Genomic DNA, 72,089 nt, shown 5'->3' with positions numbered 1-72,089 from the left:
TACACACATGATTGTATTCACAACCGTGAGATCAAAAGGGTCAGTGAAAAGGAAGAGAATATCAAACCTTTTTATGTCCACAAGCCAGTTCAGCATTATTTATGAAGGAGCTACAGAGGGACGTTTAACCTCACCAGACACCCAGCATCTTAAATCACTCTCGCATTGTGTGTGCATGTGAGGATTTGCTGGGATTTAATTCATATGGTTAAATAACTGTTTTGTGGTGGACGGCAGACAAGAGAGACAGATTAACTGCTGCAGTTGCAATTATTACAACGGCCATTTAATTCCTGACTTGTTCATTAGCACTGAATGAAAAACATTATCAGTCCCTCATAATGAGGATCTACTGGCTTTCTGTGGCTACAGCGCAAAATGTGGTGGAGTAAACTGACCATTCACTTTGTAGATTTACATGTAGTTCCAGTTAAAATGTTGCTGGTTGCTAAAATGTGCTCAAAATCCTTTAAAGCAGCTTTAATCAATGTATCTAGAACAACAACAGGTCACATGACCACGACATGGTCAGGGTTGCTCTCACTGATGAAACAACAGAGTTTGCTGTTCCCCTTGGCTCTGCTGAGCATTATAGCATCTTTCAGCTCACTGATTTGGTGTTTACAGTCATACTTTACTCTCATTTCTCTCATCAGTATTGTTTTTGTTGGCAGCTGAAAATCCACCTGCTCCACCCCTAACAGCAGACAGACCACTTTAGCGACAAGCTGGTGAACTCTGTGGGGCATTTAACAGCTAAAGAACAAGATATATATATTAGATATTTTAGATATTAGGTATTTTCAGAGTTGGTGGACACCCAAACAGAGCTAAAGGTAGAGTGGACTTTGTCAAATCAGAAACATGACTCCAAATCAATCTAATGTTGTCTCTACTACTTTCCAACACAAGGTGAAAACTCAGTTATTTCAGGCATAAGGATAAATGTTGCTTTTCCAAATGCTCTCACTCACTTCATGCAAACTATTCTGGTACCTGACAAACAGTAGTTTGTTTGAAATAAAAAGACAAAGAGCTGGGTACTTAACGTAAGTTTGGCATAAGCATTTAAAGAAGGGAATTTCATGCTGAAATGCTCAGACTGTCCATCTGTTTTTGATTTATAAGTGAAGTCAAGTTGCAAAGGCCTACACATGGCAGAGACAGAGGCCGAAGATGTTTAAGGAGGAAGCTAAGATGAGAAAAAGGAGATGATGCCAGAGGCCTGATGAGAGTAAACAATGAGAAAACAACTCCTGCATTTCTAATTTATGAAAGATTATGATGTATGCTGTTTCACAGGGTTTTCTAGTTTTTTTCCTTATGCAAAGTCAATTCCTGTCTGCACAGTTTGAAGGCTAGCAAACAAACAAACAAACAAATTCATGCCAGAAAGTTTGATCAATGTTTGCCAAGTTCGCACCAAGTCGGCCTCGAAACCATCAGCTAGCCTGTAATAAATTACACTGTCTGATGTCTGTTAAGTGCAGTGTAGCTTATATTATGTCACTAGCATTTTATTCAGTTACACCACATGCAAATGCCTAGCACGTAATCTATATAGGCTGAAACATATTTGTTATGTTGGTGTTTATCTCCGATGTCACAGTAAATTAAACTGTGCAGGCACGATTTGTATTCATTGCAGTGTAAAAGTGATTTGCACTCTGAAGCTATAGGAGCATCAGGTTCCAAAACAATTCTTGTATAATGTTGCTTTAAAGCATTTATGCAATTGAACTGTTGTTCTGACAAAAATAACAGAGAGTTTTGCATTTTATTAGCTTGACACAGCAAGGGTGCTTATATTATAGATGAGACAAAATTCTTGCACCCTATTGTGACGACTTTATAGCCTCAAACATTTAAATAAGGGTGATAAGCCTGAACATCAGCTGTCATGTTGGTTTTGGTTTTGCAGCTTAGATCCTCAGCATTTACAGGCATACAGCATGTTGATTTAATTCCTTCAGAAACTTTCCCTCTAATTCAATATACAGTAATGCCTGAACATGACTGGGCTGCCAATTCTCCTGCAGCTGGACGTAAACTTTTATTCATGTGAATAATCATCTACGAATCGTGGTTCATAAAACAAATTGTCGTTATAAAAGACATAAAGACATTTTGCAAGCAGGAGAGATTGTGGAGTGAGAGATTGCTGAAAAGGAGGAGATGCCGTCGCCTTGTGTGCAGAGCCTTTCCTGTGCTGCTTCCTCTTTTATGGGCTGACCTTTCTCTTAATTGGCTGCCATGTCTTTACACTGAGATTCTGTTGGTCTCCCAGCCAAGTAATTTCTCCCTCCCTCTTCCAGCTAAAGCGTCTCCCCCTGACCCATAAATTGGAAGTGCTTTAACCTTTCCTGAGTGCTCACTTTATAGTGCTCCCTTTTTTCTTTTATTATGTAGATGAGACGGGTTTTCAAATTTCAAACACAGACTGGTATCACTCAGACTTACTTTCTATTAAATACTTTTTTATTTTCAAATTTGTGTTTTAAAACTAAATCTTTGAAGAGAGAACTCACTGCAGCTAATCGGTTTAACACAGGAAAATGTACGACCGTATGTGAAGCATTTTCTGCACTGTAGTGTCTCTATTATAGCAGGTATTGCCAAGAGATAAAAAAAAAAACCAATAATCTCTTCATTATAGTCAGTAATCCCTAATTCACTTAAATCAGCAGGCATGTAATATTCCTGACAAGAACAGATCAAAATCAGAAATGATGGCCTAGTTTGCTTATTTCATCCAGTTATCTATAAAATTCATCACGTGTACATTAATCAACCATCTATTAGACTAAACAAGGTTCATAATATATCTGTGAAAGTGTATGTGTGTGCTCTGGGTGTAATATACTTGATGTATTGATATGTTTATTTCAATTTATTTCAAGACCTCATCCTGCGACTCTGACCCTGAAATCAATACCTTCATTTATGGTCCACCACCTTCAATCAATTCTGCCTCCGTCTCTTCTCCACGATGGACTGCCTCCGACTGGACACATGTAAGCAGACTTCATAGCTCTCTCAAGCTCTCCTTTTTTTCTTACTGACTGCCTTCTGTGTCGCTGTGCAGTGGGAGGTAACTGGTCACTCAAATCCTAGATTGGCTGCCGGTCATCATCCCACAGTTTTCCCCGGCTCTTTGCTCTCTGGCCCTCCTTTCTCGGCGTCCTCCTCCTCCTCCTCCTCCTCCAGCTTTCACCTCCCTGCACTGCTCATGACTGGCAGCTATATGGCTCTGATTCATGATAAACAAAGCACACAGCCAACGGCAGAGTGAGGGAAGCACATGCAGAACAAATGCAAATGGCCCTTATTTCTGTCGTGAGCTTCTTCTCTTTCCACGCTGCGCTCTCAGTCTCACCATTTCTGGCATACTTATGGGCAGAAATGTGTAATCTCATTCCTATGAAATATAGCCGCTGTGTACATGAAGATATGCTGTGGCATCCCTCTGACTGCACTTCACGACTGTGTTCCTACCAACATAACCAAAGCCATTGAGAACATCACCAGGGCCCGACGAGGGAGATTTAGCCATTTAGCCTGGTCACCTTCTTTTTAGAAAAGCATAAGGTTGAGGAAAGCCAGAAGGTTTTATCCTTCTTAAAAAGCATGCATGAGCTGGCAGTATTGCTCAAACAGCCCTTTGCCTCCTCTGGATTTATTAGCCAATTTCCACTACCATTGTCTTTCACTTCAATCTCAGAAGTGAGGGTGCACCGGGCAGAATATAGGGCTGCAATCATCCGAGTGTGTGGCGACAAAACCTCCGGCGCTCGCACCTGGAACTCAATAGATATTCATGAACATTCTCGTATTTAGAGAAGGAAATAACTTAATACCGACAGTGTCGATGGAATAATAGCCATTTCCTGCCTGACTTGCAGCCCCTCAGAAAATGAGATTGCGCTGGCCGTCATTTTTCTTGTCTGCTGGGTGTTTCCACGCTGAGGTCTATGGCTGCAGCTATGCTCCCTGCATTGGCAATGAGGCACAGATAGAGAGAGGAGGAAGAAAGAGGGAGGGCGAGATAGGAAGAGCAAGACACAGACGAAGGGTGAGTGAGTGAGAGAGGCCAACTCCTACAGGAGACAGAGGCTTTGTTGTCATATTTACCTTGAATAAAAATGGAGGTTAAGTAGAAATTAAAAACATAAAACGTAACAGAATCATAACGTGTAAAACACCATCGTGATGTCCCTCATCCTGGCCTGCTCCTGAGGTAAAAGACCTCCGGAGCTTTAGTGTAAACAGCCCAGAGATGCTTCTGCGTGGCTGAGCCAAGCCAAATATTTCATTACCATGATTAAGATTGATTACTTCTGCGAGGGATGGGAATACAAGAGTGTCCACTAAGGAAGGGAGACTGGACTGAGTGGGAAAAAGAAGACAGAAGGGGAACCGAGTGACGTAAAAGGATGCCCGACCTGAGAGACAAAGAAATCTTTCAAACTATTCCTTACCATTACTCGGCCTGTCACGTTACCCCCGCCGCCGCTCTTATAAATTAACCATCTCACAGAGGAGCTCAATCCTGCAATCCTGTCTCTCTAACACAATTAGGTTTCTCCTCTTTGTAAGCCTTCCTTATCTCTTTGCTTTTACTCAGTCCTTCATCAGCACAGACGTGTATCGCGTTTTTCCTCTTCTTTACATTCTTATTCAGATCTTCATCCTCTTGAGTGCGTAGCATTCATCATAAGTTCGAGACGGTTCGTTTAAGATTCCTGTAAGGGTTTTAGCTACAAGTGTTGCAACGGAAAAACGTACAGAACATAAATTTGGTGCTATAAGAAATGAAAACACTCACTAAGAAACTGCACACAAATCCAAAATGTATTTGTAGCTTGTTAGTAGACCATGAAAGAATTAAGAACTTTCAGTGCACACATAGCGCCATTGTACCATTGCATGCACAAACGGCCTGATTCCCTTTGTATGTGTCTCTGCAGAGATTTAAAAGACCAAATCCAGGAATGGGTGGCTGAGCTTTGGCCATTTCATGTCTCTCTGCTGGGCACAGAGACAGCAGTCTGAGGAGGAAAGTATTGCTATTTTTGGCCGAGCTGAGTGACTCCTTTCTGTGGGTTTCTCCGTGAGAAGCAGGGATGGAGAGAAAAAGTGCCTGTGGGCGGGTGTGTGTGGTGATTCTGTGTGGGATAATGGTATGAATTTGTGTCGTAGGGAGAGATTTTTCTATAGAGAGTTCAGAGCTGCAATAAAAAAAAGGGCTAGAGACAGTGAAAAAATGTGGAGAAGTGGTAGTAGTACTCAGGGAGTTGGAGGCAGGGGGGGAAGGGGTGTTTAAATTAATTTGATCTTGGATGCCTCAGAGACATGGCCGGTGTGAGCTAGCCATGCGCCCGGACAGAAACCTGAGCAGATTGCACTGCTGCTTTGTATTCCAAATTAATTGGCCTCTGAAGATCGCCCTCCACCCCTCACAACACTACTGATGCACATTTTCCTCCGCTCAATTAAAAGTGTGTACCCCACTTGCAGCCCTCTCCAGTCATTCCCAATGACTCTTCGCTCTCCTTGTTACCAAGAACAAACTGGGCCTTCACATCGCATTTTAGCAGGACTGTGGGGGTAAAAGCATAATTAAAGGCAGGAGGAATTAGACAATCTATCCATCTGAATGTGTAGTGACTGTTATTAATTGCACTTAAAGGATGAGGCTGCCTGTGTGGGCCAGTCAAGTTCTTCCACACCAAACTCATCCAACCATGTCTTTATGGAGCTTTGCTTTGTGCACTGGGGCACAGTCATGCTGGAATAGAAAAGGGCCTTCAACAAACTGTTGCCACAAAGTTGGAAGCATAGCATTGTCCAAAATGTCTTGGTATGCTGAAGCATTAAGATTTTGTTTCACTGGAAGAAAGAGGCCAAATCCAACCCCAGGAAAACAGATCCATAGCACACCTGAATTTGATGATAAAGAAGTGTGTCTGGATATTTTTGTCTATATAGTCTATTATTAAGAAACTATGAACATCTTTGATTTTGGCCCCATTCTTAGTATTGCCTTTTTTCATAATGAAAAACCCCACAGACGGACACTTGTGGGAAATTTTAGCTTTCACATTGTTTTATATACTTCACTATGGATTGAGCCTCTGAGGAATCCCAGCCAACTCAAGAGCACACTGAACATTTTTTTTTCTTTTTGACGGTTAATTAATAAAAAGCTTCTATTAAATAAGAGCAAAAAAAAAAAAAAGCATTTACATTACATGAGTTACCAGGTTCTGTGTGTGGCAGGGTGCATAGCGTGTAATATGGCCTGCATAACAGGCCTGATTGTTTGGTTGTTCTGCTTTTTATGAACTGTGAAAGCTCCCTGAGCAGCAGGAGGGCAGTTTACAGCTCTGCCTGCAATAAAGACAGGACATTATTATCCGGCTCCCTATAACCGAACCACCCCCTGATTTGCTCACAGGAACAACACCATGCCGTAACAAAATGGTGATGATAAACAAGCAGAAAGTATCTTGACTCCCATTCGACTTACATCCGAGGTGTTTGATCTCTTATACCATAACCTTCTCTGCAAAGTCACGGATGGAGGAGAGCAGAAGGAGAAGTGATCTGCCTTGAAGTAAAAATAGTAGAAAAGTGTTCGCAACTGACATACTTATTTATGAGGGTTCAGAAGTTTTGAGGGGAAGTAAAAATGTAGGATGAATCTATTTATTGAACAAAGGACAGCAAAACACCACAACAAACATGAGGCGAAAACACACAAGATCCAAGATATTTCAGTCAGAAGAGATGTGAAAATGTTCTCAGAGGAGAATTGCCCCTGCGGACGACAAATGCCAAAACAACTCTGACAAAGAAAGAAAGGAGGAAAATATGAGTGAACAGAAGGAACAACAATTATTTATGTAAATAATGTGCCATTGCTGCTTATAATTAGTGGGAAAATTAAGCAGAAAAGAAAAGGGGGTGGGGGGGGGGGGGGACATCACGCATGTCACCCAACTAATTTTTCTCATGCAAATTAACAATCGAAATTATAAATGGAAATGGTGTTGTTGTGATCGAGAGAGAAAGAAAGAGAGCAATGAGAGATGCCCTGCTTTTTTTTCCCACTTCTTCTTCTTCTTCACTCTGTTTGGAATTCATTAGCTGGTGAAGCAAGCAGAGACAGATGTAGTTTGACACAAAGGGTGAAGTCGATAGCAGCAGCAGGAGGAGGAATGAAGTTAGGATTATTGCAGAACGGCCTGAAAAATATGATTGTTTCATGCATGAGAGCAGAAGGAAGAAAAGAGTTGTGTAATTTTTAACCAACATAGCATCATGGCAGTCACGATATATTAACTATAGAATTTGCGTGCACATGGACACAAACCTCAGCAGAAATCTTTCAGGCCTGCGTCACGTTTCTTTGACCGAATGAAACACACACGTTTAGAAGCTGTGCTGGAGCCACAGTGAGGTGGTTGAGGTGGATGCTGGTGTTAAAAGTCCAGGACTCCCACCCCAGGATCCAGAGTTCAAATCCGGTCTGTGGTTGGGTGCAGGCAACAAAAACACTTTGATTAATGTTAGAAATATATAGCAGTCCCAAACATAATCTGTAGGATTCATTCTGTCAGTAATATTTTTTAAAAAAACCACTGACAACATTTCATCTTTAGGATCAGTGCACAAGGACACAAATGTTCCAGCTTTAACTCATGATCACGAGCAGGTCTGGGATCAGATCTTCAGCGGGGCTCAGCTCCTGTTAATGTCAGTCGAAGGCTTCTTTTTCAGTTAAACGGTGAACAATCGTGACTGTACACTTTCTCAACTGGTTCTCTCTGCCCTCTTTCTCTCTTTCTTTATCCTCTTCTCTCTGTCTTTTACTGACAGTAACACACAAACACGTTTCTATTCAGTCAGCAAACCACATATAATCTGATAATAAAAAAGCGAACAGACCACGTATGTCAGTGAATACAGTCGGTCAGTGCACTGAAATCTCTGTGGAGGGCAAAACAATAGCTGACTTGGCATTACAACTTTGTGATCTTGACTACCTGTTCACTTCCTCACCTTCTCTCTCTGTGCCGACTCCATCCTGTTTCTCTTTCTTTCTCTTTGCTCCTCACTCCCTGTTTGTGCTGTCAGCCAAACATAACACCTAAACAGTTTTTATGAAAGAATAAGAGGAAGATCCAGGAGAATCCATGGAAACTGAGACATTATTCTGATTAATTACTGGGCTGCTGTGGGCATTGCCCTCATCACCTGAACCTGGCTGTTTTGCTAATTTATTAAAAATAAGTAAAGAGCAGAATTTCTTTAGGGGCGTACATGAAACTGAAAAAGGCTGAAGCCAAGGCAGCAAAGATGCACTGCCTCCAATTTCATGCTGCGTCTTAAACAGAACAAAACGGCAACACAACTGAATGGGTTGTAAACCTGAGTGTCATTATGGTCACCTGTCTCACCTGTGCTCCTCTTCGTGTGTGAGGAAGGCTAACCTCAGGAGACATATGGTGTCACCTTAAATGACATCAAATCAGACTCTCACAGTGAGCTGAAATGAAACATTTTGCTTCTTTCAGAGGTTCAAAAAAGGTCTACTTAAAAAGAGTTAATCATAATTATTATTATAATGAATTTTCAGGGGTGCTGAGCTGAAATTTAAGCACCCTAAAAAGAGTCAAAGATCACCACTGCTCATCTTGACTGTGATGACAAAATGTAAAATTCTTGTCCATGTACACGATTTCTATTGATTAAATTTGACACTTAGAAAATGAACACCCATAGAAATCTCCATCCACCATTCTCAGCTATCAGTTATCAAACCTTAATACCTCTTTGAGTGCATTAAACCCACACATCTGGCCTGAGACGCCACTCATTTTCATTTCCATTTGCCTGAGAGTTGGTGTAATTCTCTGGTATATTTGTCCCGTTCTTGTCCATCTGTACTGGAGCTTCCGTATAAAAGCTGACCTGTGCTGTCCACCACAGTATGTCCCTGTCCATAACATCACCACCACCACAGTGTGCACAGATCAGATGTGCCGAGGTGCTGACACAGTTATCAGACACAAAATCCCTGCCACTCTCCCAGTGAGAGGTGCTGGTTGCAGGGACTATAAAGGCTTTGTCAATGAGGGTGTGATAGCTGTGAAAGTCTGTCTACATGTGTCTCCTGTCTGCTCGTCTCTCCTGTTCCTCCTCGCTCACCACCGGCACCTCACACACACTGCGACCTGCTTTCTGCCTCCCCTCTGTCATTGGGAAGTGTTTTTAAAAGGAGCTGGGATCAAACGAAGTCGGAAAATGCCTGTCTGGCGTTCATCTGACAGCCCTGCATCCTGAACCCTTTTAAAAGAGGGTGCAGAGGAAAAAAGGGAGAGAAAATAGGACATGTTTCGCACAATTTATGCAGCGTTAATTTTCCAGCCCACGCATCGACTGTTTACAGAGTCCTGCGCATCTCAAACCTCCGTCTCTTGTTCTCTGTCCCCCCCCCATCTCTCAAAACACAATCCCTCCTTTACTTTTTCCTTCCACCCCCCTCACTTTTTGTGGCTTATGTTATTCTGATTTTTTTTTTCCAGTCTTTTTTGTGTCACTAGTGAGGATGCTCTCCCTTGGGGTGGCTAAATTTACATCTCTCCATATGACAAACACAAACAAAGAAGCAAGTAAATCAAATGTGAGGTAGAGAGAGAAGCAGAGGAGGAGGGAGAGAGCAGCCATGGATATTTATCAGTCTCAGCACACATATATGTATTAAACAGTGGAGTAATATTAATAATCTGTAACTAAATAGATATCATAATGAATGAATGTTCTTCCAGTTCTTGCACTTTATTTTTATTTAGAGACTTTATAGGCGAAGTGCCACCATTTAAACCCCAAACTGCTCTGCGATGACACAAGATGACAGCTGGCGTGACAGCTTTTGGGTGATACGAGTTCATTAAAAAATAACATACAATCAAAAGGAGGTTAAAATAGATGTGAGTGTTTGTATGCTACAGAACAGAGGGACTCGAGTGGGCAGGAGGAGCCATTACCTCAACAGCAGCACACTGTCACCTGTCACCTTCCTCCAGGGACCACATCCAGGTGGGATATGTGTGTGTGTGTGTTTGAGTGAGTGTCAGAGGAGTCGAAAGAAACTAACCCCCATCACCGCTCCTGCTCCTCCCCACACAAGCTCAGTTTACCATAAAATTTCACTTATGAAAATTCATGCGCCGGAAATAAAGCCCAGAAGAGTCAGCTTGCGCTCAGTTCCTGTTTGCTGCTGTGATCCTGTGCGGTAAGTATGTACATAAATGCACGTACAGGGCTTCAGCAGGGTGGAGGAATCATCAGCAATACACTGTACACATGTATCCACAGCCTGGCGTGTATTTCCTCCTGCGCTCACTCCTGCTTCTAAAACTGAATATTGAGAGGAGCATTGGGTGGGGGGGCTTCTGTAGACGAGGGGAAGGGGGAGGCTTGATCAGTCTCTCCCCAAATCTGTGTGTGTGTGTGTGTGTGTGTGCTTTTGACAAGCAGAGAAGAGCCCTGCTGTGTCTCAGCGCGTCCTCTCTGATACATTATTAATTAGGCAGCGTTTAGAGTAACGAGCAGAGCATTTGAGCCCCCTCTCCCCCCGCCCTCGGTGACACGCTCCCTGGGAATCCGCTGTGTGACTGCAGATCAGAGGCAGCGACAATCCGACACTGCATCACCAGCTTCCAGGAATACCAGAGAGCTGGGCTCCCAGGGAGACGGAAGACAGGAAGTATCACAATACATCCAGCTGCATCTCTGTGCTCACACTCATCCACGGAGGTCTTGAAGGAGACCGCTCACTCAGACGAGAATCTGATATCCAGATGTAGAGTGCTAGAGTACTCTGCTTTAATACAAAGTTGGAGTGTTAAGGCTTTACATAAACACACTACAAAGAGTTGTTAAGTGGTTATGAGGCCGTCTCACTTTGATTCTGATGTCTGTGACCTACATAAACAAAGGAGACCATCAGCAAGATTGCCTGTCCAGCAATCCATCTCAAACCTCAAAGTGCTCTCAAAGTGCTGTGCGTGAGTGTACATGGCCATGAAAACCTTTGTCATGTTTTAGTTGCTGTGAGTGGATGTCATATAGCAAGAGTGGCTGCTGTAGGATAAACAAATAAAATAGGCTATGAAAATTTTGCCAAAATGTCTTGTATGAAATTGAAGAGTTTTCCTTATGCTAATAAACACAATTCTACAGCATTTGAAAAACCCAACAGCAATATCTTCCCAGAAATGATGACCCGGTTATTCAAGATAAGGTTCACAGACCTCATTGTTTGTTTATCTCCAAGTCTCAGCAACTCGCACCAAAATAATTTCCATGGATAAACATGTATTTTTGGGGTGAACTGTCCCTTTAACACAAAGTCCATTTTCATCAGACGTAGATAATTCAGGACATTCTGTAGATATTTTAAGGAAAGGTGTGTGTCTAAGACTGTGATATGAGTGAGGACAGAACAAAAAGTACATTTCATCTTTGTCCTCCCTCAGGTCGCTCAGGTGACACTTTCTGTTCTCCTCTGGACTGAGTGCAAGTGACCGGATTTCACTGCCAGAGGGGAGAGAAAGCGTCTCTGCTGCACACAAACAGACCTCTGTGCTGTGCTCAGGAGAACAATGACATGATGCTCCACGTGGTAAAGACATTTAATCAAACTACACGTTTACACCTCTTCTGTTTAAACTCTTCACATAGTCCTGTTCTAGTTAGTTATTTGTGCATATCTAATGGACACTTACCTTGCCAAAGATTTTTTTTCAAGATCCCAAGTGCTAAGACTAATTACTTGAAATAGCTCACAATAGTACATTTATTTGGTAAGCCTGTTATGTTGATTAATCTCCTCCGCAGTCACAACATGTTAGCCTTATGCTGCACTTCACATGGATCCCATCCCGTATTACCACACACTGCAGGATTTGGGGCCGTTTTATTCACACCCAAAAAGCAGTACAGATCTCTCTGCTGAACTGGATCACATGTTGTTTGCTTACAATAACCTCAGACCCCTGCAGCCTAATCTACAATAGGACACGCGCAAGATTTATGCAGCTGTGTATTGGTTTTATTACCAAAATCCCAACATAGCTTAACCTCCTTGTTAAGGACTCCCTGTGCTCTACCTGCAAAGTCTGATAAGACGTTTACTCCTTCTTCAAAGGTGAGATGGTCACAAAGAGTAAGTCCAAAGTATTTGTGATGAAGAGTGACAATCACTCATACCAACAGACCACATGTTTCCGAGTAACAATACCATTGCTCATTAACAATAATAGAGTTAAAAAGCATAACTAAGAAGACTTATCCCCCTGTAATTGAAAGAAATTCTAGGATCATTATTTTGAGACAAAGGGATTGGTTTTTATTTTCGATTTATGGCAAACAGAGGGAGGCAAACTGTATTTAAGGCAAACAGAGAGCAGATTCTCCTGACGGGCTACTCTTCACAGTGAGCTCTTTAAATTCTGATATTTCAGTGTATTTTACTATTAACAAGTTGGGTAAAATGTTCAGTGCCAGATTTTACAGCCATCTCCAAGGACCCATACTGTATGTGGCAGAACATCTTAAACTGAAGTAGGCTTACACTCCGTGCCCTGACTGATGTCGTTCTTGCTGGAGTTCATTTCTCAGATATTATTATCACCACAGTCACAGTGGACAAAAGTATGAGTTCTTACATGTAACTTGGCAAATACTCAAATTTTCCTTTAGTGGAGTACCTATACAGGTGACAATAAAGACAATCTTATCTCTTATCTTATATTGTGATTCTGTTCTTAGTTTTCCATTTTTACCGATCTATTGTGACATACAATACTGGTTCACATATGTATTCATGTTTCTATTTCCATTAAATTGTCATTGTCGACTATTGAGATTTTCTACGTTTTTATAGTCTTACTTAATGTTGCGTTTGTTGTCTTGTAGCTGCTGGAGTAGCATGTCCCAACAGCCCCACCGTCCAGTTTGACCACAACTGCTGAAATCACATACTGGAAGTCCAATATTACTTCAGAGTTTTTGTGAGGGTAGAAAATTGCTGGGTGAGTTGTGGCACTTAGAGGATCAACAGCATGTTAATGAGCCACAAAACCCTCCTCACCCCTCCTCTCCTCCCCTCTCCTCACCCCTCCTCTCCTCTCCTCTCCTCACCCCTTCTCTCCTCTCCTCTCCTCTCCTCTCCTCTCCTCTCCTCTCCTCTCCTCTCCTCTCCTTCTTCCTCTGATTCTGACAAATGAACATTGACCTGTGCTGCTGCTTTTTTCCTATTATTATCCACCCCTCCCTCTTATAAATAATCCAAATGCATTCATATTTTGGGTCATAACCTCCCTCCTCCCCCCCAGTGCATGTTCACATTATATTCATCTCTTTCTGCTATTACTGTCTGACTAATTCAATAATTTTCTCTCCCCCTTTGTCATCCCCCGCCCCTCCTTCTCTCCTCCATCTGCCCTTCAAATCTTCTGGGTCTGGCTGAGTCTCTGTTGTCTGCCTCATTACTGACTGTTCAGCCATTTGATTTTCTGAAACGGCTGTGCAGCCACGCTGAGACCCTCTCATCCCTATTATTGTCCACCACACAAACAAGAACACAAACACACACACACACACACACACACACACACAAAGGTGCACAAGCACAGGAACATATAAAGACAAAAGCAGCCTTTTCATTTTTCTTGCATGATTCATGCAGCATCAATGAATATGTGGAATCTGTGTGTTTCATGCTGAGTGCCCGTACACTGGACAGTGTTATAGTGCAGCAACGCGTGATGGTGACAGCTAAGATTTAGCTTTTATTTTTCCAGGGCTACTCAGCAGAATGTAAAAAGTGCCTCCATAAAGAAGTGTATCGTAGAGCGACTGCCTGTGATTCCACACCACAGTTGGTGATGACACCGCCATTCCTCTTGGTGACGGATGCACTGTTGCATCCTCCCAGCTCTCTGCCCCACTCAGGTTATGAATGTTGCTGGTGTAGCGAGGAAATACTGGGTACGAGTCTTTGTCTTCGCCAGTTTCTCTTTAAGGCACAATTCTAATCTGATGCAATCCTATAAGAAACCTCAAAAGCATTACAAACAATATATCATATTAGCAGAAAAATGAAATGTAAACACAGACAAAAAATAGCACCATGTGTAATTTTTGTCTCACTCTCACCTTTACTCTCATTTTCCATGGATTGGGAATTGAATTCAAACAAGTGTCAGCGTCAGCGCCTCGCATCCCCCTGGACTACAGCCGCACGCCTGCCATCCACAAGCATCTCACAGCCAGCAGCAGATAGCACTTTGTGAATTTTCTGGTGTGAGCTTGAAGAATTGCTTCGGAGCTTCTGTCTCTTGCTTTCTGAGTGATTGGCTGTCATTTTTCTGCACCTTGCTTTGTTTTCCTTTCCTGTGATTGAATCAGCATACAAATTAGACTCAAGTGATTGAGCAGTGAACTACAGGTTTGGAGGCCCCTCGTCTTTCCCAGTGACAGATGTGACCATGGGAATCTTCCTGTGTTGTCCAATATCCACTTGAAATTCTGTCATGAGATTTAACTGAATGGTTTAGACAAATGATTTCAAGGAGACCCATACAGGTGGTCACGCCCCTATGTGAAATGAGAAAAACATTTTTATATTCCTCTATAATTCATGCGCGCACACACACAAGCTCACACTGCACAAACCTGCGTTCAGACTATTCGTTATCTACCCCCCTAGAGCAGTCCAGAGGGGCAAAGTGTGTGGCCACTGCAAACATGCTTGGAGGCTGCAGGCCAGAGCCAAATGGGCCAAGCACCTGCCCTAGGTGTCAACAGGCCCCCTTGGCCCTGAGTGCCAGGCTTCCTCCTGAAAGAGAAGAGATGGAGAGCCAGATAGAAAGCCATCTCATTACCTCCTCCCTGGGGCTGCAACCAAGCAGGGGATGGAGAGTGTGAGGGCCATGTCACCTCTGTGGATGGCCCTCGTGAACTGTGGTTAATTGAAATCTGATATATCTGAGTCCCTTCTTGGCGCACAACCAGTTGAACAGCAGGCTGGATTCCATCCTGCCAAGTGAAGCTGGAAAAAAAAAAAAAAACTGGAAAGAGCTCCATCTTTCATTTTTTTCTTACATCTCCCCGGCTCACTGTCTCTTCTCCAGTCATGCAATCCAGAGAGTTATTGATTTATTTGCGAGCTGTGAACATGGTCCATCATCGGTGGTGCTCGAGGATTGTAAGAGCTGATCATAGTGCACAGTTTGGTGCTAACTTGGTGTACTGTACACTGACCTTGGTTGAAATACACAATGCAGGCTTGAGGAAAATCCCAGGCTACCATAGAGATGGATGCCAGGTGGGGATACAGGCAGTGAAGATGCTTCGACACAAAGAGCTGTTTAACTGTCCAGAAGCCCTCTGGGTACTCCACCTTTCACTTTATCCTTTTAATATTTCATATCCTGGCCCCAGCCATGCTCTGGCCAAATGCCTCTGCCTGGGTTGCTGGAATATGGATGAGAGTGCACGTTTACCCATTTACCTGGATGTCAGTCGGTAGCAGCTCTAAACAATACACCTCTCCCCCCCGCAACCTCACCTCTGCTCACCTCGCTGGGCCCAGAGCTAGCTTGTTACAGAGAAGAGGAGGAGGAGGAATCGAAGGCAAAGTAAAATAGACAGAAAAATCCTACAAACAGGAGCCCTGGGATAACAAACACACAGCACCTGTGTGGAGAGGATGGTGGACTTGGAGGAGGGAGATTAAAGGAGGGCACAACCCATTCTTTATAATCAGAACAAAAATCTACAAATCTTATTTTTTGCAGGACATTAATTAGCATTTTAGCAGTGGTGGAAAGCAAGTACATTTCCTCAAGCTTTTCTGCCTACTATATGTTCAGAAAAATATTTTTATTTATCCCACGACATTCATCTGACAATTTGAGATACATTAATACAGTTTATCACAACAAAAATGATTAACCCAGTGGCTCCCTAACCTTTGTTGGAGGGGGCTGGAGGCCATTTTATCACTGTGCCTTTGATAAAGCTGAGGCAGTGATTGGCTGAAACGGTGCTCTTTACACATGAATATCATCTGTGTAAATTGTGTCAATATTTGTACTTGTGAAGAAGAAAAGTCCTTACAGAGTAGCTGATGGAAGTTTAATCATTTAACAAAAGTTCTTATATTGATCTGAGGCTCAATTCTGAACTGTTCTATACATAAATATTAACTATAGCAACTTCTGATTGACAAAAAACAAAAAAAACCCAAAACAAACAACTTCCAGTTAGCCACACCCACTTCTTGTTTCTGTTCCAAATACAAATACAGAAACAGAAAATGATAATTTAGCTGCTTGAACACATACAGCTACATATAATGTTATATTTGCTCATCCGTCATCATGGAGTCGCAGCACTTAGTGGCTGCTAGATTAAACTCTCCAGAGTTTCGCAAAACAGATTAAAGTCCAATAAATTAATACAAATTTGTGTTGCAGAACTTTTGGGTGGACCATTATTCCATGTTGGGAACCTCTGGACTAAACTACTGAATTCTGAGAGCTACTTACACAATCTAGTAAAGGAATATAACATTTTCTACAACTGTACTTTTACTTTTGACACTTGAAATGTGCCATCCCCAGGGATTTCAGCCCTGATTGATTTGGTGACACCTGTGGTTACTCTTGCACACACTCTACAGCAGCCACAGTGTCAGAAATACAACAGAAGGGTAACTGATGTATGTTTTAACAGTACAGCCAAACAAACTAATGTTGTTTTAATAACAAAGTCAGTCAATATTAGCCTGGGAACCCAACCAGTCTGTGAGCTGTTTTATTGGCTCTGGCAGATGTATGTGATGGTCCCCCCTTTCAGACAGATTTCCACCAGTCCTGGTTTGTGTTGGGCCAATGACACGTGTTTATCTAATAAGGGGCAGGGCTGGTACAAATAACCAAGATGGCCGCAAGAGGGAAGTGGGACTTCAGAGAAAACCGGCATATGGAGCCAGAGTGTTTTCACATGTTTCTTAGTGAGTTAAGTTTTTCTCAACCAAATAAGAGTTGGTGATTGTTGGAACAGTGAAAAAAAACTAATCAAGATGATTATGGTGAGTTTTATTGGTTTCTAGTGAAGCTGAATCAAATGTGTTTTACAATGGTCTGTGAGATAAAATTGCTGCTTTTGTCAATGGAGTCTGGTGGCCTCAAAGAGAGCAAAAAAAAAAAAGTCTGAGCTTTGTGAGATTGGCTGATATTTGAAATGTCCTAAAAAAAAAAAGTCCTTCCGGACAACAGCACAGTCACTAATTCATCAAATAACTAATTCTGGCTGCTGTTCTTGTTCCATTACTCCTTTGCAAAAAATAAAATTCACCTGTTGATGAAAAAATGCTAAAATAAAACAACTTGTGCTGAATTGCAGAATGGGCATCAGAACCAGAGCCGTGTGTGTGGCCAACAAAACCAGGCCCTGCAGCCTCACAGTGAACACGGCTGGACCAAACACAGCCTCCGAGGCCAACGGAGGCCATTTTGATGACAGGGAATCCGGGACGGAGGTGCTTTACATTGGCTCAGACCAGGACTGCAGTGACAAGAGAAGCTTAAAGTGAAGAGGGACTGTGAGTAGCATCTAACAAATCTTTTGCGCTGTGTGCTTCATGCTGGACTTTGCTAACATCTCAGCTGCTGTGTGCTTCATGTTCATCTTTGCTAATCTCTTTGCTGCTGCTGTCTGCTTCATGTTGATGTCTGCTAATATCTGCATATCCCCCCTTTCACCTTTAACAATTCCAAAGGGATGAAACCTTTGCTAACATCTCAGCTGCTGTGTGCTTCATGTTGGGCTTTGCTAATATCTCAGCTACTGTGTGCTTTATGCTGGACTGTGAGTGGCTGCTAACATCTCAGCTGTTGTGTGCTTCATGCTGGACTCTGCTAACATCTCAGCTGCTGTGTGCTTCATGTTGGGCTTTGCTAACATCTCAGCTGCTGTGTGCTTCATGTTTCTGCTTTGCTAACATCTCAGCTGCTGTGTGCTTCATGCTGGGCTTTGCTAACATCTCAGCTACTGTGTGCTTTATGCTGGACTGTGAGTGGCTGCTAACATCTCAGCTGCTGTGTGCTTTATGCTGGACTCTGCTAACATCTCAGCTGCTGTGTGCTTCATGTTGGGCTTTGCTAATCTCTTTGCTGCTGCTGTGTGCTTCATGTTGGTGTCTGCTAATATCTGCATATCCCCCTTTCACCTTTAACAATTCCAAAGGGATGAAACCTTTGCCAACATCTCAGCTGTTGTGTGCTTCATGCTGGACTGTGAGTGGCTGCTAACATCTCAGCTGTTGTGTTCTTTATGCTGGACTTTGCTAACATCTCAGCTGTTGTGTTGTTTATGTTGGTCTCTGCTAACATCTGCATCTCCCCTCTTTCACCTTTAACAGTTTTAACAACCAGTTTAGAAATGCGTGGGCATCTGGCTAGTGCGTTGTTTTTCTCTCTCCATGTTGTAGTCAAAGGTCAAGGCAAAAATGGTCTTGATGTCATTCCTCTTTTGCATTTGCTGCCATGATTTTTCAAATGGCCATACATCCTTTGTTTAATCATGGGGATGCGATTTATAGAAAGGCTTGCAAAGGAACACTTCAGAAGACTGAATTCATTCTGCTACGTGATTTGCTCGAAATGCCTCCTTCAAAACACATCACTGTCATCTGTATTGTTTGGCCAGTTGGCCTTCTCTCCATACTCATTGTAGCATAAATTGGTTTATGGTTGTTTATAAAGCTCTTCTTGGAGATTCACCGCCACACTCCGTTATGGCGCTTGAGTAAAGGCCCCTGAATGCAACTCACCCTTTGGTCTCTTATCATTTCAGTCTGCTGCTGCTAACGATTGGAATTTGGAAAGATATTTGTGTCACACAAGTGATTGCTCAACCATTTTAGTTATGGATTGTTTTTACTTCTCTCTGAATTGACGGTGACTCTTGTTTGTTTTTGTTTGTCTTGAAACTTGTCATTTGGAATTGCTGAAGGTATTTCTACATTTTTGGTATTACTTATTTAAAAATATCTTAGTGCTTTTTCCACTGCTGCATTTTAGTTTCTTTACTGCGCTCGCTTGCTTGGTTGGTTGCCTCAGAAAACCCGCACCTTTCTACGCACTAATTGCATGTATAGAGTTTAAGATCGGGCAGCTACTACACAAGACTCCACTTAATGCAATTAGACTGTGGTTTAATTGTTCTTTAATATCTATGGATAAAGCCAATGTGTTACACTGAGTAATTATGGCTAATGACTGCAGTGGGAGAGGGGAGCAGAAAGTGGAGTGTGTGTTGAAAGAAACCAGTGAATTCATTTTTGTCTAATAGACCTTTTGTTGAATTGGTTCCGTCCGCATGTGATAAGGGTGTTAAAAATTAATGATTTATAACTATTGAGCTAGCAATCACATTTTAATTAGCCGGTAATTTATGATAATTTGTCTTCTTTCACAGCAGAACAGTTAATAATTGTTAATTAGCCGCTGATGATTTGTCCTTTGAACATATACCCTAATGGCCAATTCTCAGCCTATATGAGCAAAGACCCGTGTGAGAACCGTCCGAGTGTGTGTTTAAACACATGTGAGAAGGCAGACGTGAAAGAATATAGAAATATTAGACAAAAACAGAAAACAGCAACATGTCATGTCCATCTGTAGCATCTCTGTATTGGCACCAGATTTTCTCACATTACCAGGCTGGCTATGTGTGGCTGCCAAGTCCATCCATCCATCCCTGTCTCAGTGAGCCGAGCCAGAAGACAGCAACACACTCTAGGAGAAGTTATGCCAAGAGGGAAAAAAACAAGTCTAGAAAATGTAAAGATTCAGAAAGAATGCAAAGAAAAGAAGGAGATCATACCTTCTACAGTCCTTTCTAAACAACTGTTATTTGTTTTAACGTTTCCAAGTGGCTGAAATTGTGTGTGGGTCTAAGACTTTGACTTTAGATTTTGACCCCGGGCTGCTTTCGCTCTAAGTGCTAGCAGATTGCTGCTGGGGCTTTCCACTCCAAGCTGCACTCCCTGCTAACCAGTGCTGTTTTTTATTTGCCATCTCTTTTCCCTCACTTCCCTTCTTTCCCTGTGAACCTCAGACTCGTGTGGATTTACTTAACACTGCACATCTTGTGCTGCAAGATTCCCTTCCCAGTTTCTGAAATGAGTCAAATAAAGGTGAGCGGAAAATACGAAAAGAATATGCACGTTTTTTTTCTGACACACACTCACACACAGCAGTGAGGTAAGTTAGTAAGGTTAGAGGGTAGAAGTCTGCAGGAAGGTCTGCAGCTTTGGTGTGGATGGATGAGTCAATAGAGGACAGAGCTTTTAAAGGACTGCATGTCTGCTGGATGAAAAGCAGCGAGGTGAAGTCAAGCTAACCCCTTTTAAACTCTGTTACTGATTTGAACTATTCATTCATTCCAACAGTATATTTAAGTCTTCAAAGGGATTGTGTCAGAGCGGCAGGCAGACGGGCGTTCAAAAGGCTGTGACAATCAGGAAAGTCTGGATATGAAATAAATTTTGGTTCCTTTGTAAGACACGTCCTCTGTTGCCTGCTCTGTTTGATAAGTATAATACGTCTTTAAGATATTTAGCAGGTATTAAAATTAATAACAGAAATTTCCAAGTTTGAGATATATAATACATATTTTTAACTTTCCCTCTAGGACATCTCTTGATTAAAATATTTCTCTCAAGTCATTGCTCGTTACATGGTACAGAGTTCTGTAATGGGAGGGCGTGTGCTGGGGACGAATACAGCAAAGTTAGATTACAAAGATGACTGTGTGCAAGGCTGCTTGAATCTTTCCAAGACAGACAAAGTGTCTCTGCAGCATTTGTCCCCCTCGGCCGTCAGCTTCCTACTCCACCTGATCTCCGCCTGAGCCACGCAAGATTTTACTGGCCTGCTTCCTTAACTTGAAAAGGACCTTCCATTGATTCAAAAGTGCTCGTTCAGCTGTCAATTTCATCCCGTCTTTTTCACACACTCGCACCTTGCCGTCCTCCTATTTCTGTCTCACCACACACAGCTGTTGTTTTTCTCCCCCAGATATAAATGTGCAACCTCCCTACCTGCCAAAACTCAGCCTGCGATCATCCTCTCAACACTCCCTCATCCACTTTATGCATCTGTGTTAGCCATTCACCGTGTTAACAGTGCTCTTTTGTGCCTTTAAAGCTCTGATGTAAACACTGAAGCTCGTATGGTCAGCACGGCAGTCGCTGCTGTGAGAGAGCAACAACAGAACCCATTGAGACAATTATTTTAATGTATTCACCTTCTGAGTATTTTTGCTAACGCACATTTTCATATGTTTGTCCATGTGCTGCCATCTTCGTCTGACGGTCACACTCTTTGCATGCGTTTGTAAGAACCAGCCCATAATTATATTTAAAGGCTCCGTGATGCTGACTCTACAACTGCAGCAGCAGCATGAAAAACAAGAAGCATCCTTTCAGATATTTTCTATTTAAATAATGTTTATGGCACACCAATTTACTGAGAGAGCAAACAGGAAGCTTGACTCCAGCTCTGAGCAGTATGTGTCTCAACTCTTTGACCTACTGTTCTTCAAGTCTGGCTTCGTGGCCTGTGGTCGAAACACATATTTATTTGTGTCTGTGCGTGCAGGATCGCATGAGGGTAATTATAGTGACACAGCTAAGTGTTGTCATATGACATACTTTATTGAGGAGGCTCCAATACAGCAGAGTATATGCATCTTCTGTGCTGAAGGCATACCATAACCCTGAGCACACAAGGCAAGGCAGCTGCTAATTAAATCAATATGAGATAATGAAGTGCAATTAGAGGCACTGGCTGGGCTGATCCTTTGCTGTAAGCACTGTTTCCCTCCCTCTGGGCTCGCGCCTCTTTAGAACCTGTTAGTTTTTCCACTTCCAGGAGCCACAATCCCCACAGCAACCGTTTGGAGGAGTGATCGCTGAGCTCCTGAGGCTGCCAACGCATTCTCACACTCAAACAGAGTTCTGCTCTCCATTTATCCTCACCTTCCTCTCCGAGCACAGAGCGCACACATGCTGTTTACCACACACACACACACACACACACACGCGCGCTTCTGCAGTTTCTCATGTTTTCACCTCTGCCTCTTTTTGCTTCCTCCTTTTTAGAGTTTGCCTTTCAGAGAGTCGTCATAGTGTGATGAGATGCAGTGCTCCACTGCAGGAAGTGAATGTTTGAAACTTGTGTTAATTAGACACAGCACCTGTTTTAAATTGAAATAGTGGATTTGTTATTTGTCTAAATTAGAGATATGCAGTTGATACAAATACATTAGCACTCGGCTGCTTCCTTCACCCCCATTTCATTTTCTTCACATTATCACTTTAATCATCTTCTGGGTTTGCCAACCTGATTCTTAAAAGTCACCAGATGGCACTATTTAGCTTTCACATACTGCATAAAGAACTCAACAAGAGCATGGTAATAGTTTCCTCTCATGCAGATCTTCACCAGCAGCTTCCTCTCTGAACTCAGTGGTCATGTGTGGCCTCCACCTCTGCAGGATCACACTCAGCTCTGCGGTGTTACGCTGCGAGATCTTACCTGTGTGAGAGTGAAACACTCTGCACTATTCAGCTTCCACAAGCTAAACGTCTTAGTCACACTGTGAACATGAAGAAATGTCGCACCCTGATCTGAGATTTGCTGCCACTCTCTTAGATATTTACCGCATAAAATGAGCTCAAAAGTCAACAAACATATCCAGTTGGAAGGAGAAAACAGGTGAAAACAGGTGATTGTTCTGCATCAGGTCTGTCTTCACGCTTTCCCTTTGGCATCAGGAGCACTTAGCACTGGCATCTTCAGCGCCGTGCATGCTGACGTCTAATGGGCTTTTAAGAGCTTCGCAAGGGGACTATTTGTGTACCATCAGTGGAAGCCTGTGATCGCTATGTGACAACAGTATTTTAAGCTAGCTCCACAGCAGCGTAGGATGAGTACCCTGAGCTGTGGCTTTCCCCAGGGGAGCGTATGCTACTGAGATCTAACAGCTCAACTTCTCTCCCACTTTCCAACTCAGGTGTCTGTTTGCAGCGAGACAACTGAAAAGTCTTGATTCCTCCTTTTCACCAGAAAATGCATGTTTGTGAAGAAATAGAACAAGACTAAACAGGGCGTTTTTCGACACCCGCTCCGCAGAAAGAAGAAGAGGGAAAGTTTTGCAGGAAATGTTTGGTTTTCCCCAGGGATGCGGGAGTCACATTTATTTTCATTTGACATTGAAAATAATAATAAGAGCATTGAAATTGTTCCCTGTTTGTGGGTAAACTCCCGCTGCTCAGGAACCCGTGTTCTAAGGTGGCATCATTCTGCTAAGGCTGGTCAACACACTGAGTAACCTCAGCTTCACAGACACCGAGCTGCAGTTCAGATCAGGTGTAACTGAACATCAACATGTACATACAATTTAACCGTCCGCATTTAGGTCTGAAATTATTGTCCCATGTGCTGAATCTTGATGTACACATACACAAGATATAGTTGCACAAAGATGCCGGAGACCTGAGCTAAATCTTCCATAGTGTGTGGCTCTTTTGTGGATATGCTGTAAAACTTCGGGATTCTAAATGTCACTTTTAATTGCTGTCTTGAATGTGTTGTGTATGTAAGCTGTTGTAGTTCCTAGTTTGTGCTTCTTTACAGTAAAAGCACAGATTTTGCTTTTATACTGCACATCAGCCTACTTCAACCCACTGCTGGGCCACGGAGTGCATTCTAGTGGGCCGTCGATTTTGTTTTTGGTCTTGAGATTTTTTTTTTCTTTGGTAATTTGCAGAGCTAGTTATTTTTATACCTAAATGTGCTCAATAATTCAAATATATATAAAACATATAAAACAATTAAAATACACAACTTCGATGACCACCTCCATTTGAATGTCCCCCACAGCAGTCACGACACGTCATTCGGCAGGGACAAACGTGTTTTGCCAGCGTTAACGAGCTAACCTTCCCACACAACATGGATCAGTTTGTGAAATGACCACAAACCATCATGACTGTCACAACATCAAAAAACAAGGGCCAAACTGACAGGAACTTTGAATGCTGGTCTGCGTGTCAGCCTCTCACCCATAACAACAAGACCTGACCACATTGTTCTCCAGAAGTCTCTGCCCAGAACAGTCAAGTCTCTCCATGAGGATGTTATGTATATATTTTTTCTCAGGTAAGAAATATTTTAACAACCAGAAGGTCCTTCAGTTAGATAAAAAGAACCACTGGGCTCCATGCTTTGGTTGTATACAGGTCTCCCCCGATAAAGAGATTTTGTTCTGAACAAGATCTTTAAATAAGGGATTAACTATCATGCACATGCAAAAAGACGTGTATACACAGACATCCATTATGACTGAAAATGGCCTCAACATTTGGTTTGTGATTTAAAAAAAACAACAACTTAAAGGTCTGTGCCAAAGCACAATTTTCTTTTTCCGTTAAACGTTTGAAACACGTTCCTCGTAATGAAACTTGATAATGCGCTCAGTTGTGTTAATGTTTTTGTATCTGTTATTTATTCCCTCTCCTGTGCAGCCATGGGGTGTAGACAGATTTGAAGGTTGGGTGAGTTCTGTCTGCTTTTTCATTTCATTTTTATTAAGGCGCAGTACAAAGATGTTGGTACATTCTGTTTGTGTTTTACAGAGATTGTATGCAGGTATTTAATTATGGAGGAGTGTACATTCATTGTATGAGTGCATTCGGTCTCCTTTGTATTATGCTCCTGTACCTTCACCAAACTAGATAAGAATAATACATTAAAAAATGGTAACAAAAAATCCACCCGAGTGCAAAAGTCCCTCAGAAAAAAAGTGTTTTTTGTTTTTTTTTTTTTTTTTTTTAATGTGACTGAAAAAGCATTTTGTTCCCCAAAAAGTAAACATAGAAAAGGCCACAAATGGACAAGAATTCACTTTTAAATGCTGATGAAACTGGGCGCTTGGACTTTTTGAAAAAATGTCAGCTTTTTCAGAGTTATATCAACTACCATTTCAAGTCCCAGAAGAAATAATAAAACTTCTATGTTAACTTATTTCACTAAGTTCACTAATAAACTCACTGTCTTTGATTGCAGATGTTGCTACTTCCCACCAGCATATAATATCCACTCATCAGTGCAGAGTTTTCTTTTAATTACCGCCCAATAGTTCTCACTGGGGAGCATGTAAGCACAGACAGTGGACACTACACAGCAACTAGATGGAAAAAGAGTAATTAGCAATGTGCATGGGAATTGTCATTACGTATACATGTTTATGTAAGATATACAGAGAGTTTGTGGAATAAAACAATTAGTAGGAGTGGGGGGGGGTTTATTGGTGGGATGTAATTGTTTACTGTTGGTTATGATAAAGTAAAATGTTATCTTTGCATAATGTATTCCTGATGGATTGAATGGAGTGAAGTGAGGAGTCAGAGATGAGTGCCTATCAATTATCATTTCCAGCATTATTTCATCAAAAGAAATGTGCAGGGAAGGGAGGGACGCTGAGATTAAATCTGACATGTTATCTATTTTTAAAAAACAAAACAAACAAACAAAACAAAACTTATACTAACTTTTAAGTTTTTTCCTTCATAGATGGAAAACATTAAGCTGCACTGAAAGAATGTCGCTAGTGATCAACATTTTTTTCCCTGTTAGATCTGTGGAAAACTTTTTTTTTTTCTTTTAGTAATTCTGACTGCAAAAAAATTAGTTATCTGTGCGGATGCGAGACTAAATCACTTTTTAAGATGGCCTTTTTTGTGAGACAGCAAGTGAGCTGAAGGAGAGATGGGAGGGAGATTAGGAATGTGGAGAGTGGGATGTTATCTCAGCTGTGAATGAGACAATATAATTATGATATGGAAATGATTCTGAAAGAGGAAAGTTGAGCAGACTGGAGCTTATCTTGTTAGGATGGCTCTTTGGCTACCATCTCCAATATCAATTTCTAATGTCTCAATAACAATTACAAAATAATTTCTATTCTGTTCTACTGTAATAATGTTATATACTTGAAATCAATTTGCCGAAAAAGATAAATGAGTTTGATGCCATTCAGGCAATTGTTTACTTCAGTGACAGCCAATAATGCTGTGCTTGTGATTGGTGAGACGTTTGTGAGATGGAGACGACCAAACGGTGCAGCACACTTTCTTTGAACTTCTCTCACCAGGGAGAACTTTTGGCGAATGCGTGCACAGAATACACAAACAGTCTCTTCTCAATCTTTCACTGGAGAACAAATTCAAACTCTTTTCACTCTGCATTTTAACACATGTGCATGCACACAGGCAACGCACAAGCAAGCGTATGCTCACACACACATACAGAATGAATCTGCCATTTAATAATTATGAGGCGTAAAATCCTTGCCGACGGCGAGCATACTGAAGGATGTAATTATGACCCCTTTCAGAGAGCCCACGCTCAGTGGCAGTGCCTACATTTCCACCCAAAGAGAGAGAGGAAAAAAAACTCCCAAGGAATGACGGGAAAATGTGTCCTTCATTGCAATTAAGGACAATAATTCTCTGCAAGAAAATTGTTTCAATTGCTTTTCAGCCCAGGAGCAAAATGGCACTGATGGGGTGATGGTTTGAAATGGGGGTGACAGTGGGATGAGGAGTGACATTTTTGGATGGTGGAACTGTTAAGTGCGTGTTAGGAATTTAACTATATGAGAGGTTGCAGTGAAATCAGTAGGTGTGAAGTCGAAACATGAAGTACATGCAAGCACAAAAAATGTGTATCGACATGATGCGTGTATCCTTGAGGCGGGAATCAGCCTCAGTGAAAGTAGAGGATATGTCATACAGTATGTTTCACCAACCTGAAATAGATCTTTGCATGCAGAACAAACACTCTGTTGTCCCTCAGCTTGCTTTTATCTAATGTGTTTATTTTCTGTAAGCTATTGAAAGTCTTCTTATCTTTTCTTATTGCTTAATTTAATTCCTAAATCTTCAGAAAGGCTTTAAAATAAAACATTTTAACAGTTTTATCAGTTTTAGCCTTAAACTAAGCAAATTTAAATATGCAGTTCATTCAATTCTTTGTTTTGGTAGAAGATAAATGCTCGAAAACAAATGTACGACTTTGAGAACATCTCATTTTGCAGAACTTTTGATAGCATTTCCTTTAGAGCTGGTCTGCTGCAGTTTGTACCTCATCCAGCTGTGAAGAAAACCACAAGAAGTTGGTGGAAAATTTTCTAGCGCTGCATAACAAGTCTTTCATATCGACAACAATGTGGGACTGCACATGCATCCACTGATAAATAGATGATAGGACGCCACTGTGGCCTGGTGTGTAAAGAGAAAATCCTTCACCCAGAGAAATGGGCTCCGGCGTTGGAGAGCATTTCTCTGCAGCCTCTTTGAGAAAGAGACTGAATCCTCATCAGCTTGAGAGTCATCGTGCTGCGACTGACCCAGACCTTTGGCCCTGCTGCATAAGCAAAAGGAGAATTTCCTTTAAAGATCAATACACCATTGCATATGTATTATGGCACAAAGGATTGGAAATTCAATTTGGAAATAATAAGGCCGCAAGGAGGAATAAATATAAATCACACAGTAATTCACTGTAATTTTGTGATGTCTGTTCACTTAAATAAAATGTTGACTGACAACCAAGCAGAGCAAAAGAGATTTTTTTTATCCCTTTAACTTGTACTTCAGCCAAAACAGCATCTCTGATAAACAAGCTAAATTAAACATCTGGATCCTCAAAAAGATTGAGCTTTTTTCACATGAAGCTGTGACTTGATTTTTTTCCCTTCAAATAAAAGGTACCAACAACAAGGTCTGTGCATTATCCCGATAAACTGGGACAGTGCTTGTGGAGCGACACATTACTTAATTTTTAACATATATTTTTTTGTAATGACTTGAGGTGAATGAGGTGGCAGCAGAGGCATCAGAGTAGCTGAGACCTCAAAACCAGAGCAAAGGAAACCAAAACTTGTACAGAGTTGATTCATTGATTTGGGTAAACTGACCTTTTAACTTCATTTTTGTGGCTGTAGTTTTAGTTAAAAGAAAAAAAAGATGTTAGACTTCTATTTTTATCTTAATAAACATATTGACAGTAGGAAAAAAAAGGTGATTCAACATTCCGAATCCAACAATTTGCCTCTTCAAATGTGACAATGTATAAATTGATTTTTGATGTCGTTTCTTGTGTGAAACTAAGATTCACTTGAAACCCAGACTGCTTTCTTTACAACATGATGCTGAGGACAGTTGGACTCTGAGAGGGGCGGGGGGGGGACGATCCAGTGCTGTGTTTGTGTATGAAATCCTGCGGTGGGATTGCATCTGTGGTAGCTGGCGGAACAAAGGTCTGAATGAGGAGAAATGGGCACCGGGGGGAAATGGAAAGCAGCTTTAGAGGAGGGAGGCATGCACACACGTGTGCTGGCTGTTTACATTGGGCTGGGATGCTACACGCCGATGCATTCCAGCGCTCACGGTGGGCTCACCAGATCCGGATCCGTGTTTTCATGCTTGACTTTTCATTACCTAAACGTGTGTGTGTGTGTGTGTGTGTGTGTGTCACAGTACTCGGCTCTGAAAGCTCTGTAGCTTTTTAGCAGGGAATGTGTAGGGGCCAGGTGTCTCTGATTCCACCTCCTCACAGGATTTCCTCCTTTGTTTCGGACCATTTTCATACATTTTAGCATGTCTGTCATCTCCCCCTGGCTGCTGGTGATTTGCAGGGGTCACATACGTCCCACATCCCTTTTCCGTCTCGAAACAGTTAACATGGCTCTTGTCCTCCTTTCAATAGGCAGTGGGTCCACCGTCTTTACTGCAATCAAAATTCACAAGAAAATGGAATCCTTTATATGCAAAACAAACAATGTGGAGGAAATAAAACATTCAGGCGAGCTGTCAGGTCCTTTCAAGAATCAATACGAGGCCTTTCATCTGCATCCCAACCTCTTCCTGGTAATTATCCTTCATATTTTATGCCCCCCTCTATGCCTGCTTACACACAAGCATAGCTTGTACCACACACATGCACATAAACACACACACACTTTCCACTGGAACCAACAGCGTCACACACACATACAGAATCACAGGAAAATATATACAGATACACCACAAAAATCCTGGTTTGGATAAATTCTTGTAATTATTTTCCATGAACTGTGTTTGTGTAATTTCCAACAATTTCCAACAATGACAGTTTTGGAATCTTGTTCATTACAATCTCACATTCATACAAACACACAGTTTTTACAAACGGGTACTTCATGTGCTTTTGTGTGTACAGTATACAGTATGCTGTTTAATAAAGTGAGAAAACACTTGAAGCGAGTGAGCAGTGGCCAGTCAGACACCTTGATCAGGATTAAAGTGTTGTCAGTGACAGAGTGACGTGCCCTTGAACAGAATCACCCTTAAAGTGTGCTGTCATCACATTCCTACCTCCCATTACCAGGGCCAGGGGGGCCTCTGGGACGACAGAGAGTGATTGGGCAAAGCCTTCCCTCTCCTAACCAGGCTTGAGAACCCTGTGTTGCCAGATGAAAGATAAAAAGGAAAAAGAATAGATGAGGTCTTATTGGTCCCATGGCGGAGATGGTTATGAAACTGTGAGCTGAGTGGAATACCTGAATGGTTGCTGTGTGAAGAGACATAATCTAACCAACTGGCAGTGGAAATCTGAGAGTTCAATCCCCCCGCTTGCAAATATTAAACTACTGCTTTTCTGACCCATCTCACCATGGGAGACACTACAGCCAGCAAGAAGAGGCTCACATGTGCTACTGTTAGCAAGCTAATCTGCTAGCATGTTTTTACTGCCATCTTAATGCTATCTAATAGACCACAATGAGCTTAAAAATGTTATAATGGACACGTGTCAGTAAGAATTGATTATTACAAAATGTATTTTAATAGTTTTGTATTTAATAGATTTTTTTTATGAGGGAACAGAGATGTGCATTTGTATTATGAAATATAGTTGGTGTTTACCTGGGTGACAAGGAAATTCAGTTCAGTTTATTTATATAGCGCCAATTCAAAACAACTTATCTCATGACACTTTCCACTTAGAGCAGGTCTAGACCGTAATATTTAATTAAACTGTGTTATAATACAAATGTTAATGTGTGTTCAGACAGAAAGCAAATTTTTCACTTGCATTATTCATGTCAGTTTGAATACTGGCTCGTTTGTTTGTTGCCCAAATGGCACCAGTGTAGCTTACCAATGATACAGATGTTGTCTAGCTGGCAACAGTAACACCAGTCTTGTGTATGGATGTGTGTCTGCTTTTGTGGCAGTTCAGCCCCTGACTGAACTCACCAGGAACTCCACTTCTTATTCTCATCTCTCTTCTTTTTCCTCTTGTACTCATGCCTATTCTTGCACCAAAATATTTTCAACTTGTGCAGACATGTCTTTGCGTAGGAATAATGACAGCAAGATAAACAAACTTTAGTTTTTCCTCTTTCTGTATGGTTCATTCTTTGAAGACTGTTGGCTTCTTCTACAGTGCAGGTACACAAGCTAGCGAAGCAGCTGGCTGAGTGTCTGTCACCTGATCCTGGCCTTGTAAGTTGTAGCAGGCCACAGCACCTCTACTTTTCTGCTTTAAAATAGCCTATTGCCTAAAATGCAGGTGAGAAATGAGCACAGACATTACTTTTTTATAGTACTAGCACAACAATTTCCTGCGGGATCAATAAAGTTCTTATCTTATCTTTCTCCTCTTTCATATTTCTAATAAAAGCACAACTCTGATGTAACGCTGCCAACACCTAAACAAATTAATTAATCTGAGAGAAACACAAGCACGACAAACTGTGAACAAAAAGAAAAACTCTGCATGTGTTTCTCTTCTCCTGAGTTTAATTTTTTTCACGACTGAAACAGAAAACCTGGCCAATGAGACTCCTCTGAGACATACAGACTGTGTGGTAGTGCGTATGGGTCTGGGAGGGTGTGATGGAAGGGCTCTAATGAGGCATAGCAGAGAATGAAATATTAAAGTTTCTAATTAAATCGAGAGACCTCTTACACTCTCGTCAAGGTTGTTTGGACCATTATCTCTGCCATGTGATCAGCAGTGACCTGATCCGTTTAGGAGATCCCTAGTGCTGGAACTGACACACACACACCTCACAATTCTCCATCAGCCTGCTGAGGAGATATCTCCCAGTTCAGCACCTTTCTGACTGTCTCTGCTCCGCACTTTATCGTCAGGCGTGGAGCTGGAAACACACACACACATTCTTATTTACTGAAACAAAAGAAAGAATAAAGTTTCTGTCTGGAGCAAGGGACTGCTGCTCTCCTTGACATTCAGACCTGTTTGACTTTGTTATTCTCTGAAGGTGAAACACGCCTCTGGGACAGCAAGAAGAAGGAGAGAGAGCGACAGGGTGCACTGTAAGAGAGAGAGACAGAGGAGAGAAAGACACGGTGCTTTCAGGTGCTGAGTGTAGATGTGAGGCATCTCGCCATCCAAAACTCTCCTCTGCTGCGGAGCATGAATGTGTGAGCAGCTTGTTTTCTCAGACCTGGTGAAAATGTAAAAAGACCTTGCTCTTTACAAGCACTGAGGCCTGGGACAAAGAGACCTGGGGCCTGCATACTGTATATTAAGCAGACAGCCATTGTGTGTGGAATAACTACCATCCTTGCTTGAATTTTAATCATACTGTTTTATTAAGCTCTTTGGGATTTTTCCTTGACATAGTTTTAATGATTTGTCCAGCATGCCGGGTCTGTTGTAACTACATTCTGTACAGGTCAAAGTCACAGCATAAAGCAATATTTTTCTCATACAAAATATATTTGACTTATCTCGTTATCGGCTTATGTTATCCTTCACTGCATCTCATATAAAGTTAAGGATCATCATGTGCTGTTATGTTATTCCATTATAACATGTCCTCATACGTAAATGCCTGCATAGCCCAATGACTGTTGGAGAGTCCCAGCAGCAGGCGTATGGGACCTTCATCATCATGTGGTTAACATTGTGAACAGTCTCATTAGGTTTAGGCACCAAAACTACTTTGTTTACTTAGTTTACACTACATCACCTGATGTATTTTGCTCCAGTCATAATTACTTTTAACAATAAACCTGCCTATTTATCTACACACGCTGATCTATTTATCCAAAGACGAGTTCTGATTAAAAGACATGAATTAATTTAACAATATTGTATAATATCTAGTTTATAGACTGCACTAATATATCGCTTTTCAACCCTTACAGACAAAGCACATCCATTTGTTCACACACACACACACACACACACTGATGCGAGGCGACGGTCTGCCTATCGTTTCGTGGAGATGGAACCTGCGATTCATGGACAGTCCAGCACCTCCACAGTTGTCCCTGCAAGTAATTAATCTGCACCTAGTGTTTGTCTTTGCACAGATCTCAGTTTATTTCTTCTCGGCTGAAAAAGTATTTCTGTGACACTTGGACTGATTTTGAAGTCTTATCTTGTTTTAGATGCTGCAAAAGAGTGTCGAAAGAGATTGGACCAAACATCCATCTCGACGCTCCTCTGCCCTCTGGATGTCACTGTGGGTGAATCTTGGCTGATATAGTGACACAAGGCTCAGATTTAAAGGGAAAAAAAGGGAGAAAAGAAACCACCACTGAACTATCCATCTCTTTTTCAGTCCATCCATCCATCCTTCCATGCCTCCTTGCATTCATTCATAAATTGTCAACTCTAGCCGCAGTTTTTCTCCCCATTCACAAAGTGGCATGAAGCAAGCAAATCAGATTAGATCTAAATAGAACCCACCACACACGCACATTCACTCTCACACACACACACACATGCATGCACACACACGCACACACACAATTATACAGTTACTCCACATCTCTTTCCAGTGAATTGTCTCAATCCTGGCAGGCAACATCAAGCAGACCGGCTGCCCCTGAGCACAGCTTCAGTGGCATGAATGGACATAATACAGTATGTGTTATGCTCCTGTTGCTCTTTGACTCCTAACTTTTCCCTCCTCCTCCTCCTCCTCTGTTCTGTTCTGTTCTGGTCTGTTCTCCCTCTGGAGACTTCAGCCTGATTGGATTGTGAAAGGGAGATCGAACATAGAGGTCAAAGAGAGCCTCGAGGACGGTCCTCATCTGAGAGAGAGAGAGAGAGAGAGAGAGAGAGAGAGAGTTTGTGTGTGTGTGTGTGTGTGTGTGTGTGTGTGTGTGTGTGTGTGTGTGCCACCAAAAGCCTCTGGTCAATTTATGTGCACTTTGACAAAAAAAAAAGGAAAATCTTATGAACTACAAACCTCATTATATGTTATGTTAGAATTTATTGACATATATCTATCTGCAGGATAATGAGCTCAGATCATATGCGTGCATGTACATTATTAACCTTTCGTTTACAATGTATCATTGAGGCGATTTATCACTATACGATCGCATTATTAATCATACTATACGGGACATTAGGACACTTTTTTTGCTGACTTGAATTGTGCTGCGTCCCTCCAATTTTGCAGCTCTGCGAACAAGCAGTACAATACTAATAGAGGCTGCTGTGCCTGGGTTAAACCCACGCTCAGCCATATAAGCACCGTGAAGTCAATTAATTTCTGGCTGCTTAATGACTTGGAACCTCGGTGGTGCAGACACCCCTCCCCTCGCCCACATCTCCAGATTGATTGAGTGGATTTCTTGGACATGGTGCAGAATCCACAGATACGGCATGAGAAATGATGATATTCAATTTTCCTTTTACTGCAAGTTAAAATACCACCAGGATCCTGTACCTGCACTTAAAAAACACAAGCAAAATTAATACATTTATGTCTAGTTTTACAATTTTTGCTGTTGAGAAAACCAGTCACTGCTTGTGATGGATGTGTTTGCCTTAACCTGTAAACTCTGATGCACATGACATGCAGGTATAGTATGAAGGTCACCGTGTACTCTGTGTACATGTGACATGTGTGCACAGACTGGACCTTTTTTTTATATCATCATTCTAACTGCACAATGCAAGGAGGCGAATAATTATGTCACTCAGAAAACCATCAGTCCTCCACGCTTGGGTCACTTCCTCTTCCTCCCTGCCTCCCCCACCCCAGTTCTTCTGCCCCTTCACCACATGAATGTCTCCTTGACAAGGTGGAAAAGTGCCCCCCGCCACAAACTGTCTGCTTGTTTATTTCCTGTGATTCCTGAGAATAGCAAAAATGCACTGATCACTATTCCTGCCGTTCAAGGCTACCTGAAGGTTTTGGTACTTTGTGTCTCCTGGGCATAGGAGGACGGAGGGAGGGGAAAGACAGGAGGGACAGAGAGAGAGAGAGATAGAAAAAGAGCGATAGAGAGGGAAGGAGAGATAAGGGAGATGTAGGGAGGCAGGTTGTAAGTGAATGAAAGTGTGTGGGGTGAGGGAAGGTGGGGTGGGCAAGCCGTGAAATTGCTCCAACACCGGCGACACTGCTGAGCACATTGCTTCCACCAAGGCCTCAGCCTCCTGCAATAGGACACCCCCCTCCCCAATGAAACCCCAGACCCCCTCCTGTCTGTCTTTTTTTTTTTTTTTTTTTAAGGTCTGTTGCACACGGGGCGGAAAAGATCGTATTTATCACCTGTCAGCATTTGGCAGCCCTGAGTTACGCGACGCAGGACAGCATAAAATTATCATACACAGGCATGAAATTACAAAACCGCCCGGGGACCCCACAACAAAATTATTTCATTTTTTCCCAAAAAAAGGATGGAGGGTGTTTGGTTGTGAGGTGAGGGGGTGACAGGTGAGAAGTGGGGGTGACAGACAGAGGGAGCAGCAGAGAGATGTGGGAGGTAATAGAGAGAAAACTCCAAGAGGACATTTTGGGAAACTGTCCTTCACACTCAATGTGTGATAAAATAAAGGCTGGCTGCAACTCAGAGATGCTGACGCCGCCACCTTTGGTCAAAGCAAACTTCTGTGTGTGGGGGAACATTACGATTATGAATCACTGAAGTCATATTATAAACAAAATGTCCATTAACATCTGCCTTTTGTATTCAGTAGGAAAGTGTACAACTGCCTTTCATTTCCATGTTAAATGATAAGTATTTATGTATTCTGCAACGTATTCGGATCCAGAGATGGGGAAAAAAAAATGGGGTGGCTCACTCTGTAGGTACTTCCAACATCAGTTCAGGAAAAAATCTATGTGCTTAAAGAAGAAGGAAAACTTGTCTTCCTGGTGGTGGAAAAGGAGTCAGTTGTCTGTTTAGATTTACTTTAAAAGAACACAGAAAGACTCTTGAGCAGCAACAGGCGGCTGTACTGTGGGCAAAGCAAATGATGATGGATAATTTACCTTCAGAGGCTTCATAGTTTTTGTCACAGTTATCAGAAACTGTTGAGAACTCATTTCTGTTTCCCACTAAAACGGCATTTAAAGTGACCTTTTTCACCTGTCTTTTGAAAGTTTTCTTGACATCTTAGACCATCTATTATGTGTGTGTTTAAGAGTGTGTGTGTGTGTGTATGTGTGTGGGAGGGAGGGAGTGGCATTGACATAGGGAGAGGTGGCTTTACACAGGTCCTCCATAATGCTGTGGGTATACTAAATGCTTCATTAACGCCACACACAGGAAATGGAGGGTCAATATTTATAGACCCTGCACAGAGCACTATGTAGATACGGGATCTATTGGCTTGCATTCTAGGGAGAGGAATCAAATTAAGTCAACGAGGGACTGCAGTTTTTCTCTCGGTCTCTCTTCCTCTATGAGACGGTCAATTTTCCAACGATTGCCGGTGGTGGCTGGTCGCCACAGGCTTGACCTCAAATCTGTGGACAGGAGAGAGAACTGCGCTAAAGCTGGAGCTGAAGATAACTCTTCAAGGTATTCATCTTTTCCAGAGAAATATATTGTGATAAAAAAATGACAGTTACTTTAACTCCATTTCTCTTCCTGCTTTGCTGCTTGGTACCAATGAATTCAAATTATTCCTACATTTGGTCAAAATTGTGTTTAATGTCAAAACTTTTAACACTGATGGAAAGCCAAAAAAAAAAGTAAATAAATAAATAAAAAGCTTTTACTCCACAGGGTGAAGCGTGTGCAAGGTAAATGACTTTGGTAGTCAAAGTAGAGACTCTGTGTTACATTAGCACAGAAAGAAGGATGACGAAAAAGAGAAGAGGCAGGAGAGAGAGAGCCAGAGAGAATATGTTTCAGCAGAGAGAGAGAGAGAGAGAGAGAGAGAGAGAGAGAGAGAGAGAGAGAGAGAGAGAGAGAGAGAGAGAGAGAGAGAGAGAGAGAGAGAGAGAGAGGAGTGAAGATATTGCCATAATTCCTGTGTGTCGGCATGGCTGTTAGGAGCTCAGGTGGTTGAGCGTTTGCCCCGGCCAGGCCTCATCAACGTGAAGGGCGATCTCATCCTTTCTGCATCTCTCCTCTCCTCTGCTTGATTAATTGGGTTCCAAATACGCCAGTGGAATACGTAATGTACCCTCACAACAGCCCCCGCTCCCCCCTCCCTACCTGAACATCCCCCACATCCACCAGCACTGACACCCTTCCTCCCCCTCCACCTGCCTCCCCACCTCAGCTCCCCTGCTTCTTTTCCCGGGCCCCCCCCCCCCCCCCGTGTCTCACCTCCATCTCCCACCCTCTCCTTATTGCAGACCCTCTCTCATTCTCATTCCTCTCTACCTCTCTCCATCTCTGTGTGTGCTGGCAATCTCCAAAACACATTAGCATACACTTGGTATTCTGGGCAGACGAAGGGGGGGAGAAAAAAAAAGAAGAAATATGAAAAACAATTTAACAATAATAATGACGCTGATGATAAAATTAATTATGCCCAGGGATGGCGGATGAGAAAAAAAGAGTAGGAGGCCTCGGCAGCAGTCGCTCACTTAATTTGATTCCCAGACGCTGGCGGATATCAGGTGCCATTTGACAAGCAGACACAATGAGTGTGTACTGCAAAATCTCTATATGGCTGTGTGTGCGTGTTTGTGTGTGCGTGGCACGTGTACGCGCCTGCATGCTATCCTCAACAAAGGTGCCGTTACAAGCCTCTAAGACGACACATGGGGTAGTTCTTTTTCTTTTTCACAGTATGTGTTCATAGTGACACTGTGTATGACTGCACACCCTGCAGACAACACAGTAAATGTACATGTGGGCATGCGTACATGCCAGCCTTCCTCCATCTCTGCCTGCACATCCCTGCTTAAGAAGGCTGAGAAGAAGAAAATGCATTCTGCTTTTTCAACAGCAAACCACATCTGTAGCCTGCACACAACTCTGCAAACATGTTGCAGTGAGTGATGTCGTCTCCATCTACCAAATGTAGGTTTTCCACAACATGTTTTTATTTCCTTAGTCTTATGAAACATGCAGCTTCTCCCCGGGGAATGTGATTGACACATACAGGATTTAGGGATACGAGTCAAGCATGACTGGCTCTCTTGGGGGGGTTAAAAAAAATTTTAAAGTATTTTTCTCCATAACTACTGCTGTAGTGATGTCTTCTGTAGAAAAGCTGTGGTGCGCTGCTGTAGTAACTCATCTCATTAAGATAAATGGTGAGCTCATCCTGGGTGTGGTCTGTCTCAATCTCCCTGCATCTTATGTTGCATTATCACGCCTGTCATCATGCGTGTGCCACGCTGTGTCCCTTTGCAGTATTTACACTGCAGCTTAGCACTTCCAGTTTTCCCCTTCGTTCTTCCAAAAACCTCACAGTGTGGGAGCAGAGTAATAAAAACATCCTTATCTTCCTTATCCAGAAAATCTTTCAGGTTTAGGTTCTTACTTTCTGTCTTTCCTCTGTAGGTATCTTTGCGTCTGAGTGTGTGTGTGTGTGCGTGTGTGTGTGTGTGTGAGAGAGAGAAGAAAGATGAGAGTGGGAGAAAAAGGGGGGGCTTGATAGAAGTGAAAGGGGGCAGAGACCGGTGGCTGCATTGATTTAATTTGCGGAGGTTTGCACGACGGCGAGGCCTCCCTTTTAACGATCACTAAATTGTTTTCTGACAGAACCCCACCAAGCAATTTCTCCCCCCCGACATTTGATTTACATATGATCTTTAAACACCGCCGAGGCTGCGCTAGCTATTTGGTTATCATTCAAATCACTCTCCTCCGTGTCACGCTCCGGGATAGGTCACTCTCCTTGTGGCGGCTCCAGAGACGAGACGGTGGAAAGGGAGGCGAGAGGGGAAAAAGAGGAATGTATAACTAATGAAATAAATTGATTAAGGGCCGAAATCAATTGGTTTGCAGCCCGCAATGAAGATCTAGTGCTTAATTTAGCATGGACCCTGCAAGCCCAGGCATTAGCAGCAGAAAGGGAACGGAAAATCTAATTGGTGCTAAATGAAGTAGTGTACAGTAATATGCACAGGGACACTAAGAGGGGTTCCCATTTTTCCACTTTTGAAGCTCCCGTCACCACCCTCTCTGAATGCATTCAAAGCACACCTCAACTTTGATTCTCCCTAATGCATTTAATAAGGCCAGTTTACAGGAATGATGGTAAAAGACAGAGTGAGAGAAGGCATTTGCATGTCTTTGAAGAATAAAAGAAGAGCACCCTTTAACCTGAGAAGTAAAAATCTCAGAAATTTGAGCATGCTGATGGAGAGTAATGATTGCAGTGGATTTTTTCCCCCCATCTTTTGGTTAAAAGTATGAAAGATCTTGACAGAGGTGGATAAATGAAATGTGAATGTATTTCTCAGTAACAAGTTCTCTGTAGCCCAGACCCTCGATTTCATTTTCTTCCACAGAATTGCATGATACACACTCATGCAACATGCTGCTGTCTATCTGTCGTCTTGCAGCAACAGACGGAGGTGTGCGAAGATTTCTAATGTTGTATTGCTTTACAAAGGATCCATTTATAACGTCGTTCTGACTGCCGTTTGTGCGACGAAGCTGCAGAAAGGTTAAGTTAAGTTTAAGCCAATTAGAGTCCCACTGAGGACGACGGGGTCTCCCTGCACATTGGCACAATTAAGGCTGATCTTTAAGATGAGACGCACTGCCAGGCAAACCTCTCCCCGTCAAAATGGAGTAGCTTTAAAACACAGAGACAAAATGACATTATCTGTCTGCTTGTTCTACGCTCCGACTAATGTAAAGTGAGGTTCTGACATTAAGAGGAGTCATTTTAAGACGTGCCGCTGCATGTTCCACAGAGTTTCATGATGACTCTTCCCATTTACACTAAATGTTCTCAGTAAGAGGAGAAACTACAAATCTTCAATATGGATATGATATATTGTTTCTTAGGAAATCTAAAGTAAAGCTGGCAAATGTGACCAAGTGATGGGTGGGAGAAGGCAGCGTCAATAAAATTCATAGGTGGTGAAGAAATGGGCATTGATTTTTTTTTTTTTTCTCCTCCTTTCGGTGTCTTTTTATGAATGTGTTCCACCTTTCCTTACCTTCCCTGGACTCCTTTTTTACAAGACAGGTTTTAGTGAGTCACCATAAAAGCAATGAGGAGCTACTTAAGTGCACAACAGGGACAGACCCTGTCAAGATCAGCAACAAGCTTTCTCAGCCTTCACTTCTTTCAGAGGAGCAAGCGTGGGAGGAGGGATATGGGAATGTTAAAGATAGTAAATAAAAATGAGAGTAATTGTGAAAAAAGCAGTTTTCTAAATCCTGCTTTTTAGTGCCTCAGTCATGTTAAGCAGCTGCAGCCATAGGGTGAGTTTCTGCATGACTTTATTCACATATAGAAGCAATAAACCACCTGGATGTTATCTAAAGCAGACCACACACAGCCTGATTAAAACCGGTGGAGTTTGTTTCCATCTTTTTTGATTAGAAATGCAGTTGTAAATTGTGAATTGCTACCCTTTACAGCTGTGCAGTCTTTTCTATAGATGCCATTTCCAGAAATGGCTTTTCCATCCAGATGTCTGCAGAGAAAGAAAATAATCATAGATCTGGTGCTGCGTGTTCTGCTCTTAATCCATCACTCACCTAATAAACATTCTAATTCTTTACTTTTAATTGAGTCAGTGTTTGGATGCAGGTCGTTCATTGTTTCTGTGAATGAATTAATGCTGCAGGCGATCAGAAATTGGTCCATACCTGACTCAAGGTGGGCAGATCTGGGCTGCAAGAATTATTTGAACAATCATGCATTCAGTTAATCTCTGCATCAATATTAACAGTAACTAAGAATGGAAGGTATTGGACATACACTCATACTCATGCACTGTAATGGTGATTTAGATGAATTATGGATTGGAATATACTGTCTGTCTTCTCAGGGATTTGTACATCTGATTCTAAGTGTCTTTATACTTACACATATTTTATCGGGATAAAACAATGAATGATGTAGAAGAATATGTCAAGCTATTGAGTTGGACAGAGAAGGAGAGGGGGAGCGGGGGAGAGAAGGATGCTATTGCGAGTGGCTTGGAGTAGGAGAGTTATCAAAGTAGCTCTATGCATGTGAATGAGTCTATTGATCGCGGAGTGGATCGATGCCGTATTTATAACACAGGGGAAGGCTGAATCAATGCATACTTAATGTGTAAAGAGGCGGGGATGTTGGGGCAGGGGTGCAGGACGAGGGCAGGAGGTGGGAGGAGACGAGGGGGTGTGAGGATGGAGAAGTGTGGGCTTGTAAATGAGCAACGTTTACATTTTCTGTTTACTCAGCACGAGTGAGTCTGTGCGTTAGGAATGTTTTAGTGCAGGAGGTTAAGCGTCCCTCACATCAGAGTCTGTTATTCTGATGAGCTGTCAATCAAAACTCCATGTGGCGAACTGTGTGCATGCCCTCGAAGAGACACTTTGTCTTAAGTCTAAAATGTTACAGATGCTAACTGAAAAAATCTTTCCAAAAAGCCTGTTTTTTTCCCCCCACACTAACACTGCTCTATTGCAGCAGATGCAACGGTAGTCCATGCTAAAGGAGGATCTCAAGGAAGGCCTCCAGACTCCCCTCTCCACATGTTGGTACCATACAAAACAATTAGCATTTTAATTGTTTTGTGCTTTCTTTCATTCGTTCCACTTTGTTTTCTCTGCTCCTGCATGGGTATATGCCTGTAAGGCTGCATAATTACCTCTAAATATCCTCTGGTTTGAGAAACATTTCCTTTAAACGAATCAGTGACTTTCTTTTTAATCAATTTCAATTATCTGAAAGTGTCATTTCAGCTCTGAAGAACTGACTCTGCAATCTAACTGTGCAGAGCAATTAAAAAAATATGTACAGAACATTGGGAGAAATAAATACAATTTCATTTAACTTAATGTGTGAGACACCAGCCAAATTCCACTGTCGGCTTTAGTTCTTGCATGTCTCTGACGAGAAAGGAAGTGAAGAGTGTTACACCTATACTAAGCATTTCCTGAGGGCATCTGGACAGTTATAAAGTAGATGTAGAGGAGAGGACAAACAACTGCTGCAGACTGTTGCACCAGCTATGGGTTAAAATTTAACCTGGTCATAACATAAATTATTAGTAAGTTGTGATTTAGCTAGCTAACAGCTTGCCATGCAGTTTCATATCCTTAGATATCTGCCTCGTGACATCTGTCGCACGTCAGTCAGTCACTCTAGCAATCACTGGCGTTTCTTACATTCCGCTTGATTAACAGGGGTGCAAAGTCTTGAGTGCAAATTTCTTTATTTGTTCATTTCCCGCTGTGGGTGACCAGCGTCCACCAGAAGGAGGCGCCGTAGCCGACCGCCTTTGTGCCCTCTGCCTTTACTCGGCCTTGGGACACATCACATGTTGACGGCTGGAGTGGATCTCAAGCATCGTGTCGTGTCGAGATTCTTTCGTTCAAAGTGCTCCCAGAGAACACATAACATTTTACTGCTTTCTCCTGGCTGGGAAATTTTTTGGTAAGAATACTCCTGTGGGTCTGATTTGGTTTTTGACTTTTACAGCATCCTACTGAAGACTGAAGGAGCAACTCACTCGCTGCCTGTTGTAAACACACATGCAGGTGGACACACACACACACACACACACACACACACACACACACACACACACACACACACACACACACACAGATATTTATAGTAGGAAAAGACTATATAGACTGTTTCCTATACCTTTGCCTGAAATGTCATCTTTATTATCAGTAGAAGGATACCACCAGTGTTAAAGGCTGTTATGTTCCCTACAGTGACCATGACCTGAGGCGCCAAAGACATTAAACTAGCCATGCAGCCTGATTAATTAAAGGTTAAGTCAATACAACAAAGAGACCTTGAAGCTAGCAAACAACAACCAAGAGCTACTCTTGTGTAGAAGGGTTAAGACAACGAATATGACCAACATAAACATCTCGATCAGATATGTTTACAGTATTTGCTGTTACTGCTCGTCATAAAACAGTATGACTGTAGCCTTGACCAAATGTTACAATGAACATCCAACACATCTGGTGCTGTTTCAGATAACATTAGGTGTGTTTTAGTGTGACCTGGAAGCAGAGAAACACCTTGAGAAGTCGTCACAGCTGTTGCTAAAGGGGGTCTGGCTGAGGTGAGCAGTCTGGCCATCCAGCAGGTGCTCGGCAGGACGACTATTTCCCAGAGATTTATGTCCCTGAAAATCCACAGGGAGGGTTCATGGAAAGCTTACGGAGGTCAGGGAACTGATTCACTTTCAGCTCTCTGTTAATTTTTAACCTCCAGGAGGACCTGATCAAATTCTGCAAGAGAAAAAGCAGTTGAAACTTCTGAATCTTTATTATAATAATAAGTAGTCTGCAGCTGTATTATTATATTTAGCAAATGAGGCAAGTGGTGCAAGACACACAACCAATCTTACGTGGTTAAACCCTGTTTTGTCTGAATGGTGTACACAGTTGTTAAGAATTAAAGGAATAGTTTGATACTCTTCTATGTTGCAGATCCAGTTTTCACTGCAAACTTTGAAAATGGGGAAATGTTACTTACAGCACCATGTACTGCAAAGCATCACCGTAGTTAAATCCAGGGGCACAATCATAGAAGTTTTAGAAGAGGAGGAAGTGTAGCCATAGCATGAATATGTTTCCAAAAATGATCAGTGCTGCATATGTGCTTGGCTGACAGGCGTCTGGCCTTGACTTCGAGACTCAGTTCTGGACGTATGCTTTTTATAGTTCTCCCCTCCATTTGAAACTCACATCTAAAAAGCAAACATTTCTCTGTCTCTGTTCATGCACACCATCCGGGTTCCTGGTCTCCTGCACATGTTGGCGCTGTTCCAACACCAGCATCTGCTTTCTGCGTCCTGAGTCCCATCCAGCATCAGGAACCCCTTCTCTGGATGGAATGTTTCACAGGAAAATAGATCCTTGCAAAGTCTGCGCTGGTATTCAGCCTGTGTGCAGGCCGAGACGCTGTAAGCTGTTCGCAATGATAAGACCTTTCAAAACAAGGAGGGCTTTCGCACACTCAGCTGAATGTGAATTGGCAGGTTCAATAGGCTATTAGTGCAATACGGGGAAAAATAGCAGCACAAAACATGACATAAAAAGTCACAGCAACTCAATAATACTCCCTGTTATCATGATACGGTACAAGCAGTTGATGCCTTCAGTCTGTGTACTGACTGAAAGTAGCTGTGAGGCCTGTTGTACGTTGCTGTAAAACATGTCATGCTCAACACTAAGAACACTCAGTATTTATTTACATAAGCATGGCGGTTACTGACGCTGTATCCATGTAGAGTATGTCAAGCCTCTTCTCACAATGAGCCTTTTAAAGCCCAGCAAGAGAAACTCAAATCAGCATGTGCAATAAAGCACAAGTCCATCTACCTACATACAGCACAAAAAAAGGTGTGTGCAATGGGAAACATTACATCTATAACTCAGTTTAGAGTGGGATCTTAAAGTGAATACACAATGTGAAAAATGAGCATGCAGTTACAGCTGAAATATGGATGTTCACAGGTACATATATTTGTCTGCACGCTGAATCATTTAATCTCACCTCTCAGAGTGGAAAATCCTTTCACAAGTAAATTTATTCTGTGATTAATCCCGGAACAGTAGAAAAACATTATTCATGAATCTTTCAAATGTTCTAAACATTCAGTTCAGGGCAAGGAGATGTTCTTGGTGGCTGCGCTGAAGAACATTTAAACAGATGCATTAACATGAACGTCGAGCGTGGAATACTGAACTTGTGTCTGAAAAACTTTAATCACTGAAATTACCTTTACATGTTAGTGGATGTCAGCTACAGGCTGTCAAAGATACAGAGCAAGTAGGCATGCACAAATATCTCTCTTTAATCCATCTGTATTAAAAAAATGTACAAGTTGATCTAATTTAATGGATAATATTAAAACAAGAGAAAACAGCAGGAGCACTGGCTATCGGGGTGTGTATTTCTTGTGGAAATAATTATATGTATAAAGTATATTAAAACAGCAGGGGGAAACAGGAGGATTTGAGGAGGTATGCATGGCTGACAACAGACCCCTGATGTATGGCTTAGCAAATTTCATTAAGGGTAAGAATAGTCCATGCTAAAGCCCAGAAATATCACTGGTGTTTTTTTTAATTTGTCAGGTAATTTGTTACAGTGTGATTGAAGAAACTGCTCATGTAATTGGAAAGAGTCAATCTATGAAGGAAGAAGGGGCGAGGACAGATGAGGGGAGAGAGAGACGGTGGTGAGGAGGAGGAGGAATAGGGGCGGATAAATTGGATGCAAAGAACACGTTTAGCCAAGACAGGGACACCAGCAGCAGACAGACAAGAGAGTGGAGATAAATAGAAAAGCAATAGACAAAGTGAATAAAAGCAAAGCACGGACAAATGGAAACTCATTATAATTCTTATCCAAGAACATTATCTTCAGTGGGAGAAACTCTGATGCTTGCTCCCCATCCTGTTGAGAAGGGTGTGTGTGTGTGTGTGTGTGAGCGAATCTGTAAGTGTGGGTGCTTCACACATGTCCCCAGGCTGCATGGAGGTGGTCACTCACAAGACTTTGATAGCTAACAGTCTCTCGGACTTCACAGACAAGCCGAGATCATGGTGGTCTGCCCAAGGCTCAGACTGGGTGTGGGTCGCACTGCCTGCTCCAAATGCTGTGGTCCAGCCTGGATAAGAGACTGGACTCCTCTGGTGAATAACACTCACCCGTTTACAAGACGTTTGGGTCACTGGACCATGTGTGCTGGTGATTAGGACATTATGAAGTGTGTGTAGGCTGGAGCTTCACTGCTGGTGCCATAAATTCCTGCCAGTACAGGACTGTGTGGGTCTAAAATGACAGAACTACACTTTTATGATGTAAAGATTCAGTCTGTCCAGCACCTGTGTCATTCACAGAGATGAAATACAATCAGAAAGTCAAGATATGGAAAATAAAAATGATTCTGACGACTTTTTTCAACTCTTTCAGAAGTTTTATTTTTCTTGTTTTTTTCTGGGTTCCTGAGGTAAAATGACAGGTGTTTTGCATCTAATTCTTTCCAAACGCTGTCGTCTGGATGCCACTGATTGTAATCACAAGGACTGATGATTCTGGAGGCCTTTTTCCTTCAGTAACTTCGGGGGATCTTTCAGCCAGCAGGAGGCTTAAATGGCGAAGTGCTTTAACCAACAATCAGACACAGAACAAACACAAGCTAACACAGTACACAGAATGCTCGTTATAAATTTATGATTAGAAAACAGCTGTTGAATAGTCTGAATAAAACAGTGTCACACTTCCTCTCAGTATACAAAATATGTTTGTTTATTTCCACAGATCAATTAATTTGAATTAGGTGTGCAAACATATTTTTATTCTGTGAATACCTTGTCATAGCTGTTTCTCCTTTCTCTTACCGTGGCTGAATGTCTGCATTGATATGTTTCTGATGGGTAACTGTGTGTAGACCATAAAGGTTAGTATTAGGTTATTTAAAGATGCTTTACATTGATGGAAAAGTTTGTCTCCTTTGATCTGTGCCATTTATTATGGGTGCACTCCATGGGATTCTCAGAGTACTCTGAGAGTACTTGTTATTGCAGTTTTTTTACTGCTCAAAAGTTGTAGTTAAAATACCACGATATAATGGTATTATTTTGATGCAAAAAGCTCAAAATGTTCAACAATACCTCTCTCTGATACTACGTGAAACACTATATGGACAAAAGTATTGGAGTACTTGACAACACACCAACAGGGACTTGCAACAGCTTTAGTCAGCTTCGGCTTTTCACAAGATTTTGGAGTTTCTGTGGGAATTTGAGCCCATTCATGCAGCAGAGCATTTGTGAGGTCACACACTGATGTTGGACCAAAAGGCCTGGCTCACAATCTCCGTTCCAGTTCATCCCAAAGGTGTTGGATGGGGTTGAGGTCAGGACTCTGTATGGGCCAGTCAAGTTCTTCCACACCAAACTCATCCAACCATGTCTTTATGGAGCTTTGCTTTGTGCACTGGGGCACAGTCATGCTGGAATAGAAAAGGGCCTTCAACAAACAGTTGCCACAAAGCTGGAAGCATAGCATTGTCCAAAATGTCTTGGTATGCTGAAGCATTAAGATTCCTCTTCACTGGAAGTCAGGAGGTGAGCCCAAACCCTGAAAAACAGCCCCATAAAGAGGTGTGTCTGGATACTTTTGTCTTTGTGGTGTAGTTTTATTGCATCTTGTACCTGGTTATTTCATCCATCTTTGGGATGCAATTTTGAATTTGCATATTCATCAGCATCAACATACAAAGCATCCTGTGACCGTGCTCCACCTCCACCCCATTTTAGTTTTATATACGTCAGTTCTACACAGTTTATAGGAAACTGTACCCAAATAAAATAAACACATACAAAATAAAGTAATTATCACGTAAACCGGGATTTACTATGACTTTCTGCAGCATTTTTCTAATAAATCCCATCAAGATGAATTAGATGTTCAACACATAAAGACTTTACGTGGTATTCCCTTGTTAAATTCCAGCTCGAGTTTTTGTTGGCATCAATATGTGAAGTCAAGACATGTGCATACTCGTGGGGGTGAGCACTGACACACTAACACTCTCACTCTCATGCAAACAGACAGCATTCATATATCTCAGAGGGCCTAATAGGTTGTGTCTGTCATTTGAGTGTATGATGCAGCGGTGGCAGTGTGATATGTTGCTATGGAAACATAGTGGCATGTCTCTTGCCGTGGTGCTCTGCACATTTCATCACATTCGCTACAATAATAAGCATAATAATGTGGGTGGCGAGAGAGAGTATTTTAAAAAGGATCAGATCGCCCCTAAATTGATGTCGGTTCGATCAACATGACAGCATCTATCCAAATTTGAATAAACGTCACTGCTTGTGAAAAATAAAGGCTTAATGCGTGGTAAAGAAAAGATGTTCCAATCATCTGGAGAAGCCTGCGTGCCGAAGCTGTTATTTAGCTGTAGCTCCCTTTTCGTCCTTCTCCTTCTCCCCGCCACAGCTTATTGGCCTTGGCCACCCTGTAATGCATGGTGCCTGCACTGCCACAATTCCTCCTGGCTCTCAACTGAGTACGTATCGATTGCTTGCTGGTGTGTATTACGCTGAGGGAAGGTGTCTGAGACAGGGAGAGAGGTGGTGGTGCTGGTGGGGGTTTATGGGGGGAGGTGAAAGACAGAGAGGGGGTTAGGGGGAGGAAATATTCTGACAGCTCACTCATTTGTTCGACGATAACACCTTCAGAACTTCACTGGAAAAGGCTGTGGTGCTGATCTGTGCTGGGTGTTAGCAGGTATCTGCGCCTGTATCTTCAGCCCTCACGACTGTTAATCCTTTTTACAGCCACGAAGAAGAAGAAACCTGATAATTAGAAGTATAAATCCCACATCACTAAACCACACCACCATGAAAAATCAAAATCAAAATTGTTAATTTCTCCCTATCCTCACTCTTCCTGTTCATTCTCACTCTCCAAACATGCAGATGAGTTTGTCTTTTATAATTCAGTGATGCTGTACCAGGCTCTGTCCCAACACAGCCCTTCTACTTTCCACTGGCCTGTGATTACAACTGGCTATATAAAGGATAATCAGCGTACGGGACTTCCCTCATTCTCATAAAGGGAAATGAGGCATACGGTGGCATGGTGAAGCCCAGCTTGGCTCAGCACCGTGCAGAGCAGCCTCGCTAGCACTCGTATGGAGACACGGTGAAGAGATGAGAATAAAGAGGACAGGAAGCTGGCTAAGGGGTCAATAATTTTGGCTGATTAAAGCCCTGGATGTTGCAAGGACTTTGTCTCTTGTCACATTGGCAGGCCAGTAGCAGCACATGCATCTGAATTTATCAAACTGTTGCTCCATTATTTTCAGCAGATTCATTTTGTTTTGTTTAGTTTTTTAATTATTTTGAAATGATGTTTATTCTGTTTGTTTCAGTAGTCACATTTCCCTGTAATTACTCTATATCTCCACAGGGATCATTAAAGTTTCATCTAATCTCATCCAATCTAATCTAATATGCACAGCTGGGCTAATGTGTATCCACAGAGAGAGAGGCCTCCTCTCCTTTCCTTTCACCTGGCACACTCCCACTGTCCCGCGACAATCCCGGCTCCTCCTGAAAGCCACAAAAGCATCACTGAAATCAGGTGAGGAGAGTATCTGGCCATGAGTACCCCTATGCAGCACACAGCGGACAGGGGAGTCTGATTCATAGTGGGCCTCTCTGCTCTTCATCACTTTAATAAATGGCCCAGGGGACCAGGGAACATTTTGCCTGCTCCAGAGGTACTGATCAGAGTGAGGACACTTAAGCTCTCTGTCTCTGCCCCTCCTTTTACCTTGCCCACTTCCTTTTGTCTCTTCTTTCTCCTGCTCTCTCTCTCTCTCTCTCTCTCTCTCTCTCTCTCTCTCTCTCTCTCTTCCTTACTGACTTCCTCGGCCATGTCTGTCTGGGTGTCTGCTTTAAGCAGGATAGATTCTCCCAGTGCTTAAAAGGATGGCTACATCAGAGGGCCAGCTGGCCTCACTCCTTCATCAGCGACACTGACCTTCTGCTTGTCACCGCTTAAGCGGCCGTCACATCCACTCCACAGGCTCATCGGCCACTGCCACAGGGACAAAAAAAAAAGCTAAAGAGCCACCTTAATCCAATACAACGTCTGAGAGCCACGTAAACAGCCAGTGTTTTATGTACTGGGATGGACGCAGCCTGGCCGCAGTGCTGTGTGTAGACATGTCTGCCTCCTCTCAAACATAATGGAAGTAGATGGAGCTTGTGGTGCTCCAAGTGCCAAAAAAAAAAAAGCACAGGAGCGTCTTTTTCCAGAAATCATGATCCCCTTAACTGTTATGCACAACTTTTTTTGTTTTTTTAACACTGTACACTCATGTTTTTGACAGGCAGGGTGCAGGCATTAATGGTGTCCTCGGCATAATTTATCTTGAGGAACCAAGTCATGGTTTCTGGACAGAAACATTGCTGTTAAATATATCAAATGTATTTTATTGGCGCTTTGTGCACCACAAACAAAGTGCCAAATAGTTTCATAATATCTGAGAGAAAGCAGACATCTGTTTATGTATTTTTGGTTTTGTGGTGAGTGGTCCTTCTAAGAATATGTCAAAGCATGAAGTTTCATCCTTGTCCCAATGTAATGTAAAGAAAAGAAGATAATGTTAAACTACTCTTTGGACAATCAATAACTGCATCATTTTTTTAAACACCTACTCATTTCAGAGATTTGAACACTCAGAATCATCCCCATACAAGGCAACAGCACCTTCATCAAACTTTAACCTTGTGCAATGAAAGCTCTGCAAAAAAAATAAAATAAAATCAAATACAGAGAGGTGCTGGCTCTTTAACGACTCCTTCACTTACAGTGCCGGGGCGACCCTGGCTCCTGAACACTTACTGACCTAAAGATGCAGTGACACAAAAAGCTCAAAGATAATTAAATATTGATTTTTGTTTTCTAATCCTATATAAAAATTGTCCTGAGACTCCCAGCGGTAGTTTTCACACTCTGTAAAAGAGGGGGGAAAAGTCTGGATTGGCGGTTAACCTCTATTTCATGTAGGGGGTGTCGGCATGAGGGTGATGGGATGGGGGTGGCTGCGATGCCGATGCGTTCTTGGCTCCAGCCTTGAACCTGGCCCGCACCATTACTCTCCTGCTGCTGATGACACTGATCCCCTCTCTAATCTTTCTCCTGGAGCGGACCGTGGCAGGCTGCCTCTAACGCCGCATGCCCGATTGATATTCTCCTCACCCAGTTCTCCCCGTCTTGAATTTACACCCCCACTTCCCTCCTCCTCAATCCACTCCCTATTTTTACTACCCAACCCTGATACCTCGCTCCATCTCTTCACGTGCACAGAAGCAGAACTTTGACGTGACAAGAAGCTCTCTCAGAAAAAAATCTCTTTCAAATCTCTTTCTCTTTCACACACACTCAGCACAAAAAAAAAAAAAAAAAGCAAGCACTTCACAAACTCATTCACAAACGAGCGCCTTCGGCCGTGCAGTTGGTAGAATTAAAACTTTAGTCACTGCTGATCAATAATGTAAATTAAACTATAATAACATTAATTCACAGTATGAGGTGGAGACATGAAAGCAGATTGCTTCCTTGTGGCAATGTTCAATCAGAGATGTAATACAGGAGAGCCAAAAGAGGAAATGCACGGTCTGACTGATTCAGGACTACATAGTCAGATGCACTTAATTGTGTGTGTGTGTGTGTGTCATTTTTGCAAATCATATTGCTCTGTAGTTCCACTCAATCGACATATAAGGCAGCTTATATTGTGAGAATTGCCTGTCAGGAGACGTGGAAACAAGAGCAACAATGCAAATGCAAATCTCCCACACACGCACACACACACACACACACAAATGGAGCTTGCCCTGCAGGGGGCAGCAGTGACCAGCCCACTCTCCTGCTCCACAGCGCCTATGCATTAACTTTTTATCCCCTCCATCATGCACGCAGACAAACAAACACTCCTCTGGGGTTGTGGGCCAATAAAAAGTGATCTTATTAGCCCCCCCAGGCTCACTGCACCATCAGCCTCCTCCCCTCCTTCTCCTCACCCCGTGGAACATACAACGCAACCTGCTGTCATCTCCGCCACCAACACCCCCACCCACAAACACACACAAACACAGGCTCTTAACTCCTGTAGCACCACCTACACCACCCTGTGTGCTCCACGTTGTGCATCCTGATCCTCCACTTCATTAAATAACACTCCAGCACTGCCACCATGGCCTTCACTCGCTAAGTGCTCCCCCATCGCCCCTCTTAACCCCACTCTCCTCCTGCGTGTAACTGAATGGATAACCCAGTTAAGATAGAAAAGGAACAGAGCAGATCCAGTCCGGAGACTGAAGTCGCAGCTCCACACTGGTTAGTTCCAGGTGGGTCAGTCAGATGGGGCTATGAGGGAACGTGTGACTTCTTCCATAATAGATCACGCTAATGCCACGAATGCAGTGAAAAACAGTGTGTCTGAGCTCGGGCCGCATAAACACTTTTTTAAACATTTTAGTGTGTTGAGACATGACATGTTTATTTGCTGTGACATTTTTTTAAACTCAAGGAGATGTTTATTCAAGGCAGCATGCACAAGCACCCTCATGTTTTATTTACAAAGCCACCGAAGTTGCAATGGACTTACTTGAAAAAGCTCTCTGACCAGCACCAAGGTGATCGGGCATAAGAGGCTTCCTTCCAAATTTCAAATGCTGTTCTTATCACGAGGCTGTGCAGCTCCATCCATCATGATTTGGTGAGAGTTTAACTAACGTTGTTTACCCGTTGAGCATCTAATTAGATATCTGAACAAATGAACCTGAGTTTTGAGGTTTGTCAAACACTGAAGTTGATTCGTGTGCTGAAGTATTTGTGCTGAATCACCACATACATGTGAGAGTTTGTTTTGCTCTTCCGTCATTGTAGAAGTAAGTCTGAAAGCAATTATGGAGCAATAGACCTGTTTTAAAACATAAGTATTTCTTTATTTCAATATAATGTATAATTCGTGCCGTAAAACACTCACGCAACAAAACACCTACGTCGAGTGACATGTCACATGAATTTAATACGAATCACTTCACCTCCACAGCTGCAGGCTGCGTGTTGGTTCTATATCCACAGCTGGCCTGCCATGTACGGATAATTCTGTTTGTTACCTGCTGCTGTTATCTGTGCCTAAGCTGTCATTATTCCTCTGTTGCACAGTGTGGGCATCATTGTATCGAAGCCCCAGGAAATAATGTATGGCAGTCAAGTAAGAGATTATTCAGGCCACCGTGTGAAATGCTTCTCAGCAGTATAAATAGAGGATGGAGTAGGTGGGAAGAGTCTGTTATCTGAGTGAGAGCCCAGTTGTTGTTGTGTTTTTTTTCCAACAGTCAGGAATACACAACAGTTATGCTGGGTCATATACAACTTAAAAAATGTAAGATATCTCACAAACTTTAGAAATACCTGAAGTATCAAACACATACACTATAAAGACAAAAATATCCAGACACACCTCTTTATCTTTGTTTTTCAGGGTTTGGGCTCGGCCTCTGACTTCCAGTGAAGGGAAATCTTAATGCTTCAGCATACCAAGACATTTTGGACAATGCTATGCTTCCAACTTTGTGGCAACAGTTTGTTGAAGGCCCTTTTCTATTCCAGCATGACTGTGCCCCAGTGCACAAAGCAAAGCTCCATAAAGACATGGTTGGATGAGTTTGGTGTGGAAGAACTTGACTGGCCCACACAGAGTCCTGACCTCAACCCTAATTTAGACCAACTCCAAATTCATTTCTATTTATTTAAAGTCCCTGCTGATGTCAGGGTCACAGTATAAATTTTAAATTGAAATTTACCAACATGATACTTGCTTCGTTTCTTGTTTTCATAAATATCCATAAAATTCATTGCCGCTCTCTTCTAAATTCATATTTTAACTTTGTAGTCATAATCTCAGCTGTGAAACCTCCACAGTATAACAATATTATATTTTTCTTCCATTGTTGTCCTTATATACGAATGAGGAGTGAACAACACGCTGTGAAAACACAACGGGCTGTGATCCAAATTTTTTTTCAACCTTTGTTATGTTCCTTTAAAGCTCAATATGTGCTCTCAAAAGACCCATGCATTTCAGGGTGAAAATTAACATTACATAATATTCATAGACAAGAATCCTCCTAAAGTGTGTCCTTCTGGACGTTTGTCTTGTTTGGAAGCTCTCAGTGCTGCCCAGGCATCTCTGTATCGGCGTGACCTTGAGCATGTGCGCCTATTAGAGCAGAAGTCTGGCTGGATCCAAAATGAATTTGTACATGACGGCTCTGTCAAACATCCATACACCTCCTCCTACCCCCACCAGCAGCCCCCCCTCCCAGACGGGTAGACAGGTGGACGGCACGCGCAGAGGCAGAATGGTTCTGCGAGGGGGGGCTGGTGGGGGGGGCTGGTGGCCAATATTGATTCAATGTCTACTGTACTTGTAGAGAGAGGAGGCCAACGGCGCTTTTCTTACAAGGCTAACTCTGGACCAATCTCATCACACATTCTCTCAGGGGACTTATGCTTTTTTTTCTTTTTTTTTACCTTCACCCCCTTTTCTTTTCCTCCCACTCTCTGCGTTGCATTCGTTCTCTCTTTCATTTTTATTCTGTTAAAGGCAAAAAGAAAAAAAAAAAACAAGGTCGACAAAGGTTGTCCTCCCAGCAGTCAACAGAGGGAGGAGGGGGGTACAGATAGCTCTTCAGAAGACAGGCCTGAGAGCCGAGATATCCCACAATGCAGCTGATAAGAAAGTGGGCCATATAACCTTTGGTGGGCACGTGACAGGAATGCAGACGGTGGACAGCGTTGTGAAGAGGATGGAGAGGGAAGATGCTGCTGCGCACTTGAAAGATGAAGTCAAAGTCGGGGGGAGGAGGGAGGGTGAAGAAGGAAGGCGGTGATAAGCAAAAGAAGATGTTAGGTGCCAGAGAGAAAGGGAGGGTGGATGAAAGAGAGATAAAGTGAGGAATTGAAGAGAAGTGCAGGAAAGTGGGGTATCACTGAAAAGAAAAGTATCAACTGACCTGACTTTATTCTGAGTACTACTAGACCTCCAATAAGCCAAGTAGACGGGAAGCTGGAACGAGATGCTGGATAAATATTTCTCGAAATTTAATTTTGCATCCGACAAAAAATATCTGCCTCTGTCTAAACTCAAATGATAGTTGAGTTAAGTGAGATTCTTCTTGGATGCCAGTGTTTGAGTAACTCTACTGCACTCTGACAGCCAGTCGAAGCCTCTGTTCTAAAATTCTTATCATTTCACATCTTATCATCGCATCACATCCGTACTTGAATCCCTTTTAAGTTAAACTGGATGAATTAAATCACACTGTTGCTTTTTGCACAGACATCACTGGGGCTCATATCCATGGCAATGCTACATTCAGCTGCTCCCTTCCCAGCCGCATGCTAACATGCATTAGCATGATTTGCTCCAACGTGGGAATAATTGACCCTGAACAATTATTACAATGAGTGCTCTCATTTTTCTTCTCCTCAGTTTCCCTCAGCCGTGCACGGCGCAGGCTCCCCTCGGTCTCCAGACCGACGACTTTGTGCGGTGTAGCAGAATCCCGCCGAAGACACCTCACAAATGAAGTTCTCCTCTCCATCTCAGGAGACTCCGTCGCCATTTGTTTTCATTATTTTGACAAGCCTTTTTAAGGAGCTCTCCCCTTCAGCCTCCATTCGCCTCTCTCTCTCTATCTATCTCTCTCTCTGTCTCTCTCCAGCACTCCTCCTGTGCCCCCATTCCCCCCCATTTATTTGGAGCTCATCCCGAGCGAGGTGCAGCGATGTGTTTCAGTCACAGCTCTCTGCCTCAGAAGACATGAGGAGGGGTGGGAGGGGATGAAGAGAGGCACTTCCTTACCTAGATAAATAGACACCTCCTCTCTCTCTCTCTCGTCTCCTTCTCTTCATCTCTTTGCAGTGAGTCCTGAGAGGTTCTGGATTGGTCCAGTTCAGTTTGTGGGCCTTTTGCAGCTGTTAGTGCTGGAACAACATCTTTGTAAAGCTGAACACACACAGCTTTATAAAGGGAGTGAAAGAAGGAGTAAACTAATTTCTTCCGTTTTCCTCTCACTCCACACTCATTATTTACTTTTCAGGAAATGTCTCCATCCTGCTGGAGGTCATACCATTACAAAGAGAAATTGAGAATATGTTAATCATCACTTCCATGAATATTCAATGCAAGTTATATTATTCAATATAACCATTACCTTAATTGTACTGTAATCAATGCTGAGTTGACATTCACTTTGTGCATGCGTGCACACTGAGAAAAGCAGCTGAAAGGGTGGAAAATATAAGAGACTGACTCTATAAATGAAACAAAGAAATGCCCTTTTACACATTCCCAGACGTGTTCACGTTCAAGCCAACGTTTTCTTGTCAGTCCCTAAAGTGAGGTACCAAAACATCTTAAACAGACTGATTTGTATATTCCTGAAACAAAGACCTCCAACATCAACACTTCATCAAGGGTAAACAAATCGTCCTTTCTCTCATCTGATTTCACCTCCACTGCATTATGCAGCCTGTTTCAAAGCTGGTCTTGATTTGTCTTTGGTTTCAGCCCTGCTTCACTACCGCACTAACAGAGCGATACATGAACTCGAAAGGAAAAGTTTAAATCTTGTGGGAGAACAGGCTGTTCACACATCTGGCTGATTGCTCCAGCAAATAGTTTTTCTTGCATGCGTATGGGTGGAGATTTCACATAGGACCATGTAGTGCCACAGTGTTCAGAGAAAGGAAGTCAATGGACGTTAAATTCACTTTACTTCTTTTTAAAGTCGCCAGACTTTTCTGAAGTGTCATGACCATCAGGCATCGAAGTGAAAAAGTATTTGCAAGTCTATCATGTTGAAGCCCACACTGTAGTTTTAGAGATGGAAAATGCAGCAATCTTTCTTACAAATTATCTAAATTCTCTTGAACGTTCTTTGGAGATCAGCAACAACGCTTATGTTTCTGTGTCCATGTTGCTGTTTGGGGTATTTTCTTGAAGTGCTGGCTAAACAGAAATGGAAATGTGTCATGTCAAAACACATTCAGTGTAACTACAAAATAACTGAAAAAGCAGAAAAGTTTTTCTCAATTGGAAACATCAGTATTAAGCATTGGGCTTTGGTGCCAGTCCATCAGGAAGGGCTGCTCTCTCAACTCACCATTTACTAATCCTACAGGGAGGTATCCATCATAGATGAGACGGACAACTGTTTTCACGAACCCACAGTCATGCTGTGCTGTATTGTGTCAGCATTATGTTGCATTTAATTATTTAGTTGGATTTCTGGAAAGCCACATACTCTACATTATTTTACATGCACGTTCCCAAGGTGTCTTCTGCTGTCCACTTTGGTGCTGCAGGTCAAGCGTCTAGAATATTTTTTCCTTTTACAATTTCCCATTTCTCGTCTGGCCTAATATCCAGAGGAATTACATCCATATTGGAAAATCATGTACATCATGTTTTACATCTAAACGCTACTTTCAGGAGTGTGTAGTGTGTAGCATGTTTGAATTTGTGCAAGAGTCTAGAGGAGCATCTTGTTACAGTCCTGCAATTAATATTCCCTTTTAAATAAACTCTAACTATAACCTCTCCCTGACATTAACCTTATTCCATGGACAGTTGCTGTACAAGGAGAGAATTTTAAAATGGTCAGAGATATGACATTTACAACCACGGGTGCATCAGCTACTCAGACCAAAACAAATGTGCTTCATTTAGTCAATAAAGTGGAAGAAGATACACAAACTGCTCAGTAAACTGATCAAACTATACTATGATTAGGATGTACTCTGACTAGACAGTACTATGAGTATGGATTAAGATTCTGACACTTCACTGCCCATTTTTTTGCCTCAAATGTTTTCAGCAACACAATTTTGTTGTATTGATTAGCAGTAATATGAAAAACATTGTGATCTGGCTGCCATGGTGGAAACAGATGCAGGGAGGGCAGGCAGGGACAGCTGGACCAGCTACCAAAACAAAGAACAGCAGCTTAGATTAAGACACACAGAGTGTGACTTCATCCTCTGATCAGGATGCCAGTACTACTGTAAATCTTTGCATAGAGTGTTGTTTGCTGCTATATTAATGTTCAAACTGTCATATATTTAACCATTTATTTAGCATTAGCGCTGTGACTGTTCGGCTGTAAATTGTTGGTTGGGGTTGGACGCAGGCTCTCAGAGGTGGACACACAGGAGACGAGACAGGTTAGAGAATACAGAACATCTGTGTTTTAATACTTCATCACAAAATATGTCCAAGAATCATTTTAGTGATCCATCTGAATGCAAGAGTCCACACAGGCTAAGTTCTTTCCAAACAAACCAGCACTGTGATTTTTGCAACAGTAGTGTGTTATTTTGGGAATAATACACTGCACTTTAAAGTATTGTCCCTACTCAACAGGATTATGTACTGAAAATATGTATGATCACAAAAGGACATCTGGGTGATAGAAGAAGGAACAGAAGACTGAAAAAAGAGAGAGGTGATTCAAAAGAGAGAGAGAGAGAGTGAAGGCGAGATTGGGATAGTTTACCACCAGCGTTCTTTTGCTAGGCAATGATAGCCAGTGAAGCAGAAAAGTGAATTACCCTTCTACTCCAGCACTTCTTAATTTAATATCTCCGATGAGCGGCTTCAGCTCTGCATTGGGCCAGGGTGTGCACATTCATGCTGTGTCACAAAACATTAGACACTGTCGCTGCTGTTCATTTCTGTATGGTAATTCTGAGAGCACACCTCTTACTCGGGGCACCAAGGGACATCTCTCTCCAGAATTTCTATTTTGGGTATTTTATTGGAAGAATTATCATCCATTGATGTATATTTAGTTCCTTTTTCTGGAACCGCAGAGGAATATGCAGTGGCTGATTGAATAAAGGGTATGAGTGTTTCCGTTGCTCATCTATTTTGCCTTCATTTTTGTTTCCCCACAGAGGAACTTAAGCTCAAGGGTAATAAACAGTATAAGTGTGAATGAAACTAAATCGATTTGAACTTTAGTTACTACTGATCTATCCCGAAGTCCATGTGACAACAGAATTTGCATGCATCTTGCTTTACTCATCTTAATGCTGGCCAGTTTTCCATCCAGACTCAGTAACTCAAAACTGTGGCAAACTGCCAAATATTTCAATGCTCTAATGATTGTGTGAAAGTGAAAGATTACCTGATATGTGCTTTTTAGAGATACGACAGAACAAGCTTTATGAGTTCCACTTATCAGGAGTTATCTCAACCATGAGATGCTTCTCAGTGGCTTTCAGGACGGCAGTAACTCTGTGGGATCATTGTGGGTGGCGACTTTCTCGACGTTGAGTGCAAAGTGTTGCTGTATGTGCACTGGGTGAGAGGACTCCCCATAACCTGCCCCCCCCCAAAATCCTCATAGAAAGGCAATTGGCAGGCAAACAGCTGCCTGGTCTAAGCGGGCTGCATATCAATGGCTCTAATTAATTGGATTAATGGAGAGGGTTCTGGGATTTGGGGAGAGGCTGGAGGAAGCATTTCAGCGGAAACAGAATTGCCGTCCCTGAGGGCAGGGGGGTCGTGAGGGAGCTGGGAGGGGGCACATGACTGAATATGGATGAGGAAAAATTGAGTTAAAACAGAGGAGACTGCGGCATTCATTAGACCGCCCACCCTCTGAAGTAGCTGCTTAATATGCACGCTATTACTATGCAAATCAGCGATAATGAAACGCAGAGGATTTTTTTAATCAGAGGAAGAACAAGCAGATGTTGGGAGGGCTTGGAAAGAAGTGCCATGAGTGTTTGTGTGTGTATTTGTGTGAGTGCCGCTGTCTGCGTGACTATGTAAGAGTATGTACATGCCAGAGCTGGAAGGTGTTGAGTCCTTCTTTGAAAGGAAATAAAATAATGCAATCAGTTCTTTAAAGCAGTAAAGCAGTGAGGGCACAAACTCCACGTGAACAAGCTATCTGGGGGCCTCGCTCAAACTGATTAATCTTCTCTGCAGAAGTTGCATTAAGAAATCAGAATTAAGAACAGGTTATTTATTGCTGAGATTTGCGTAGGTACCTTGGGGAGAGATAAAGCTTGATCGACTCATACCCGACCAATCTCTGCACTGCCTACAGTGATATGGTAAATCCCTGTGGCAGTTCTCCCCAACTGAAGAGTCAACATTGGGATACACCAGCTGTGCTGGAAGGTCTGGTACCCCTGCTGGAAACAGAGTGGTGTGTGTGTGTGTCTGTGTATGGAGCAGTGCAATGAACCAAGAACGCTGCTATATGTTTGTGGCATCACATACACGTCAGTGAGCGTATGTATGGTCTGGTAAAGACTCCAGCATGGAAAGCTTCTCCCTGTAAGCAGCTCCCTGCGGCTTCTTGCTCTTGCTGCCTAATCAAGGCGCCTCTCTGTGGGCCTGTTTCATTAATTGTTCTCTCAGCACAAGTGGAGGAATCAAGCAGAAAGGATGAAGTCACACATCATCAGGCAGCTGCCTTTTTAGCAGCAGTCGCCTCGCAGTGCAGAGCCTGAGCGAGATGTTTGGGCAGGCAGAGGTTGCATGGATAGGCCTGGTTATCAGCCTGTGGTGTCACTCTTAGCTTATATTTCCTCTGCCATTCTTATAGATGCATGCATTTACAGTGTGAATTGAGGCAAATAAAACGGCACACTAAGGCTGATTTTATCTAGAAGAGATCGATACTATGAGCCACGTGGATTACAGCACACAGGGATGCAAGCATTTGTGTTTTGTTGAGACAGACTTCAGTATTTCAGTATGTGTGTTGTTCACATGTGCGAGTGAGACAGAAAGAGGATGAGGGAAGAGGGAGAGTAAACAAATGAATGTGTCAGCGCTTTGCCTCAATAGATTGTTGTCATTAGGTGGAGAATGTCAAGTGGGTCCTCCCTGGTAGGCCATATAGAATATTACAGGAGTGAATCTCCATCCTGTTTGACTCCCCATGGCACAGTAATCACAACAATCTAATGACGCACAATACATCAGGTGTACTGAAGTCCCACTATCCCGGAGCCAGGCTGGAATTTGATCTCAGGCTTGATAATGAGAATGGTGATGATGATGAGGCAGCTGAGTGATGATGATGGTGGTGTCCCTTGTTAGTGTGTCTCAGTCCTAATTAGAGAGGGTTATTACAAGGCTGGATTTAAGAGCTACTGTAGGTAGACCAGGCAGAATCAGACGGCTCTCGCTGATTAACAATCCCTAAATAAAATCCATTTCTCCATACAGGCTCACAGCTATTATGGGGAATTATTTTGCATGCCCAAAAGTTCTTTCTGCTACAAATCAAATCACCGTGTCATCCAACTTGGCGTCTGAACATTCTTTAACAATATAAGGAAACAGAGGTCACAAGCATCCATTTATCACAGTGATTCAGTAACTTGTGAAATGGTCTTTTGTGGATGATTTGGCTTTGGAGACACAAAAATAAAGGACATCTCAGAGGGCACTAACCTTTTATGCCAAGGACTCTGAAATATTGCTTTGCCCCCCAGGGACCCACCACCTTAACACAGACCATGACCGAAATAATTTGTAAGGTGTGGTGTGACCTGGCTTATGGTGGTGCTAAATAGCCGTGGTATTCTGTAGCTTCTTTCAATAATTTCTTTTTACCAAAGAGGCACTCCAGTAATTTTGAATTACACTAACATAAATTTTGAGGACTCACAAGAGACAGATAGTCAAAACTGAAGCAACAGAAGCACATATATCGTGATTTATACTCTCTTTAATACAACTCCATAGAATCTCTCCTGCCCTGCCTCTTCATGTACTCAGAAGACTGAACTTCATGTGTAAAATCGGTTGAAGGCACCTAAAATAAAGGAATGCAATTCCTATCTGATATTCAGCGCCCTTGCAATGCCTTTGAGTAAATTCAGTGCTGTACTTTTCTTTTGACAAGACAAATTAATACAGATCATACTTTAAATCACTACATGCAGTGATGAATTCTGTATGTTCATCAACATGCATCTTCTGACCAAACAGAGTGTGCCTGCTCAGATGGTGAGATCCACCCAGTTCAACTGCTATAATCCAACTATAAATGTACTTATCTACTTACTCATTCAGTGATTGAGTTCGCGTGTGATTAATGGCACTACAACGAGTTTTGACGCCATGGCTGGCAAACCAAGGTGTGCAGGCTGAGTGTCCTCACTGAGAGTCAGCAGCGCTTTGCCTTATTGCACTCAGAGAAAGAGCCATTGAGCCACAACGTTGATAACTGGGGCTTTGGCTACACCTCGTGACACTGAGACCAGCTCAGGCAGCCAAGCCTTACTTTGGATTCAAACTGTGAAGGTCAAAGAGGATAAACCCTGTTATGCTCCATCGCTCCACAGGGATATCTCAGCATGTGTGTGTGCATGTATGTGTGAAAGGCTTGTGTCAGGTACTTCAAGGAGCATATAAAATCATCACACAGCACAGCACAACACTCAGACATTATACCAGGCTGCTCTTGCTCACAATTTCCACCGTCACCACCTCCAACACTCACAAGTTGCCCGCCATGAAAAATAATGCCCCTCTCTGCGGTCCTCCTCAGTGCCGTTCGCCTGAACTAAATGCCACTTCCTCTGCTGTGGCCTCAGGGGCAGCTGAGATGTCAGAAGAGTTCATAGAAAGATAACACTTTTAAATAGGTTTTCTTGAAAAAGCTCTCCACATACCTAATACTTCACGTCCTGCTTTATTATTTACAGTGTTTTATATATTGACATTTACTTTGTGGGGAGCTATTGGAATAAACCAGATGGAATCATCGATGCCAGAAATAGGCAACATTAACTGACTACAAGTGTTACCCATCCTCTAGATCAATGGGCAACAGCTAGCAGCCCGTGAACCACATCCAACCCCATGAAAATGCACTCATCTAGCATTAGTTAGCAGTACATGAAAACCAGTCTGTTCTGAGATCAGTTAGTCCACCTGTGCTCCAGAATCGGATTATTCAAATCCATCCTCTCTACTCCGTGGACCCACCATCAAACCACAGGCTGGCCGGACTACGGGAGCTAACTGCAGAGGTGTAGGAGAATCACTAAGCTCATCTATTAGACACAAGAGCAGTTGATTTTTCAAACTAGTACCTTTGTCTGCTTCCTGAGATCCTGAAGGGCCTTTTTGTTGAGATGAGGACTCATTCATTAGTTAAAACGTTGGTGTTGTACTGAGAGCTGACTACCTCCTCTGCAGAGGTCAGAGAGCATTTTCTGGTTAAGTATCTAGTTATCATTATGGATTTCCCATGTTTTTTAGGAGTCTGTTCATACTGGTATAGGCTAATAAAAAATTACATTCATTTGTAATAAAGTGAGGCTAATAGGTGAAAGTCAAGCATCCACACTGTGTGATTGTTTGCGGTGTGAATATTTGAATGAATGAATTTTTCTCTTTTATTCTGTAAATGCGTTGTCATGTTTGTTTAAGAAAAGTCATTTCAGTGACAGATAGCCACAGCTCCTGGATACAACTCTTTTATTTCTTTTTTCTTTTTTCCAAAGATAACACAAGATAACAAGACAAATCAGACACTGAAAATATTTGCCCTTATACTATAAAAATGGACACATCCACAGATATTCTTCAACAGATATTCTTTTTTCCTTTTTAAAACTCTCATTTTCAATGTGAATACAGATACGCTCTGAGGGATGCTTGTGTTTGCTTGTTCTTTTTTTTTTTAAATAAAAGGCCACATGGAGGACTTTCTAATTACACACTTTTTCAAATGTAATCTGGTCTGATTATTGTTATCTTACTTTGTGTATCTGATTAAGTAATCCAGATTAGATGTCATCCTCTACCCAACCCTGGTTACTGCACCTTATTTTCCTGCTCAGATGTTGCTGTATCACAACAAATCCAGCTGCAGAAATGTGTCAGTAGGAGCAAACAGCACCAGAATGCTGTTGTTTGTCACACTTTTGTGTTTTGCACGATCCTATCTTTGAACACAGAATCTGTTTGGATGTGTGTCTGTGTGTGCTTGCATTGGTTTTCTTTGTTTGCATCTGGCCTTGGCATGAAGGGGCCGGGAGGACTGGTCAGAGAGGCGCTGGCTGATGTCAGCTGGCCAGTGGGCACATGGTTCAGTCGCATCAGATTGCCATCACAGGCCGGTTTTGGCTCGGCTCTGACACGCTCCCGCTCAGTCTGCTGTCTCTACCTCCCATCCCCCATCTTTGCTTAATAACTCTAGTCTCTTTGTCTGCCTCTCTATATGTAGATTTGTGTACTGGTAATGCTTTGGAACCAATTTATCACTCATTTTAAAATTACCTGACCAATTATTGTTGGTGTAATACCCAACAAATTCTGAACAGTTGCACTCAAAGCTACAGATTGCGAGCATTATCCTGTGTGATATGCAGGTGGTTCACAGTTCCAATTTCACACAAGCCAAAGTCTATTTACTTCCAGTTGAGCTTGTTTTTCTCTGCATGGAGAAAGCACGGGCCTCCTTGATATCTATTCTGCTTCAATTAGCAACAGATGCCTCCTTGCTGAGTGCTAACCCTAATTGTACGTGATGAGCAAAGCTAATCGCCCTGGTGCTGCCTGACCTTCCTACAGCTGTGAGGGGGAACTTCTCCCACAGTTCCTTCTCAGACCCCATCCAAGCACACACATATGCACACACACACACACACTTCCCAATATTTAAAATGGAGGATGGCTGGGGGCAGTGGGAATGGGTCTAGCTTTGGTGACCGCAAATTAGCTGCTGTAATTGCATATCCCTCCCTGTGCCCATAATTTTTCAGGCCTGTTTGGTGCAGTGAGGAGAGTTTGTTTGTTTTGGTGTCAAGGCGATTTAGAATCAAAATGAGGACCTCCGGCGCACATGTGTACCCCCAAGCCAAATGGCAGTGTCATAGCCTTAAATAGCCCCGCCTCACCCACTGCACAGTGCAGCCCAGGGGGAGATGGTGAATAAAAAAATGAGAGAGGAAACTGCAAAACTGCATTCACTTAAGCATTTTGCCTAACTTTCATGGTTTTTGCTGCTGGCTAATGCAAATAACCAAAAGTGCTACTAGAAATTGCAAGCCCCCTGACAACAGTTTAATGGTACAATAAATATCTAAACTCACTGGCATGTTCTAGGACTCCTGTCCAGTTATGGGCCCACTAAAATATCCAGGGTCACCACCTGGTAAATAACTGCTTGGGGCACAATTAAATACTATTAAAATGTTCGTGGGGCATATAGCATTTCTGTATTAGGTCTGGTAGAACCACTCTACCACTGCTGTTACATGTACCTTTTCATTACAAATACAGAATGTGGAGTTCTTTCTCCGTTGCTGCTCTTTGAGATGTTATTTAAGCACCAATATTATCATCATCCAAGTCAACCGCAAATTTGATTCTTGCCAAAATGGAATTTCACGAAGTCTGGAGCTTATTGTTTTGCATTAAAAGTGATAACTCCTCAAACCCCTCCGGCTTATTGCAGAGGCTTAAGCAGTGCTTACATAAGTGTGCGAGGCAGAATCAGCAAGCTTTGTGTGCCTGTAGACCACCGGGCAAAAGAGTAAGCCAGTGCTGGGCTTACTGAAAAGTCCAATTTTTCTTATTTACGAAAGACAATGACTTGCAGATGATTTTGCTCCCCTCAAAAATGTGCAAGCTAGCAAGCAACCAAACAAGCATAAATCACATTAATTAGCTTTGCAGCTGTGGTGCGGTCCTGTTGATGCCTCAGTGGCTTCAGTGAGATAAGAAATCCTTATGCCATAGTGTAAATACAAACAGCAAACCAAGATTGAACAACAAAGACCAATTAGTGCTTTGGGTTGATAACTTAGGCTCATATTTAGATTAATTATGCTCTTGAGGATCTTAAAATAAACATTTGATTCAAACCTATCTTAATCAAAGAGACTAAATTACCTGAGTAAATCCTCTTTTATCCTGTGCTTTAACCGTGATTTAATCTTGTTCAGTTCATCTGAATTGTAAACTAAGAACTGAGTGAGAAGTATTTGAATATGGTGGATTACAGCAGTATTTGCTGGTGAAACTGTGCAAGATCAATATTTCCCTTAACTGAAGTTTTATGTGAATTAGTGGTCACCCTGCTCTGTCTCAGTTTGACCCTACATCTTTCTCCCACTTCATGTAGATTACATGAGTGGGTCTCCCAGTGGGTCCTGGAGGAGTATGCATTTATTTTCACTGTGATTCCATACATACATGATATATTTTAACAACACTATGTAGACAGAAGTATTGGGACACCTCACCATTACAGCAACAGGGACTTCAGTGACATCATTCATTCTAAACACACAGACAGCTTTGAAGCTCTAACAGCTTCCAACAGCTTCCACTCTTCTGGGAAGGCTTTCCACAAGATTTTCCACAAGATTTTCAGGAGTTTTTGTGGGAATTTTTTGCCCGTTCATGCAAAAGAGCCTTTCTGAAACTGGTGGTACATGTGCCTTACATGTGTTTTTAGCTTTGGTCAAATTTTTCAACTGATAGTTCACGCTGACAAAGTTTTTTGTGCCCTCTAAGAACTTTTAAATGTGCACAAAAGAACATTTTTTCTCACTTTTATATTGTTGGCCATGAAACTGTGGTCAAAGTTGCAAGCCAAGTTTTTTGTAACTGACAGTTTCTTGATGGTCAATCAGCAAGAATTCCTATTTAATCCTGCTGTTAAGCTCTAAGTTTAAGTTCAATTACTAACTCTGTGGGCAGTAACTGTACGTATGTTTTTTTTGAATTTATAACAAGAATAAGATTTTTATACCATATTATGTACACATACAGTGTGCACACAGTGTACACATACATGTATCTACCCTGAGGTTCACATTAGATTTTTCATGAGTTGCAGTCATTTTGCTTAAGAACTGTAAAAGTCTGTAAATTCGGGGTTTGGCAGCTGCTGGCACAAAAGTGACATGAAAGCATGACAATATACTGTGGCTTCAAGATGATTTCTGGTGAAAGCAATGCCAAACATCAAACACAGTTGATCATTGAAGCTGTTGCCAAAACCCACAAAAACAAGAATCTCAAAAAAAAAAAAAAAAATGTGGACTTCATTTATCACTTTAAACAAGTGAGTACCACCCACGTGACAGCATGTTTTCCTTTAGTAACTTCTGGATGTCTCACTGAGAGTTGTAGGAGGTGTAGTGGCGCAGGATTAGCTCCTAAGTGGCAGAATTGGACTTGGTGATGACCACAGTGACTGAGCCATGATAAAGAAAAGGGGGAGCGTATATGTCAACACTGAAAGTCCTCCACCTGAGAGTGTTCTGCACACTTTCTGGGCCTTGCTGTTGTCATTTATGTACTACTAGACTCGTGCCAAGGGACTGATTCACACAGATGGAAGGCTTCAACTGAACGCTCACATGTTAATGCTTGTCTTTGGAACTAAATGAAGCCTGGGCACACACTGTTCATGACCGCGGCCTCTGGCCACCACAGTTAAACACCACATTGACCACCGCTGGTCAGGACCCCAACCACCATGGCCAGTGAAAATTCTCAGTGGTCAATGCTTTCTTTCTTCCCCCATTGCGCTATGCAGCAAACATATTTTACTGTTTAGAAAAGATGATGATGAGAATAACAAATGACCCCCGTGAAAGAATCGCAGCATAACTTGTATCAAGTGAAGCTGTATAAGGCTGCAGATTTTGACATAAATAGCTTGAGTTTGAAAGGGGCCGTAGTTGTGGAAAGAACAGTTCCTCATTTCTCGTAAACCTCCTTCTTTTGGCAGATGGCTATCAGACATGTGCATCACATGTCTCAGCAGAACAAGGCAGGGTGGTAACCCTGCGTTGATATGATTTGGGCCCCCACCATGTGCTGATGATATCATTATCTGGTTGTAATCCTGATCAGCTCCATGTGTTGGTGGGAATGCTGCAAGCACTGAAACAGAATGGGTTCATTGCCTCAGTGCATAAAATACAAACTCAAGCAAAGTTTATATTGTGAGATGTGCTGAAGTGCAAAAGGTCAACTTTCAATAATAAAACGCTCTACACGGAAATTATGGTAATTTATTTACATCTGTATCTGACATAAATAAAACATTTATTTACAGTAGAAAGTATTATAACTGAATACAATACTTAAATTAAAATTGATGGAATTTACAGTATAAAAATGTGAAGTTGGAATTTTCCTAAATACATGTAATTTAGTGCAAACAAACAAACGGGACTTACTGAGTGATTGTACAAGTGTGTTTCTTTTGTATGTACCAAGCTGAGATGACTCTTGAAATCTTGTAGGTAACTGTGCCACATACACATGCTGTTCTGTGTTGATTAGTGTATTGTTTCCTAACCAGCATGCCGTGAGTCAGTTATGAAAGGGCTGTGTTAAGCCTTAACGACAAAAGTGCTACGGATGTGATTTACAATGCTTCATAACTGTAATTAATACAGGCCTTAATGATGTTAAGTGTAGCAAAGCTTCTAACACCCTTTGTATAATTCATGACCCCTGTGTCGTCATTCTTCTTCTTCTTTTCCAGTCGACATTCCCTCCAGTGCTCATGCTTCCTGTGCTGGGAAAGTTGCTGTTGCCACAGAGATGGAGCAGAAAAACATCTTTCTTTGGAAGCAGCCAAGAAACAGATGAATGTTAAAGACTATCCACCAGACCCAGACTACTTCTTTATGTTTGAGGCTTTCTGTCTTTCTGTTTTTCCACACATTTCTCATCCTCCATTCTCATAATCAGGATGAAAACTGCAGCAGTGGAGCAATACGTTCTTAGAATTTTGCATGTTTTCCGTGCCGTCTTCGAGGTACAGGCAGCAACATGTGCTTAAGGGCATAAATACCCAGAAAGATGTTGAATTAGTAAAGATTTTGAGCAAATGGCCTGCTAATTCACAAGCTTATAAAACCACAGCGATAGCCATGAACCAGTTTGTTCATCTCCAAAGCCTGCAGTAAATGCTAATCTGGGCCTGAACTCAAAGAAACGTTAAAAAAAAGTGATCCCATCGTGCCAATGATAGCTGTAATATTTTTCTAAAAGTCCCCTTGAGTTCTGCCAGCGGTGGTGCCTGTGCTCTAAAAATGTCAGTCACACTGAAGAGGTTAACCCCAGCCCTATAAGAGAGCTGATGGAATATTACACAAATAGACGGACTGTATCTGATCCCAGCTCAGCATGCTGTAAGACCATCCCATTCCAATCTTGCCTCTCTCTGTCACCTCATTAAAAATACAAAGAGGGTAAAGAAGGGCCAGTCCTGAGCAATCTCCGTTAAAGCTGCCTGTGAATGCAATGGCGTTAATGTCATTTAATGCTGTTTCATCTGAAAAACCACATTAGAGTCAGATTTAGTAATCTGGGTTTGCCCATGCTCGTCTCTATGATGTCATTATGCTAAACTGACCTTTACTGCCAGATTAGGAGCGGTGGAGGGAATAGAAGGAGGCTTTGGAAAGGGAATTAACAAGAAATGAAAAATGGTGTATTTGGCATGTGGGTGATGAAGTATTCAGCAGCATTTTGAACCTAAGTGCCATCGACTACCAATCAGAATGAGAGGGACAAAATGTCTTTTTGTGGTTTGATCAGCTCACACCCATGTCTTTAAATTAATGTTTAGCTCTTTCAGGAATTCCTAGTGTCAAAGCCTGGTCTTTCTGTACACCTTAATAAGCACTGGCACAAAGGAAAATCTGAATCTGCGGTATAAAACCACTGGGTTGTTCTAAATCCACTGTGCTTTTTAAGTTAATTTGTTACCCGTAAAGGGATTTCTGATTCCTTTCAGTCTCTCTGCTCTCCCTGTAGAGGGATTCCTGTTCTCTTTACATTTGGACAACATCTAAGAGCTGGCTGAGCTGCTGCACATACTGTACCGAGAGGAGGAGGTGCAGCACATTCAACAGTCCAGTTATTTTGTTCCAACAGTTGTGGAACAAAATAAGCACTTAGATACAATTCTCTTTAACCTTTGCACTAAATCTTAGCAGACAGACACAAAGGTGGCGAGAGTGACAAAAGGTTTCTGCGAGAGGATTAATAAACCGAGACTTAATCTTAAAGTTGTGCTCATTCATATTGATCATCTTCGCTGTCTTCAATATTCAGGGAAGTTAGAGGTCTCCACTTGGGAAGACGGATAGAGCTATCGACTGCAATCACAGCTTCTCCCCTCTATCCATCACGACCAATTCCAAACTGGACCTCACTCATCCCGGCCACTTTACACTGCTTTAGCTTTGCATAGGAGAGATTTGCACATGCAATAAACACATAGAGAGGGAAGGGAGGCGGCATTACATGGACATCACTGTGACAGTCGTTGGCTATATTGAATTACTGGGTGGTGAACTTTCTGACAGCCTTGTTGGCAGAGGGACGATTTTCCCTCCGTTGCTCTCCTGGTGGTTTAAGATTGGAGGCATCACTCTGATGGAGGTGTCTGTTGGGCAGAAATATTGTGTTCTAGCTAAGCTTTGACACTTCAACACCAGCATCGCTCAAACAGCCCTGAGGTACTTGGACTGAGGTAAAATGAAGAGAGGGAAGTGTTGCGTACAGGCTACCTGTGCTGTTAGGAGAAACATTCACTTACAGATCGAACACTCTATGAGAGTAACTCTTTGGTCTTGAAGCAAATGTCAAAAACTTGACTGCTCTGAGACCTGACGACTTGTGTTGATGTATTTATTACAGTCACCTGACCAGGTGTTTAAGTATGTCAACTATACAAGATGCATGACACTTTGATAACCAGTGCATACACCCGACACAGACTCGAGCACTTGACACACTACAGGCACTGAATGCATCTCTTGTCAGGTCTAGTTCCTCCTCTGCTGACATGATGAGTGCTTACTGCACAGGGGGCAGATTCATCTTACACTTCCTTATCATGTCATTATCACAGTGTCATGTCATTATCATAATTATTATCATGTTGTGCTATTCCATGGAGAAAGTAATTGATGGGTCAGCTAAACTCATCTCTAAGGAGAAGGCATCCTCTTGTTAGTGATTCCAGGGAAATTGCCCAGTGAGCATGTTTGCGGCGTCTGCGTGACCGAGGTGTGACTGTCAATGCTAAGTTGAGACCAGCAGATGGTGGTGATGGTAGTGGTGGTAAGGGGAGCCTTTGATTGGAGAGGAAAACTGAAAAACAGACCCTGTGCTTCAGACAAGAAGGGTAAACAGAGCAATTTCCCACAGACAAAAGAAGAGGCTTCTCCTGTGACAACATAAGAGATCCAAACAAGTTTGTCTCCTCTTTCTTCTCCCTGTGGGAGACTCTGTTGAAATGAGTCCACAGTTCCTTCAGCGCTGGTAAATGGAGTGCCTCCATCCTCAAGCAGAGTCACCATGTCCCTCTATAACAGCCAATCTCCTCCTCAATTGGGCCTGTCTGGCCTGAAGCTGGACCAAGATTCAGAAACAATCTGTTTGTGATAGTTTGTGTTTGTTAATGTGTCTGTTGGAATGACACATTTTTGTGGAAATGTATGTGGTCTACAACTGTAGGTGTGGAAAACAGGCATTAAAGAAAGGCAGGTAAAAGACACAACTGATTTTTAAGCTTTGATACTACACAACATCGTGCTGTTTGAGCCACTGTTTATTTTCTGCCATTCTGTATGCTGTGTCCAAACACACAATAAATGTGCTGTGAAAAAAAAAACAAAAAAACCTTTTGCTCCCTCGTACCCATTTCTCTCTCACCTCTTGTCAGAGATGTGCTCGCTGAAGCCAACAGCAGCGTCTCAGCAAAGAGTGACAGAGACAATGACAGCAGAGGGAGTGACGGTTATGGGCCCAGGAACACTCCCATGCTCAGTGCTCGTGCACTATTCCATCATTAGCCAATGAAGCCCTCATAAAAGTGAGTTATGTGCCACGAGAGGGGAGGTTCCATATGGCACAAGTGATCCAGAAAAGCAACGTGTCGCAAAAGACCCCTAGAGCCCAACAAGTCAGCTTTTACAGGGGCCTCCCTCCCCGTCATTAATTGATTTTAATAACAGGCTGCGAGGGGCAGAATGCTCTCATTCATTGGGCTGATGGGGCTTTTCCCAGGTCCCTCAGTGAACACTGCAGCACTTAGAGCTGTTTGTTTGGATTGCCTCTAGTGTGTGTGGCTCTCAGACCGGCTCGGTTACTCAGTCAGACACATACTCAATGTCCCAGCCATTCACTCACTCGCCGGCTCAAACATTTGTTCATTTACCAGCTCAATAATTTCTTTACTCAATCACTGGCCGAGTCATTTATGGACTCATTTATTCATTCCTCCTTGTGTGCTCACCAAGAACTGTCATGCTTTAAAGCAGGGTTCATAGGAACGTGATCAGTGTCAAGCCACGTAACCTCAGTGTCAGGCACCTACTCCAAAGTATGTGTAGTGGTATTTTTTGGGAAAAAATAAAAACCCTGAAAAGAATACATTAGTGATGTACTTTCTTCTCTAACTGGAAACAAGTCTCCATATTGCCTCAGACTTTCTCTTTCTGGGGAGGTGGGTTGAAAAATCCCTTGTTTTGCATATTTTAACTGGTTACTTTGATTTTGTTGCAGTTTGACTGAAGCTGAGTGTGTGTGTGTTGGGGGTGGGGGGGTGTTGCTGTATGTCTGATGATGGGGAGGGGATAGGGAGGGAGCTGGGCCTGTCATAATGGCATAATACACCCATTACTCCTGTGCAGTAGAATTACCACTGATGGAAATGGGATTTTGGAAGATATATGGAATGTAATTATTATATACATATATGCATAGCTTTTTTTACTCTGAAAAGGAGCTTTGGAGTGATATTTTCAGGTGTGAGTGGCTTCTCTGTGTGTGTGTGTGTGTAACTGCATATGTTATATCTTACCATGTTTATTTCTGTACATTGAGTTGATTGTTGCCTTACCTTGACAGGAGTGCATTCAGTG

General features: G+C 42.3%; 1 long non-coding RNA gene across 1 annotated transcript; it reads left to right on the top strand.

Moving 5' to 3' along the window:
- The first annotated feature begins 17,028 nt into the window (after window positions 1–17,028).
- On the top strand, window positions 17,029–70,734 carry LOC124058079. The gene is made up of 3 exons (XR_006843208.1): window positions 17,029–17,170; window positions 17,485–17,683; window positions 67,691–70,734. It is a non-coding gene; the product is annotated as an uncharacterized LOC124058079 (long non-coding RNA).
- The last annotated feature ends 1,355 nt before the right edge of the window (window positions 70,735–72,089 follow it).

This window comes from Scatophagus argus, chromosome 4, assembly GCF_020382885.2.
Source record: "Scatophagus argus isolate fScaArg1 chromosome 4, fScaArg1.pri, whole genome shotgun sequence".
Lineage (NCBI taxonomy): Eukaryota > Metazoa > Chordata > Actinopteri > Scatophagidae > Scatophagus > Scatophagus argus.
Note: the sequence above shows the minus strand (reverse complement) of the source record. Positions and strands in the feature narration are given on the sequence as shown.